This window comes from Aquarana catesbeiana, linkage group LG03 (genome assembly GCF_042186555.1).
Source record: "Aquarana catesbeiana isolate 2022-GZ linkage group LG03, ASM4218655v1, whole genome shotgun sequence".
NCBI classification, from domain to species: Eukaryota; Metazoa; Chordata; class Amphibia; order Anura; family Ranidae; genus Aquarana; species Aquarana catesbeiana.
This window is the reverse complement of record NC_133326.1, coordinates 191,131,251-191,192,198: the sequence shown is the minus strand read 5'-3', so window position 1 is coordinate 191,192,198 and position 60,948 is coordinate 191,131,251. Positions and strand designations below refer to the sequence as shown.

The 60,948-nt window shown below is 41.5% G+C and overlaps 1 protein-coding gene across 1 annotated transcript; it reads left to right on the top strand.

Annotated features, from left to right (window-relative positions):
* The first annotated feature begins 3,414 nt into the window (after positions 1-3,414).
* Positions 3,415-51,671, top strand: LOC141133941 (chloride anion exchanger-like). Its single transcript, XM_073623552.1, has 19 exons — positions 3,415-3,545; positions 7,203-7,342; positions 9,037-9,147; positions 11,012-11,148; positions 11,231-11,395; positions 13,740-13,892; positions 16,284-16,366; positions 21,757-21,904; positions 22,570-22,683; positions 30,659-30,736; positions 30,979-31,074; positions 32,212-32,318; positions 32,611-32,680; positions 33,114-33,206; positions 33,287-33,382; positions 34,500-34,736; positions 34,959-35,013; positions 51,165-51,310; positions 51,582-51,671. The coding sequence occupies exons 1-19, from the start codon at positions 3,415-3,417 to the stop codon at positions 51,669-51,671; spliced, it is 2,250 nt and encodes a 749-aa protein (XP_073479653.1).
* Positions 51,672-60,948: the final 9,277 nt, after the last annotated feature.

Below are 60,948 nucleotides of genomic sequence, written 5' to 3'. Positions count from 1 at the left end.
ATCACTTGTTAGTGGTCCTTGAGGTCTTGAGCTAGGGATTGCTGATCTACAGAACATGGATTAAAATCAGTAGGAACTTTTAATGTATAAATCGCTCTTATAATGTATTCTATCACTTATTATCCCTAATTAGACAGACTTTGGGTATTTGTATACTATATTTAAGTGTGTATAGAATGTGAGTATATACAGAAATTCAGATTCAGAATAATTTATTAATCCAAAAAGGAAAATTATTAGTATACAACCTTGCTAAAAAAAAAAAAAACTCAAGTATCCACGGAACACATTTTGTTACAGTCATATGGAAGCATTTCCACTCCTTGTATTGATTCAATTTTCAATGTTCAAGGCCATCCAAGATCTTTAGGATCTTGTAAAAGTTAATCTATGTTAATTATTACAGAGGGAATGATAAGCCTTCAAACAGGTGCATCATCAGTAAATAAATGTGAAAGATTTCTTCTCACTGTGCTCATCTAAGACACTACAGGTGCTTGGGAGCCACACTCCATCCAAACCAGGCCATCCAATATATGGGTAAGGGTCTACAAACAAATAGGATACACCTAAATATACAAGACAGAAATCTAGCAGTAAATTCAAAGTTACTTGTTAGTTACAAAGTTTTTTATGGTTTTTTCGCTCTGCAGACATCATTATTCTGATGTTCTGAATTGCTATGTCATATTTAAAGTAATATATTTCAATGCTATGATTACTAAGTAATTTAACAATAGGGCTTTACCAAAAATAATGCATGAACATCATTTATTTGTAGGGATACAGTTATTTGCATAGAGCCTTTTTTGTGATGGTTACATGCTATCTTTGCTATCTTTGTAGCACGGAAGGGTGTATTTGTAGGCAGAAAACTTAAAATACAAAAATAGATAGATAGAGAGATAGTTTGATTTGTGCATAGTTAGGTATGTGTGGGCAGGTGCATGTTAGTGTCAATGTTGTATGATCTTATTTTATAGTCTTTAGTTTAATTTTTTTAATTAAATCTAATGTTAGAAACCAGCATTTCTTGTGGGTATACACTACAAGACTCTGTATTCGCCAACCATGGTTTCTATCATGGCCTGGGTGTATTATTTATTCTTTTAAAACTGGCAAACAAAGTTTAAGGATGAGGCATTGCATTTACCAAATTTTTAAACACTCTCTCTCTCTCTCTCTCTCTCTCTCTCTCTCTCTCTATATATATATATATATATATATATATATATATATATATATATATATATATATATATATATATATATATATACATATATATATATATATATATATATATATACATATATACATATATATATATATATATATATATATATATATATATATATATACATATATACATATATATATATATATATATATATATATATATATATATATATATATATATATATATATATATATATATATACATATATATATATATATATATATATATATATATATATATATATATACATATATATATATATATAGATATAGATATATCTATATCTATATATATATATATATATATATATATATAGATATAGATATATACACATATATATATATATATATATATATACACACACACACAGGTACATCTCATAAAATTAGAATATCATCATATGTAAATGTATTAAATTTATTTCAGTAATTCAGTTCAAATTATTATGGCTTATAGCCAGTGAAAACCAAAAATTCAGTATCTCAAAAAATTTGAATAATACATAAGACCAATTTAAAAAAAGGATTTTTAATACAGAAATGCTGGCTTAATGAAAAGTACGTCCATGTACAGTATAGTATGCACTCAATACGTGGTCGGGGCTCCTTTTGCATGAATTACTGCATCAATGGTGTGGCATGGAGGCGATCAGCCTGTGGCACTGCTGTGGTATTATGGAAGCCCAAGTTGCTTTGATAGCGGCCTACAGTTCATCTGCATAGTTGTTTCTGGTGTCTCTGATCTTCCTCTTGTCAATAACCCCCCAGATTTTCTATGGGGTTTAGGTGAAGCGAGTTTGCGAGCCAATCAAGCACAGTGATACCATGATCATTAAACCAGGTATTAGTACTTTTGGCAGTGTGGGCAAGTGCCAAGTCCTGCTGAAAAATGAAATCTTCATCTCCATAAAGCTGGTCAGCAGAGAGAAGTATAAAGTGCTCTAGAATTTCCTTGTAGAGGGCTGTGCTGACTTTGGACTTGATAAAACACAGTTGGCCAACACCAGCAGAGGACATGGCTTCCCAAATCATCACTGACTATGGGAACTTCACACTGGACCTCATGCAACTTGGATTCTGAGCCTCTCCACTCTTCCTCCAGACTCTGGGACCTTGATTTCCAAATTTAATGCAAAATTTTCCACGGTCCATGATGATTTGGGGCAAACAGTTATTTCTTTAGAGCAACAAAAGTGTTGGAGCATCTGATTCCTGGCCCATCCCGGGATCTTGTTGAAAGGTCAGTGTTTCCCCTCCTAGAATCTGTGATCAGAAGCCAGAATGTAAGCACAGCATGACCTGTAATATCCAGAGCCAGTGATGACCAGACGATGTGGAGATTGCAGTGAGACATTAGTGTTACATGCCTTACACTTACCTATTTGTGGTAAGTGTTGAATCCATAGGGAGCAGGACTCACTTGTGATGATTGATGGTGATTAAGGATACTGATCACAGCGGAACCGTTGTTTCACGGATGTCACTATATCAATAGACTGTAATTCCACACACTTGGTGGACTGTCATCATATCCACATTTGAACGGCAGATTGCATAACCTACAAATAGTCTTTTAGGACTTTTTATATTATTTGATTCACTTATACATATGGTATTTTTTTGCCAATGTTGGCGCGCTGCTGGTGTTGTGATTTTATATAATTTTGTTGACTCATTTGTTTATGAGGGATTTAAAGCAGTTGCCCACATAGTTTTGGGTTTATCAATAAACCAGTGGATATTAGGGGTTAATTGAAATATATTTCACTTCTATCCATGAGCGCATCGGAGGGAGGCTAATGTTTTTACACGTAGAAAGAAAATACTTTTCAGTAAGCCAACATTTCTGTATTAAAAATCTTTTTTTTATTGGTCTTATGTGATATTCTAATTTTCTGAGATACAGAATTTTGGATTTTCACTAGCTGTAAGCCATAATCATCAAAATTAAAAGAAAGAAATGCTTGAAATATATCACTCTGTGTGTAACACATCTATATAAAATATATGCGTTTTACTTTTTGAATTGAATCTTGCTTAAGAACTTTGTCATGGGTATCCATCAAACATGGCCATTGTTATGACAGATTACTACAAATTCACTCTTTAACTAGGATATTTTCTTGGTGGACCTAATTGGTGGAGGACTGAAGATTACAAAACCAACAGCTAGCAACAATGATAGAGCCCATAGGTAACCAATATGTGGTGTCCAGACCTGTATATTCAGAAAACAGTTTCCACGATGAAAATAAAAAAATTCACAGATATCATAAAACATTCCTGGACCATCTGCGTCTATTTTTCGGGTAGGTTGTATGTCTTTACTATCAGCTATGATGGGATGTTTGGAGCTATAATGAGGCATTAGGCATGTATGAAGTCACTTGTTACTAAGATAAAATATGCTGCATACACTATGTTTGCATTCATGTAACGTACATAAATATGTTTGTAGCTCATGCAAGTACAGTAATAGTTTTACACTAAAAAAGTAGGACATAAATATAATACATTTATGTATTTAACAAATTTATTTCATCTTAATTGCTGTTGTGCTTGTAAAACTTTGTCAAATGACCATTGTTGCCTTTCCTACCTTCATAGATATTTGTTTAAAGGGGCTGAGGAATTGATATGGGTTAATTTATGAGGACTGGAGTACAGTAAATACATTCTGAGAGAAATTTAAAGAACCAAGTCTTATTTTCCAAAAAAAAAAAAAAAAAAATGATTGATGGGTGATATGGGCAAAAATTTAACATTTACTTATATTTTCATAAATCAGCCCTTCCTTGTATATTGTGCTTATCTGCACTTTTGCTTTGAGGTTCACCTTCAAGACATCAGACTAATGAAAAATTCTCCCACATGAACAATTGTTTACTCTGCAATGTGTTGTGTTACCATTGTATTTACGTAATTGTTAATAGCCAGATTTTTCTATCTTGCCAATCAAAATATATTCATTATCCTTTTTATGACCAGAGGCCACCATGACCTAAGCCAAGTTTAGTAGCATTAGCATGTGTCAGTTAACCTGGAACAACTTTATGACTAATTCATATACCTAAATTAATAAAAACCCTGATGTTTATCATATGCCTACAAATGTTTACATACATAAAAAAAATTAGAACATTTGTCCTTTTTTTAATTAATGTTATTTCATTTAATACTGCAATTGTATCTGACAGTTATGCCGTGTACACGCGGTCGGACTTGCCAATGGGACAAGCTCCCTCGGCATTTCCAACGGAAAAATTTAGAGCATGTTCTCTATCTAAGTCCATCGGAAATGCCAACAGAAAAAGTCTGATGGGGCATACACACGGTCGGATTATCCGACCAAAAGCTCCCATCTGATTTTTTCTGTCGGAAATTCCGACCATGTGAACGCGGCATTACACTTATTAAACTTATTTTACAGCATATTCCACTGAAAACTAAAGGTGTCAGTGTTCATCTGCAGGCTGAACTGGGAACTACATTAACTGGTTTTCGATTGCCAGAGGGCACCCATGTTGTCTGTAACAACCAGGACTGAGAGTCAGCAGCTGCACAAAGTGGCTGCTGACACTGAAAGGGTGAACAGTTATAAATGTATCCCCAGCATACTGCAGCATTTATGTGGGGATTGCGTATGGCAAGTGTTTAAATATGATTAAATAATAAATTAAAATTATATTTAGCATCAGCCATATGCAACAAGGCAAATAACAATGTGCATAGTATACCGATGGCAACCAAAACTGTTCTTGTAAATGAATTTCTAATATTGAATTAAAATTATATTCATAGAAAATGTTGCTTGTTTAGTATACCACAGTACAATGTACAAAGTGTAGTAAAACTGCAACCAAGCAGAATATCTCTTCCACAAATCTAACCACAATAATTTAAAATCAGATGGGTTGCTATTTGTTAGTTGTGCACTTTGGGAATGCCCATTTTTTTTTACACTGATGAACGTTCTTGGTACTCATATAAAAAGACATTTGCATAGTATGGCACCAAACAAGATACATAGTTACATAGTTAGTCAGGTTGAAAAAAGACACAAGTCCATCTAGTTCAACCATAAAAATAAATAGATTAATAAAAAATAATATCAAACAGTCCCATATACCCAATCCTATACCCACAGTTGATCCAGAGGAAGGCGAAAAACCCCAGCAAAGCACGATCCAATTTGCTTTAGCAGGGGAAAAAATTCCTTCCTGATCCCCAAGAGGCAATCGGATTTTCCCTGGATCAACTTTACCTATAAATGTTAGTACCCAGTTATATTGTGTGCATTTAGGAAAAAATCTAGGAAGCAATCTACTGAGCTGGCCAGAACCACCTCTGGAGGGAGTCTATTCTACATTTTCACAACTCTTACTGTGAAGAAACCTTTCCATATTTGGAGATGAAATCTAGGCGTAAGGAGTGCCCCCTTGTCCTCTGTGTTGACTGTAAAGTGAATAACTCAACACCAAGTTCACTATATGGACCCCTTATATATTTGTACATGTTGATAATATCCCTCCTTAATCTCCTCTTCTGAAGAGAGAATAAATTCAGTTCCTTTAATCTTTCCTCATAGCTGAGCTCCTCCATGCCTCTTATCAGTTTGGTTGCCCTTCTCTGCACTTTCTCCAGTTCCCCGATATCCTTTTTGAGAACTAGTGCCCAAAACTGAACTGCATATTCCAGATGAGGTCTTACTAATGATTTGTACAGAGGCAAAATGATATCTCTCTCTCTCTCTCTCTCTCTCGACTCCATACCTCTCTTAATGCAAGAAAGGACTTTACTCGTTTTGGAAACCGCAGCTAGGCATTGCATGTTATTATTGAGCTTATGATCTACCAAAACCCACAGATCCTTCTCCACTACGGATTCCCCCAGTTGTACTCCCCCTAGTATGTATGATCCATGCATATTCTTAGCCCCCAAGTGCAAAACTTTACATTTATCAACATTAAACCTCATCTGCCACATATTCACCCAATTAGACAGTGCATTGAGGTCAGCTTGTAAATTGGAGACATCCTGTAAGGACGTTATTCCACTGCATAGTTTGGTGTCATCTGGAAAGACTGAAATAGTACTTTTAATCCAAGACCCTATATAATTTATAAAGATATTAAAAAGTAAGGGTCCCAACACTGAACCGTGGGTACACAAGTGATAACCTTAGACCATTCAGAGTAAGAATCATTAACCACTACTCTCTCAAATCCGTCTTTTAGCCAGTTTTCTATCCATTTACAAACTGATATTTCCAAGCCTGTAGACTTTATCTTACACATTAGCCATGTGTGGGGAACTGTGTGAAACACTTTTGCAAAATCCACGTATACCACGTCCACAGCCACCCCTTTATCCAAGGGTTTACTTACCTCTTCATAAAAAGAAATCAGATTTGTTTGACAACTTCTGTCTTTCGTGAACCCCTGCTGTCGGTTGATTAAAATATTTTTTTCCAGAAAGAACTCATCTATGTGGTCTTTTATTAAACTTTCCAATATCTTCCTGACTATAGAAGTTAAACTAACAGGTCTATAGTTACTTGGTAAAGACTTTGTTCCCTTTTTAAATATAGGCACCACATTGGCCCTACGCCAATCCAGTGGTACCATTCCCATTATTAATGAGTCCCTAAAAATTAGAAATAATGGCTTTGAAATGACAGAGCTCAATTCTTTTAGGATCCATGGGTGGATGCCATCTGGACCAGGTGTTTTATTCCCTAACTATACAGCATGCAGTCAGAATTACACATATGTGTTCCCAGCCCCTGCTAGTGGTTGGCACATCTTATACCCTGAACATTTCTACCAGTGTACAGATTCCAACAAAAAAATATCATAACTGACCTAACAGGCAATACGTTTCATATTTTGAGGTTTAGGAAATCTATGTTCATTAAGAATTATAAGTCGTATTTGTATGTATTATGTTACAATCTTCTGTTCTAGTTGTTCTGCAGAAAAGGCCAAAAGAATTGCTTACACATTTTTTCCCATTGCCTCTTGGCTTCCTATGTACCGAATAAAGGAATGGATCGTCAGTGATATAGTTTCTGGAATCAGCACTGGCCTGGTGGCTGTCCTGCAAGGTAAGCCATTTACTTTCATCATTTAAATCAAGGCTATATTTTAAATGAGCTTGTTAAATAAAAATCCAAATTTTATATATAAGAAGGTTATTGCTAATATCAAAAGTGCTTTTGTATAGAAAGGTCCAGTGCATTCCAGTAGGAGACCAGTGTCGGCGCATGCATGTTTCTAAGCATAAGGTCACTTCTAATTGTGTCTTAGCGTGGGCATTGGCATGGATGCACGTGCATTCTCAGCACTGGTATTAATGCCAAATGCCCATTATAAGTTGGAATGTGACATGGACAGATTGCTGAGTGATCTTCAGCTGCCTCCCAATTAATCTGTGACCTGACCTGCTACTTCTGCCGCCCAGCATGCCCCTGACCTGTCTCTGGATATTTGTCTGCCCATTGTGATCTTGGCCTGTATTTCAGACTTCAATTCCTGCCTTCTGATTCTGTACCCTGCCCCCTGGTTGTTAACTGACCTTGGCCTGTATCTTGACTCAGTCTCTGCCTTATGTCGCTGTGCCTTGCTGTCCAACTGTTAATGACCTTGGCTTGTATCTGAACACTGCCCCTGCTTTCTGATTTGGTACCTTGCTGCCTGACTGTTAACAACCTTTGGCTTGTGTCCTGGCTATTTTTTTTCTTTCAAATGTGGGCCAGTATTGTGAAAGAAAGAGAGTCTTCAATAGTGAAAATACAGTTATAATAAACTGTCTAAGCAACACCTACACAGTTGTTTAGCTGATGTCACAAGCCCACATAAACAATTATTTTCAGTTTAGGCGCTAGCACATATAAAGTAATTACATATAATCAAAGAGTGAATAATAATCCAGGTAGGCTTGAAAGTCCAATATTGTGAAAAAAATGTGAAAAAAACTTTTAAATAATATCACAGTCCAGAAAAAATATATATATTCATAAATCGTTGCAGGGAAAAAAACTCCAATCACCGTGCTCCTGTTTGTAAGAATGCCTCATATACTCCTTATAAAAGGTGCTCCACCACAATCTGTACAAAATGCACGCTTACCAACAACATCTATAATATGCCTCTTTGGTGTCTAAGGGTACCACCCTTTTGCATGTTGTATTCACAGAAGCCACCCTGGTAGTGATATATGGGAAATTGCCAACAGCTTTTCTCTTCAGGCATAAATGGCCGAGACCCAGGGAAAAACAAATGATAATCCAGTATAGTGTAATAATGTTTTATTAAAAGCCAAAGCAAGGATAAAATAGGGATTTTCCACTTACATTTAATTTGATTATATGTAATTACTATATATGTGCTAGCGCCTTGCTTTTTATTGGTTTACGTTTCAGAGGTGGTTTATTCACTGAAACGGCAGTTTCACATTTTTGATTTTTTTTTAGTGTGTTAACATTCTGTGTTGGCGCCAAGGTTTACTACTATTGAATACATGGAAATGGTTACAGCAATAAATACAAGAGGATAAATCTCCATCAAGGCTTCTCTTTTCTACTATAAAACCAGAGCAGAAACTCAGCTAGTATGGGTTACTAAACTCAGACTGGCCCCCAGGTCTATAATAGCTTGCCCTCCACCAGTACATGCTATTGCTTGTCGTTAACAAAAAACAAAATGATTGAGCTGTTTCTAAGCATACACAAAATATGTAAAACGTATATTGTTATGGAAAAAGAGAATTGATTTTACTGAATGTTCTCTCATATTGCAGGTCTGGCCTTTGCCCTTTTAGTGAATGTTTCTCCTGGATATGGACTTTATGCAGCATTTTTCCCTGTCATTATTTATTTTTTTTTGGGGACATCAAAGCACATATCAGTTGGTGAGTAGTTTCCTTTATATAAACATTACACAAGCAACCACAGCCAAGGAGATTTTGAGAGTTTTAAAAGTGAGACCTTTCTCTGCATATCCATAGCACCCACCTTGGTAACTATTGTAAGACAGAAAAAATGTGTGTACCGCGCTCCTGATAAGGAAGAAATAATAAAATAAAAAACAGCTGCAGCTCAAAAATGTGAGATATACACAAATGAAACAGTAACTATAAAAACGTGAGCAGCGCTTCAGAAAGTCAATACAATGTATGAAAATTGTGCAGATAAATATGGATCAAAAGTCCATGGTGGACCAAAAATAAACAATATAAGTGCCAAAAAAAGTGACATAAAAAAGGTGATAACAACATAAAAGGGAAGAAAAAATTAGTCCCAACATAAAAGGGTAATTTTTACTACCCTTTTATGTTGTTATCACCCTTTTTTTATGTCACTTTTTTTTGGCACTTGTTTATTTTTGGTCCACCATGGACTTTTTGTTCCATGTTTATCGGTACAATTTTCATACATTGTATTCACTTTCTGTAGCGCTGCTCACGTTTTTATAGTTATTGGTAATTATTGTATAAAAAATAAGTGCAGAGCTAAACCAAAAATAAAAAAGTGTATCAAATATAAATAAATAAATCGGTGACTTTAAGGCAACTGTAAATAATGTTGATCAACACAATAAACACTTATGAGGTGTATAAGAATGTCCAAAAGAAATGTGCCGAGTATAAGGGTGTCCAGAAACAATGTGCTAAACTCTGCAGACTAGAGTCAAAAGACTAGAGTCAGTAAGTAGAAGTAGAAGGAGTCTTCTCAAACAGAGGGGGTGTTTGGACACAGGATGTTGACTGAAGACTGGAATACACAGCAACCACAGGCAACACGTCATAAACATCTAGAGTTGGGTACTCTTACCAGATCAAGTGGGACGTATCTGCCATATAGCAGTACATCTGTCAGAGCTTGTGGAGGTGGCCTCCCATGAACTCTCCCCAGAGGTTCTCCCTTCGGTCACGATCTCCGATAGGCAAGGTTATCACTTGGGTCACGGTCACCGATAGCCAGGACAGTCACTGGTGGGGGTGGTCAGCTCACTCGCACACTCTTTGATTCCAAGCAGGTTCAAAAGGTCAAAGGAAACCAATCAAGGATGAAGTCATGGAGGAAAAAGAAAAAAGGGGGCTCAACATGGCGTAGGTCAAAAATTAAAGGATTTATTGAATACAAAGCCTTATAGAATAAAAAGTGATCACTGAATAAAAGTCGGTGGCAACGTGGGAAGCTAAAACGCCCTACGCAATGCCCCAGTTGAAGGCTTCTTAGTCGAAACGCGTAGGGCATTTTATCGAAAACCAAAATGTATTTTTAATCACAATAGAGTAGGTAATGTTTAAATTCTTTTTTGTTTTTTTCATTCTCTGGTCCACTTTTCCTTATCTTCCTATCTCAAAACACAAGAGGAAGTGATAGGGACACTTGTCCCAGGATCAAGAGTCTCCATAGGAAAATGTATCCTTTATTCCTGTTCCAGTGACAACTCATATGGATTAATTTACTAAAACTGGACAGCGCAAAATCTTGTGCAGCTCAGCAAAAAAAAAAAAAAAAAAAACAATTAGCTTCATGGTTTTCATGTCAATGCTTAATTGAACAAGCTGAAGTTAGAAGCTGATTGGCTATCATGCATAGCTGCACCAGATTTTGCACTCTCCAGTTTTAGTAAATCAACCCCAATATGTTAAAGGGATATTTGTAGTTTATTGGTGTTGCCAGAAGCTCATCTGCATTAGCCCCCTTTTGATGTTACTACTGACATGGATCATAGAGTCCTCACTGACTAAAGCCATATTCTTTAAGGTCCCTTTCCCGTCTTGAGTTTGATGGTTGGAACAGCTGTACTCCGATTAGTTCCCGATAATCCTGCTGATCCAGACATTAATGAAAAAAGAGTCGTTGTGGCAGCTTCTGTGACAGTGCTTGCAGGAATCTTCCAGGTCAGTGCTAAAACGTGCCTTATTGGAATAATTGTCATCTTTGCTTTATGGCTAAAATTATTTACCAATTTCTTTTTCTTAGCTGGCATTGGGACTGCTACAAGTTGGATTTATTGTCATCTATTTGTCTGATTCCCTGATAAGTGGCTTTACAACAGCTGCCGCCATCCATGTTTTGATATCACAGTTAAAGTTTGTATTGGGTTTAACAGTTGAACCATTCAGTGGACCTCTAGCCTTGTTTTATGTAAGTGAATGTATTTGTTTATAATATTTTGCTCCCCGCTAAATGTGTTTTAATGTCTACCGCTATAGCTAAATATACCAGTACCAAAAAATACTGAGAAACACTTTAACATGTTGTACTGCATCTGGGTAATCAACCATATTTCTAAATGCACTGCAATTTTATAAAGCCAGCATAGTGCATGATTTCAGTTACATGATCTAATTGGCAATATTCATAATCACTTGCACTTGTAAATGTGTGTTGTGTGTTGCACAATTTTCTTACACATTAGCTTATAGGTTCATGCTGTGAATGTGCTATGGTGTGCATTGCCATTCATTATTAATGTCACTCCAACACATGAACAAAATATGTACACCTGGCCCTCTGGTTACGTAAAAGAGTGTTTCTTCTATGTGCACTAGACAAAAAAGGTTAGATGTCTTTTTGGTTCATAAACACGCATTAAAAAGCCATTGAAAACGAATGAGCATACTCAATGCAACACCAACAGATGTGCATTAATATAATTAAGTCCTTAAAGACTAAGTCTACCTTTCTAAACATTTTTCATGTTACAACTATATAAGATGTAATCATGGTTAAATTCTGTGATCATAGTGAGTTTTCCGTAAAGACACAGTTATATGATCTGTGCAGAAAATAAATAAATTAATAAATAGCTAACTTGTACTGCTATAAAACAACAGATCCTACCTATTAATAAAACACCAGTTTAGGCTGCTGAACATGTTATTCTGTAAATACGGGTGTAACGGTGTAACATGTAACATGTTCGAAAGGTAAACATATCCCTTAATGTTAAGCTGATGAAAAAAAAGTATAACCAAGAGCTGCCCCTATATGCATATGAAAATTTTCATAATTGACTCTGGAGTGGTCAGACGCTTAAATTACAAATCTTGACTATTAATTTTAAAGAAAAAAGTAAAGAAACAAAAAAAAAAAAAACAGGGTAAACAAATGTCATAAAGGTCAGGGTATTTAAATATATATAGTCAGGTTTAAGGCTGGTCATAAATGATCCAAATGTTGACAGATTCCAGCTCATTTGGTCCAAATTTGAGCCTAGGAGGTCCTGTGAGCATCGCCTGGCTTGGCAAAAGTTGATTTAAAAACTGAGCCTAATCAAATATACAAATGTATTCAGGCAGTGGTGCAGCTGCTGAATAAAATAGCCATGTGTGGTCAGCTTAATACACCACAGATATAAAATGTTACATAAAAGAAGGGAGTCTTAGATGTCAAGATAAAGGAGATATGTTACATGGGATCTGGCGAGAGAACAATGGACTGGCTGTACAGAAAATTAAAAGAGAAGTATTGACTTATAAAAAAAAAAAAAAACATTTATGCTCACCTAGGTGGATGCAGCATCGAGCCAATGCTGCATCTGTTCCCCGCCGGCTCTGCAGTGAGAACTGAGCACTCAAACACCACTGATTGCTCAGTTCTCCCCTCCACTCTAAGCAGAGAGCCTTGACTGTCAGTCAGCGGCTCTCTGTTCGGCCCCTCCAGCGCTCAATGGAGCGGTGGAGGGGGTGAAAGGGTTTGGCTCAGGCTTTCAACAGATCACTGAGAGGCTGAGCCAGGTGCTGGTCCAGGCATCCAGGTGGATCCTGGCCATATGGTCAGGGTCTTTTCCGAGTCTGGACCGGGTGAGTGGTGTCAGCCGACAGCTGACTTTAGCCTACTGTCGGCTGAAAACGGGTCACAGGAGTGCAGAAAAAAAAGGCATATCCTGTGACCTACAGAAGAAGTACAGTCAAAATAGCTTTGACTTCTCTAAAATTTCACTGATGCAGAAAGATCATATAACTGCTTGAATATATATGCATTTACTGGAGTTTCTATTTAAAGTGGTATAAAAACCCAAAAACAAAAATGTATTATATTGCACATTATATTATATTGCACCTTACTAATTCTTAGATGTGGTTTTCATTTTTTTAGGTATTTCTGCCTTTATTTTGCTTAGTGATGCAGCCAGTAAGTCTGTAATATTTCAAGTTCCTTTAACAGACTAAGCTATCCAGCAAAAGTGGCAATTAGAGAGTTGAAGAAAAACAATTTATTACTGGGAGGGGTGCTTAGAGTGATCAGCTTTTATTCATTTATGTAAAACCTTTATTCCAAAAGGAAAAAATAACTGGAGAGTCAGTATATTTTAACCTCTCATGTTTTGTGGTTTTAATGAAAAAAAAACAAAAAACAGAAAACACGTTCTTTAAGTTATTTGCTTCTTTAACCATTGAACTTGAACTAATATGAGGGTACAGATATTCGCTGTAATCTACACTTTGGAATGCAGATTTATAACACTGCTGATTTTGTTTTACAGACTTTGGAAGGTATCTTTACCCAGATTACAAAAACAAACATTGCAGATCTTGTTACATCTATTATCATCATGGTTGTAGTTTTTGCAGTGAAAGAAATTAATGATCGTTTTAAAGCAAAGATTCCTGTACCAATCCCAATTGAGGTTATAATGGTAAGTAGCACAGCCATCTGGGCTACCTTTAAAAAGTAAGATGTCTCAAAGTAGGTGATAGACAGTGAGACAGGGAGCTACCACAATTGTGTTGTACTCTACATTATTGCAAATAGACTCTTGTTCTGAATCCATAAAATGGTGGGTATGATAGCATTAATTAGATTAATTAATTAGACTTGCTTGTCCACGTCTTTATATTGGATTATCAATTATATATATAACAGTGGCGGAACTATAGGGGTCGCTGCAGTCGCACTTGCAACTGGGCCCTGCCGTTCTGCCACTGTGGGGGGGCCCCAAGACCCGGCATCTCCCCTTGCACCCCATTTAACATGCAGGGGTGGGTGGGAGGCGACAATCAGCAGCTGTATGGTGCCCGCGAGCCGTGGGATCTCCCTGGGGCTTGTAATTCTCTCTCCAAATGTATACAGTGGAGAGGGGAGGGGCATGTATCGGCTTCACTCTTTAGTGAGTCGCTCTGCTTCTACACTCTTGATGATACATGCCTGGGTTAGAGGCACCTCCCCTCTCCACTGTATACATTCGGAGAGAGAACTACAAGCCCCAAGGAGATCCCACCGCCCATGGACACAATAGAGCTGCCAATCGCTGCCTCCCACTTCTCCCCAGGTGGGGGGTACAGAGATGTGCTGAGGGTCCAAGGTGCACAGCGGAGACCAGCCAGGTACAGGGGAACATCTGGTAGGGGGGTGGGTGACTGTCTGGGGAACCTGATGTAAGGGGGGCTCTCTGGGGACCCTGAAGTAAGGGGGCTTTCTGGGGACCCTGATGTAAGGAGGGGCCCTCTGGAGACCCTGATGTAAGGAGGGGCTCTCTGGGGACCCTGATGTAAGGAAGGGGCTCTCTGGGGACCCTGATGTAAGGAAGGGGATCTCCGGGGACCCTGATGTAAGGAGGGAGGCTCACTGGGGACCCTGATGCAAAGGCAAGCTCTCTGGGGACCCTGATGTAAGGAAGGGGATCTCTGGGGACCCTGATGTAAGGAGGGAGGCTCACTGGGGACCCTGATGCAAAGACAGGCTCTCTGAGGACCCTGATGTAAGGAGGGGCTCTCTGAGGACCCTGATGTATGGGGGGGCTCTCTGGGGACCCTAATGTATGGGGGGGCTCTCTCACATGTATATCATATACATGTGTATGCCCGCCCAAGCGTATACATTTCTTTACTTTGGCTCTAGCCCAAGATCTTTTGAAGACCTAGCAACGCCCCTGGTGGGGGCCCTTCATGGTTTCTTGCACCGGGGCCCTGAAGATTCTAGTTACACCTCTGATATATAAGATGCTAGGAGCTGACAGCCCCAGGCTCTATTTATAACTAAAATATCACTTTTCTGTGTACTGCCTGTTAACACTTTGGATTGCCTATAACATATCTTGCTTATGTTTTATTTGTTGGAATGATGAGAATCAGCATGATGTGTTAAACTTAAATAATACTATGGAACCTGTTTATAAAAGGTCAAAATAAAACTTTTCTTTATACAAGGGCTGTACTGAAAGTAATGCAAAAGTGGGCCGTCATTGAGTTCTTGATGAAGGACAATTCATGTTAGCGGTCACAGTTGATGGTCTCCCATTGCATGGTTTGTCTTCACTGCTGGTTTCCACTTCTTTAAACGTCTTCATCCATCTTGTCAATGATGTCATCTCTGTAAACATTCTATAGCCTTCTGTGAAGGTTGGACATCCAGAATCACTCCTTTGTCAAGAACTCAATTCTAGTATGTTGCTTCTGCTTGAAATACATTATTTACTCACAATGAAAAAGAAGAAGAGTCAGTACAAAGGAAGAGTTAGGCTGGTTTCCCCGCATCCAATTCGCATGTCAGGAGATTGTGACCGGCTCTTTATGGACCTGGTTCACACATCTTCGGAGTGGCTCTGGTGCGAATTCCACAAGAGTCCTGTGCATCCTATGGTCTGTTTCAGGTCTGAATTCAGCCAACAAAAATTCGGGCTGAAATTAGGCCTGAAACGTTGAACAGGAATGCACCAGACCCCATGCTATAAGCCGCTCCTTGCGGAAGTGTGAACCTAGCCTTACTCTACCAACCTATTTAATTTGTAAGTTATGCTCAATTTTTCATTACTTTTGGCACAGCTCATTGTTGCCACACCTCAATCATTCTTGTGAAAAGTGGTGGAAATGTTGTTGCAGTATCAAATGGGGTTTGGTGAAATCGTAAGTTTACCTATTTACAAAAATAAGCCGAATAATGCTCATTAGTTTATTATTAACTTTTGCAAATACAGTTGGTTGTAATATTAATGAGGGAATCAAGGTTTAGAGAAGAGGATACGGGATGATGTTAACATCAGCAAAATCTTGTAAATTGTTTTCTTTTACCTTTCCTGTCTACTTTGCAGACAGTCATTGCAACTGGAGTTTCATATGGATTTAATTTTCAACAAAAATATGGTGTAGCCATTGTAGGGAAATTAGAGAAAGGGTAAGATACATTTTTTTTGTTTTAGTTAAGACAACTGTTATTATTATTATTATTATTATTATTAATAATGATGGGGTCAATACTATACTATCATCATGTGTTTTTTAATGTTTTCCTTTTTATAAAGAAGATCTATAATCACACACTTAATTTTTTTTTTAACACCAGCATTGTAATAGCAATAAAAACAATAGTTATTTTGACAATCCAACATAGGATTATCTGAAAAATCCCCTGTTTTTGAGTGTTGTCTGTCAGCTGGCCATCGTTTTCCACAACTCACTAGATTCCCTGCATGCTCTGAAACTTTACCTGTGCTCATTCCTTTGGTTTACTTCTGACTTCTAAGGACTACATATCCCATGGTGATTTTCTGCTCTTAAGTAGTGATTACTGTGCTGTCTCTCCTTACTAAAACTCATCCTCTTTAGCACCTCTGTAGTCTTTGTGAAACGTGGAACACAGAAATGTATATTCACAGGACATTGTGAATAATTGTCACAGAATTCAAGGAAGTAAATGTTTGGGATGCTTCAAAAAGCAAGTTTTCAAACTTCAAGTTTGTTCAGATTAAGTAGACTAGAAATAAATGAAATACAATGTGGAAATAAACATATACTTTTATATATATTTATATAATTTTGACCATAGATACACTTATCTGTCACTTGGCATTGAGTACTGCTGCTAAAATTACTGTTAACCACTTGAGAACTAGCATTTTACACCTGTTCCTGTCCAGGCCATTTTTTAGTTTTTAGTGCTAGATAGTTTGACTGACAAATACTCTGTCATGAAATACTGTTCTCAAATAAATTGTATATATTTTTAGACAGATAAGGTTTTATTTTGGTGTTTTTGCTACGTAAAAAAAGACCAACAATTTGAAAAAAAAAAAAACTGCTTCCCTTAATTTCAGATATACAACATAGTAAATAAAAACATTAGAACATTATTACAGTACGAAAAAAAACCCAGATGACCCCTTTCTGGAATGTAGACACACAAGGGTGATCTTATTTTTCATCACAATTTTTGGGAAATAAATAAACATGCCAGTATTGAGGGGTTACAACATAGAGTTTGGTAAAGGTGCACAAGATACATTAAATGTATAGGTCATACACATTAGGCTCAAGAGCTGAAGGGGCTAATTTAAAGTTTATATACAATGGGGCGATGGAGATGAATGAGGTTAATGTGCAGGATAAGGCTGATGAAGGTTTACTATACAGCAGTGCTGTGTCTTGGCCTAGGCCGACAAGGCCCAGGCCCAGGGCGGCACTTTGCGGGGGGCGGCAAAAAAGCCACCCCCACACAAAAACATCCCCCAGGCCCGTCCTCCCGAGTCTCACCTCCCGCAGCCACCTCCTGCTCAGATACAGACTCCCATGTGCACACAGTGGCATCGGCGCATCCGCCGCCCACAGCCACTGAGGTGCCTGACCAGTGGCGGAGTGATCTGCAGCCTTGTGTGCTACGCCGGGGTCTGGGAGCTGGGACTTGTCTTCAGACATCAGGAAATCCCGCCCAATGCTTCACCATGCAGCGTGACATGCTGCCCAGACTCAGGTAGGACACCATTGCAAGGGGAGAGTGGGGAGGAGTGTATGCCAGCCAAGGAGTGAGTGTCAGGGGGTGGAAGGCTGTGCATTCTCCTCATGCTGTGTTTGGAGGATTGGTGGCAGCCCGCTCTGCTGGGGCTTGTAGTGCCCTCGATGGGGGGCTGAGATATGGCAGCCTCCTATGCTGGGACTTGTAGTACCTTAGACTGTGGGGGGACTGAGGAATCCTCAGTCCCCCAGAGAGGGCACTACAAGTCCCAGCAAGGGAGGCTGCCATATCTCATCCCCTCACAGAGGGCACTACAAGTCCCAGCAGAGGAGGCTGCCATATCTCAGCTCCCCGCAGAGAGCACTATGGGTCCCAGCAGAGTGAGCTGCCATTTTTCACTCCCCTGTAGTCTAGGGCACTACAAGTCCCAGCAGAACAGGCTGCTCTTACAGAACAGGAGAAGGACGGGGAGAGAAGGAGGCACAGGTTTAAGATGAGGGAGGATTTTTTCTGAAAGTGAGGATTTATGCTGGGAGGGGGAGATGGGAGAGGATTTGTGATGGGGGGGATTCATGCTGGGAGGGGGAGATGGGGGAGGATTTGTGCTGGGAGGGGGAGATGGGGAAGATTTTTGCTAAGAGGGGTATTTATACTGGGAGGGGGAGATGGGGGAGGATTTATGCTGGGAGGAGGCGATGGGGGAGGATTTGTACTGAGAGGGGTATTTATACTGGGAGGGAGAGATGGGGGAGGATTTGTGCTAAGAGGGGGGATTTGTGCTGGGAAAGGGGAGGTTGAGGCAAGGGTTTGTGCTGAGAAGGGGGATTTGTACTGGAATGGTTTATATGAGGGTGAGGATTTGTGCTGAAAGGGGGTATTTTTGCTGCTAAGGGGGAGATGGAGGGGGCTGGGGGTTTGAAGGGGTATGGTTTAGATATGACAGGGCGGGTCTTAAATAGGAAGGGGTGTGGCCTTGACAGGAAGGGTGGGTCTTATTTAAATTGGGGGGTGCATGAATTTAGTCAGGCCTAGGGCAGCACAAACTGCTATACAGGTCAGATCAGAGACAGGATGGAGCTGACATATACTGTCGAGGGGTGGATGACTGTCATCCTGCCTCCAGGAGTGTACCTTCTATCCAATACCAAACTAAAGTTTTTAGTGGAAACTAATGTTAAATTGTGTACATTTCAAACCTCACCCTTACAGATTTTAGAGATGCTTTCCTTTTATGCCTTACCATTTTAAAAACATCAATATTATTAGTATTATTATTATTATTATACAGGATTTATGAAGTCATAGCAGTTTTCTTTCATTCCTAGCAATGTTTGTATAGATAAGAATGTATTGTTTGTACATGGGCAATGAACTGGTTATAAAACAGAAGATAAAGAGTAGCTATATAAACATAAAAATTAGCTATGACTAAAGTAGCCTATAGATTATTCCTTTTTTTTTTTTTATTGCTCACCCAGCAGGTTGATGAAGAAATTATTTGTTTCCCGCATCCTTTGTATTCTGACAACGGGAAGACTTCCCCACCATCAGGTTACACTGATCAGCACTGCCAGCTATAGAGCTGATCAAATGGCAAAAATATGACAGGCTGGTTATGCAGAAGTCGATCGGTAGACTCACCCTGCCCATGCACGGATCACAATTTGACTGGTCCCTGCTGAACCGGCTGATTTTCAATCCATGTATGGCCTGTTTAAGGCCGGGTTCACACTGGTACGACAAACGCTCCAATATTGAGAGCTCATGTCGCATGACGTGTGAAAATCAATGTTTCCCTATGGGAGCCATCTTAATTGGTCTGACACAAGTCGGTCGGACTTTGAAAATGCTCCCTCCACTACTTTGGTCCAACTTTGGTCCTACTTCAGCCCATTGAATATCACTGAAGTCGGATCAAAGTTGGATCACTGTCCTAACTGATCCGACTTTGGCATGCGACTTGTGCTCTGATGATCTTGAAGGGGAACTCCACGCCAAATTTTTTAATAAAAAATGGCATGGGTTCCCCCTCCAAGATCATACCAGGTGCTTCGGTCTGGTATGGATTTTAAGGGGAACCCCCATGCTGAAAAAAATGGCACGGGGTCCCCCAAAATCCATACCAGACCCTTATCTGAGAACATAGCCCGGCAGGTCAGGAAAGCGAGCACCCCCCCTCCTGAACCGTACCAGGCCGCATACCTTCAACATGGGGGGTGGGTGCTTTGGGGCGGGATCACCGGGTGATGTCATTCAAAGGCCCCATACCTTATGACGTCACTGCCCAGAACATGATGGGATGGTGACATCACAAGGGGCGGGCCTCCATTGACCCTGCCCCATGCCAATATAAGTAGTAGCACTCCGCGCACCCAGCATTCGAGCGGGAGAGAGCATTGAGTCAACTACGGAAGAAGGACAGAGGCAGAAGACAGCGGAGAAGACTCAGCAAAAGAGCAAGAAGACAGCAGAGAAGGCAGAAGACAGCGGACAGGGGGAGAAGAAGGCAGAGGCAGAAGACAGCGGACAGAGGTAGAAGAGAGGGGAGAAGACCCAGAGAGGGGAGAAGAACCGGCAGAGGCAGAAAACATCAGCGGAGGAGGCAGAAGAGCCGGAGAGGTGAGAAGAAGTTGGAAAAGCTGCCATAATAAATTACTTTAAAAACATGTGTACTGTGTTTTATTTTTGACACTTTTTTTTTAGGTGAATGGGTAGGGGTACAATGTACCCCATACTCATTCACATAGGGTGGGGGGGGCGGAATCTGGGGGCTTCCAGATATTTGTTAAAGGGGGCTTCCAGATTCCGATAAACTCCCTGCCCGCAGACCCCGGCAACCAACAGCCAGGGTTGTCGGGAAGAAGCCCTAGTCCTCATCAACATGGGGACAAGGTGCTTTGGGGTGGGGGCGCAGGGCCCCCCTGCTGAAAAGCACCCCCCATGTTGAGGGCATGCTGCATGGTACGGTTCAGGAGGGGGCTGCTCGCTCATCCCCATCCCCTTTTCTGACCTGCCGGACTGTGTGCTCGTATAAGGGCCTGGTATGGATTTTGGGGGGACCCCACACCATTTTTTTGGCATGGGGGTTCCCCTTAAAACCCATACCAGACCGAATGGCCTGGTATGCTCCTCGAGGGGGAACCCATGCCATTTTTTTTCTAACATTTTGCATGGAGTTCCCTCTAAAGATTCATACCAGACACAGTGCCTGGTATTGCCAGAGATCAAAGTCAGATCCCTGTTCATTGAGGTCGAACGCATGTCAGACTTCAAGTCGCAGGGCAAAGTTGGATCCAAAGTAGTACAACTGTCGTGTCATACCAGTGTGAACCCAACTTAAGGGAGTGTATCCTGTACAGTACAGTAGAATAAGTAGTTTTTAATCCTATTTGCTTTTGGTGTTTGTAAACATTTTCATTAAATGGATTTTTAACATTTTCTACATGCAACATTCCTGTTTTGGCCTATATGATAGCATGAAGCTCAGAGCCACTGAGCAGCAATAAATCTTTAGGCTGTCAGCAGATCACCCACCAAAAATTTGGCACAGTCCCTAAAAATAGAGAGCAGCTGAGCATGTGCAGAGCAGGATGAGACAGGGTATTACTGGATTTATACAGTATAGGAATTTATTTTTAATGTTCTACATAGCTATACCTGCAAAAGGGGCCAGCCTGAAGTGATCTAGAAGGACTACATTTTCTGACTAAACTTCCACTTTAATTTCCACAGTAAAAATGATGTGAGGTGGATTACGACAAACCTAGCATTTGTGTACCTTACTCCATTTTCTGCATGGAAAGACAATGTTTACTATTCGTGTTTTCTATGTATAGGTTTCAGCCTCCAATGGCTCCAAGCATTTCAGTTTTTAAAGACTGTGTAGCGGATGGATTTTCAATTGGTATTGTTGGCTTTGCTGTAGCCTTTTCTGTGGCCAAAGTATATTCAATCAAACATGACTATGTTATCAATGGTAATCAGGTATGTGAATTTACAATTACATTAACATGTCTCTAGCTTATTTTTGTCTAAATGTTCAGAACCCCGCGTTCCTCTGTTGGAACTGGCGAGCGCTGGCTGCCTTCGTAAACACGAGGATCCTGTAGCCCATCGGTACTCAACTACTAGACCTCTGCCTGTCATTCTGCACGGTCCAGTTCCCCTATCGGCACTGCCCACCGGGATCTGGCACCCAGGACCTTTTTGCTCTGGATGATCTATTAGGGGGCATCTGGTTGTGGAGGTGGTTGCTCTTTTGTCCTCTCGACTTGCAATAGACTAGATAATATGTATGTCCTTAAAGCCCTGACGAAGCAAAATTTATGTGAAACATGCTGGCTGGCTGATCACAAACGATTTCTGAACACAATCTATTGCATGGTCATCCTAACATTGATTGCTATTTTTTGTAATGTTTATTTTAATATGTTTTCAATAAAATTTATACTTTTATATTAATTATTGCTGGATTGGCTCACCGTAAACAGACACATTATCTCCCTTCAAAAATCCCATTTTACTAGAGAGAGCTCTGTCTCCCTCTTTACATTTGCATTACTTTTTTTTATTTGCTATTCGCAAGAGTTAAAAGTCATACTTCATTGTAATGCACTGTATTTGTTTGGGTCTATTTCATAAACTTGCAGGAACTGGTGGCCTTTGGATTAAGCAATATATTTGGTGGCTGTTTCAGAGGATTTGCTGCAAGCACCTCACTATCGCGATCCGCTGTGCAGGAAAGCACAGGGGGTAAAACACAGGTAAATGTGTTCTCATTGACAATCCCACATACAGTAAAACCTTGGATTGCGAGCATAATTTGTTCCAGAAACATGCTTGTAATCCAAAGCACTTTTATATCAAAACAAATTTTCCCATAAGAAATAATGGAAACTCAAATGATTCGTTCAAAAATCATTTATTCATAGGTCCTTCAGTTTATAGTCCATATAAAAAGATTATAGCAATGTGACCAGGTTGTGTAACCATAAAATGTCCATCCACAAATGGAAGCCTCCACAAGGGTATTAGAAGCAAAATCCAGCAGGAGCTACAAAGTATAAAAGAGAAGAGAAGTGCCTCTAAGTGTAGCAACATGTTGCTAAATGTTGTACCTTCAATAAATGTAACCATATTGCTATACTTAGAGGCACCTCTCTTCTCTTTTATACTCAGTTGTGACATGACGCTACTTGTATATCAAGGCATTGCTTGTATATCAAGTCAACATTTATTTAAAAATTTTGCTTAACTTGCAAAACACTCTCAAACCAAGTTACTCTCAATCTAAGGTTTTACTGTAAAATGATCTTTTGTTAGCTTTTCTATGTATTGCCTTATCTAAAGTGCTTGATTATATGTGTATAAAGAGCTAGGTAGAAATATACAAATAATATTGTAAACGGATCTGTAACACAAGCCATTGCAGTCAAAAAGATTTCTTGCCAATCGACTTTCCAAATCATAATACATATATGTAACTCTCGTTTAGAAGGTTATGACAAATGACCCTCCGCAAATAAGATATTGTGCTAAACCTGTAGGTAAATAGAGATAACCAGAACACCTTTGCTAAGTGGAAGAGGGGGTTTAATAATAAAGATGTCAGTGCCTCCACCCAGAACAGGGCCTCTGTGAATCTTAAGATGGATACATACTATACAATTTTCTTTAGATTTTTTTGCTTTACATTTACCAAAACCATACAATATGAGGTCAAACCTTAATAATTTCAATTTGTATGCAATCAGGCAGGCCCTTGCACTACATGGTTTTGTATAGTGTGTATCCAGCTTAAACAAAGTAATTGGAAGCACAGGTAGCACTAGGAACTGCAATCAGCATATAACACTAACCATAAGTATATAGGTGCATATCCCTATTGAAATAATACAAGATTTATTTCACAAAATATTAATCATAGTATATACATCCAATGTACAAACAGGCATTATCAGCAAAGGGCCCAACAAGAGTCCTAGTGGACATATACCCAGGTACACAGTATATAGCTATTAATAGAGATACCTTGTCCAGATGAATGTTGCAGAAAAGTCCAGTTGCAGGGGCCTCTGAGGATGATCACGATGTGATATTCATCTTGGTTTTGGAGACCTGCTGACAAGATCTATAATGATTAGGAGACCCTCTAGCTTTTGTTTAAACAGCCTGGACTGCAGCTTTTCACCAACAGAAACTGTGGTGTGGCACTGGAACTCAGAGTCAGCCAATGTTATACTCTGTGCTTGGTCCCTAGTAGCGTCTAATCTGTCATGCAACCAGACCTCTAACTACCAGAAGGATGCCCAACCCAGCTCTAGCATATGCTGGTTATTGAGCCCTGAACTAAAACTAGCTATATAATCCCACACTGGAAATGACAGGGTTAATTACACACACCACACACACATCTACACCACTACACATATACAGAAGCACAGACCTAGCTATGTGGCACCATGTATGTGAAATCATAACAATAGGAGATAGATACTCATACTGTCACAAGGGTTCAAATACACACAAACACTCAAGAAGCTATGAGAAGCTGCAGTTAACATAGAAACACTTGCATAATAGTCTCTTATTCTGGTCTGGATGAAGTACAACAGATTCTGTGTGCGTAAAGGTCATATGGCTCAGTTCCTCTCTCTCTTTCTTCACTTCCTTCTTCTGGGGTTTTTAACCTAGACCCACAGAGACAAGAAGTGATGTACATAAATAGATGTACATAAATTACACCAAAAAATTGAAAGGGTAAATAAACAGGAAATGCATTGTGCACGTAAGCCAAAACTCTATTAAAAGAGAAGTTTAGTTTAGTTTTTTTTGTAGAAATCATACTTACCTAGGTGGATGCTGCATCTGTCCCTGCCGGTTCTAAGGCTGAGAACAGGGTGATCAAACACTGCTGATCACTCAGTTCTCAGTGCTCCGTGAGCAGAGAGATGGTGACTGTCAGTCAGTGGCTCTCTGCTCTTCCCCCCTCCTCCCACACTCACTGGAGTGCTGGGCTGTGGAGGAAGTGGCTCGCCGAGAGGCTGGGCCAGCTGTTGGTCCAAGCTTCCAGGTGGATCCCGGCCATATGGTGGCAACCTTTCCCCATCCTGGACCGGCTCTGTGACATCAGCCAACCGCAGACTTTAGCTGGTGCACTCAGAATCTGGTGCAGCTGTGTATGGTAGCCAATCAGCTTCTAACTTCAACTTGTTCAATTAAGCTTTGGCAATAAAACCTGAAAACTGATTGGTTTCTAGGCAGAGTTGCACCAAATTTTGCACTCTTTGGTGATGTCTCAGTTTCGCACATTATGCCTTTTAAGTTTGTAGTTTACCCCAATTTGTTATACATTTTTATATAGTTTTAAAGATTATTTTGGGGACTGAAATGGCTTTCATTTGGCAGCAAATTTTATTACATATTTTTGTTGCTCAATTTGGGGGAGGGGGGTATTTTTATCTCTTTTTAATTGTATGTAAACGGTACTGTGCAAAAGTTATAGGCAGATCTGTAGAAATGCTGTAAAGTAAGAATGCTTTCAAAAATATATTTTTTAATTGTTTATATTTATCAATTTGCAAAATGCAAAGTGAGCAAAAACAAGAATGCTCTAAATCAAATAAACATTTGGTGTGACTGCGCTTTGGCTTTAAATCAGCATCAATTCAATTCACCAAGCTCTATTAAAGAAGCACAAAGAAACCAGCAATGTTGAGGACCATAGACGCAGTGGTCCACCAGGGAAACTTAATGCAGCACATTTGAAAGACACATCATGCTTATGTCCCTTCAACATCAGGAGATGTCCAGCAGTGCTATCAGCACAGAACTGGCAGAAACCAGTGGGACCCAGGTACATCCATATACTGTTCAGAGAGGTCTGGCCAGAAGTGGTCTTCATAGAAGAATTGCAGCCAAAAAGCCATACCTCTGAAATGGAAATTCAACTATACACGAAAACATAGGAATTAAGGTACAGAAAAATGGCAGCAGGTACTCTGGACTGATGACGTAAAATTTCACTGAAGGGCTGGAGAGCGGTACAATGATGAGTGTCTGCAGGCAATAGTGAAGCATGGTGGAGGTTCCTTTGCGAGTTTGGGGCTGCATGTCTGCAAATAGAGTTGGAGATTTGGTCAGGATCAATGGTGTCTTCAAATTTGAAAAATAGAGGCAGATACTTATCCATCACACCATACCATCAAGGTGGAGTGTGATTGGCCCCACATTTGTTCTGCAGCAGGACAAGACCTCAAACATACAGATGCTATCATTAAGAACTATCTTCAGCTTAAAGAAGAAAAAGGAGTCCTGGAAGTGATGGTTTGTCCCCCACACATCCTTAATGTCAACATCATTGGTTCTGTCTGGGTTTGCATGAATAGCCAGAAGGATTTGAGGCAGCCTACATCCAGAGAAGATTTGTGGTTGGTTCTCCAAGATGTTTGGAACAACCTACCCAGATAGCAAGGATAGCGTGCCACAAATTTGTGACAGTGTTGAGTTGCAAGTCTGTTAACTTACTGCACATTTTCACTGGCAAGTGGTACACTTGAAGAGCACTTGAAGCACATGTTCAAGTTGACACTTTTCCAATTTGTAGCAAATTTGGGTGGCAAGTCTCTAGCAAGAGCAAAAGTTGCAATGGTGAGTCTACAGCAATAGCTCTGCAAGTCTACAGCATGAAAATTCAGCCACAATGACCCCCTGTTGTAAGATGATTATTGCACAACATAACTGAACCAGAACTTGCAGCAGACTTGCAGAATGTTTGCAAACAAAGTTGTTCTGGAGTAATGCAATGCGGACTTGCTGCAATTGTGCAACAAACGTGAAGCCTGGCAAGTCTAGCAATAGCTTATCAAGTCATGTTCAAACTTACAGCACAATTGATTGCTATCTGGGTACCTGTCGAGTTCCTTCAAAAAATGCATGTGTGCAACTTTACATAAAAGAATTGATGCTGTTTTGATGGCAAAGGGTGGTCTCACCAAATATTGAGTTGACATGAATTTCTTTTTGTCCATTTACTTTCCATTTTGGTAATTGATAAAAACAAACTATTAACACTTCTATTTCTGAAAGCATTGTTAACTTACAGCATTTTCACAACTGCCTATAACATTTGTGAGGCTAATAAACTGTCACTGTGCAAGGAGTGATACAGAGAGCTATAGTAGCTCATTGTATTGCTGCTTCTCTTCTCTCTCTCCCCTGAGATCAGAGAGTGATAGCCTTAGGGAAAGAGAAGTGCAGTGTCATGGTTATGCAGTAATCTTTCTTTGTCAGCTTACCTTATCCTCATGTGTTCAGACTAAGAGGCCAGCCACTCACACCTGGCTGGTTTTATAACCTCTCCTCTAAGCATGAAGCTATCCAGCTTGACTTCTGTGACACATCACTTTCTAACCAACCTGGTCTCAGGGATCCACTGACTTCTGCCCAGTCTGATGATCCTGTGCTGGATGTCTAGCTCATCTTTAAGGGTCTAGGGGACCCTGCTCAGACTCCTGATGGTCTTCTTTTGCCTTTACCCAATAACCCTCAATAAGTGCTCTTGTCCTCTCCCTACCTCAGTTTCCGTCTCTGAGAATATTCTTAAGTACGAGGTTAGTCGTGTTCTGGATTCCCGACACAGCAGAGGCATTCTTCAGTACCTCGTACATTGGGAAGGGTTTGGTCCTGAGGAGAGGTCATGGATCACTGCATCTGAGATCTTTGCCTTGTCTGTTGAGGAGGTTTTATCTGGAGTTTCCCTTTAAGCCAGGGCCCAGGCGGGGGAGGGGGAGGCCTCATAAGAGGGGAGGTACTGTCATGGTTATGCAGTAATCTTTCTCTGTCAACTTACCTTATGCTCATGTGTTCAGACTAAGAGGCCAGCCACTCACCTGGCTGGTTTTATAACCTCTCCTCTAAGCATGGCCCCACCCCAGGCCCTATCAGGGATCCCTATATTAACCTGTGCTCTGCAAGCCAGCAGTGTTGATCAACCATTGTGTGTTAGCTTTCATGTGTACTTGCTGTGTTTCCTACGTCTGATTCCAGTTACCGACTTTGGCCTGTTCTTGACTATTCCTGTCTGCTCGTGACCCTGACCTTTGGCGTGTCCCCGACTATCCCTGTTTGTCTGTGACCCTGAATCTTGGCGTGAACTCTGTTGTCCTTGTCTGCTTGTGGCCCCGGCCTTGGTTTATTCCCTTACTATCCTCCTGTTGCCTACTGTGGGTGTGAGCTGAGGGACCCTGGGGGTCGCGACCTGGAGCCATTTGCAGCCCAGTCCATCCTCACCACTAGAGGCTCTGGTAAACACCTGCTGGCTCTTAGACTCCACACCCCAGGGAATCTTACACTCTAACCCTAGTGGGATCCATGCTGTTGTTCCAGCGGCCCTGCCTTCCTTACCACCCTGACTCCCATCCGCAGCAGTCAGCCGTAGGGTCCACTACCTTGCGATGCACTCCTGATCCCAACGGTGTGCATCTGTCACTTAGCCTCAAGGTGACCTGACATGCAGGCAGCATAGCAGAACAGAGCTCTAGGCTACCTCCTTCCCTCAATTTAGGCAGAGGGAGGAGGGAGGGAGAAGGCAGCTTCACAGGGTCAGACCAGGCAGAGATCTGAAGTTAATATCTTCTCTACATTATAGTGCAGATAATATTAAATAGAGGCTCCTCAACATAGGCTAACTTGTTTATTTGGCAGGCCCTGTATATTTAACTTTTTTTCAATTTTTTACACTTTTTTTCATGGTGGGTCTGGATTTGGTCAATGGAGATCTGATCCAAACTACCCTTACAGCTGTGCAACAACAGATTACTGTAGTCAACCAGCAATAGATTACTATAGAGGTCATGTACTGGTGCAAAGAGAGGCTGGACAGAGCTGAAACAGCTACTGTCAGAAAGTGCAATGATGTCACTACACTCCTAGAATCATTGTGTTTACATTCAGTTCTACAGAGCATGCTTTTATGGAGTTATCTGTAGATGGATTGGAAGCCTGAAGTTGATCGGGGCTGCTCCTGGGCTGAATGTTGGGTCCCAGCTGGCGATTCTAACCGCTGGGTCCCATTGTAAATTGGCCCATGAGACTCAAAGTGGTTAAGCAAGGGTAAAACATATAAAAGAATTTATTGAGATATTAGAGTTCTATTAGACCCCCAATGTTGCCTCTGCACATATCATGTTTTATTAACTGCTACTCCCATACAGTAGCCAGAAAATGACAGCTATGAACCCAGAAGTGGCATAATACATGTTGCTTCCGGGTTCATTAGAGTCCGGGAACCACTGCAGGCACCACTGGGGAGGGATCTCTAAGACAGAGATCTAAAAGTCCATACCAAGCTCAAGACTGCAGTCGTGGAGCTTGCTTTAACACATTGAGAACCAAGACATGTATAAATCTACCTTGGTAGACAAGGAGTTAAAGAAATTGTTAAATATATTTGTAAATGTTATATTAACTTCTAGAAATGTACTTGACAGGAGAACTGGCAGAGGGAGCTACAAAAGTGAGAACTTAATACCTTTTAGAGCTAGGAAATCTGCACTGGTAGTTTTCAACCATAATTACCCCATCTAATATAACCCCGTGTTTGCATACTGACTTTTTCTACTCTGGGATCCTTTGCATCAGACCTAGTGCCAAAATCTACTTTTATGATGAGTGACCAATTAGGGATGCATAGCATGGCACAAGTAAATAGTGGAGTTAGAACTTTATTCGGTCTGCTTTTACTACTTAAATATCCAATTAGGAGAATTCATGTTTCTATACTGTTTGATGTAAAGTGATCTCGTATTATAATACTGTGTTTTTATGAGAGTTAGACTGTCAAATGCTTTAACATATCAGTTACATTTATGTCATTTTGTTTTTTATTTATTGTATACACTCTGTTACTAGCATGACAAACAGTGTTACTATATCTATAATCATACTGTGCAATATCTGTTACATATATTAAGAGGAGATAGCGAACTCCAATAAAAGTCCATGGAGCAGAGTTAGTTAAGAAGTAATTGAGCATGTGTTCACTTTAAATACACAATTGGGTTTAAAAGAAAATTGTAGTTAATCAGGCGATGGTGCTTACCTTTGTACCTCTAGGTGATTTAGCGAAGAATTTATTAGCCCTTCTTTGCACCCTGAAAATTACCACTCAGGGTTCAGGAAAAACTCTTCTATTATGCTGTTAGGAGTAAAGATTTGCTTTAGCAAATTGCCTTATAAATTATTTCACTTTTGGCCATAAAATGTCCTCTTAAAGGGAAAAGGTGACCATAAAAATTACATGTAACAAGTAACACTTTTGATTTCTAGATTATTGTTTTAGTGTAATTAAGCAGAACAATTATGGGACCCCTTGCCTCTTTACTTTGCACATCAAAGGTAATCCCTCTTGTGATACAGAATCAATTTTGCTATCCTCGCAATAAAATTCCCAGAGTTCTTTACGTAAAGTATTTGCCAAATGCTATTTTATCACTACATAAATTTACTATATAGTCAGGCAGTACTGGGCCCTGAGTGCTAATGGGACCCAGAGCGGCAGCATGGTTTGCAATGACAATGGTTATCTCTTTGGCAAGAAATGCTAAGCTAACCCTCAGAAGGTTGAAGAGACTGCTTGAGAGGGATTAAAAAAACCTTTGCCCTGTTCCTGTAATAAAAATAAAAAGATCTTTTCCCTACTACACACTGTTCAGTTTATCTACCTGCACTCAATTACAGGTGGCAGGACTTCTATCAGCTATAATTGTTATGATCGTCACTTTGGCTATCGGATTCCTTCTGGAACCATTACAAAAGGTAATATTTAAGTCTCAATTTTAAAAATGTATAACACTTACTTTATAGAAGTTTTAACACAAATATTTATTTTTATTCATTAGGCTGAGTAATTTTAAAAAAGCAACTTGTACCCAGAATACGCCCACTAAAATATTTACATATTCTTAACAAGCAGTAAAGGCACTTTAGTTGAGATTGGATCTTTTGTTGCTTTAAGTAAACAGTTAAATCCAACCCTAATAGGTGTATCTTTTTTACAGTCTGTACTTGCAGCATTGGTCGTGATCAATCTAAAGGGAATGTTGATGCAGTTTAATGAAATTCCTAATTTGTTTCGCAAGGACAAATATGATTGTGTAAGTAGTACATTGAGTTGTCAAGTCTTTGTTCTGTTGTATTTATTTTGCTTATTGGTGTTCTAGAAAAAAGTTGTGCAATATCCAAGTACCGGGGCCAATAATTAATGAAAGCATAATACGTATTTGCAAGAAATTGATATGATAGCTGCCAGAATAGGAAACTGGTTGTTTGCGCTGTATGGACTCCACTATGAGTTCAAAGTCTTGTAAGTGTTATAAAAAAGTGGGAGTCAATAGAGATTCAGACTCTATAAATTACCTCCTTGGACTAATTTAGATAGCATATCTTACCCAGTTAAAGCAACAAGAATACATCAAGGACTTTAACAATATAAAAAATTATCAAGAAAGTGTTCTATTGATATGTGATTTATTTTTTAACTGCTGTCTTTAAAGTGCATTTTCCCTTGAAAAAGGGAAATTCCTTATTTGAGTAAGATCCCTTTGTATTGTGGGGTCCTAGCTCTCACTGGTGAGCAAACCAGGCTTCAGTCTAATTTTTAGGTACACTGATGGCAGATTGAAGTCAGATGGGGGAAATACTGTATATTGAGATTATTGTATAAATTTATTGTTTAGCAATACTTGAAATGTAATACAGCAAATGAAACATGTAACTGTAATATTGTGACCATTAATAAACAGGAGCTGTTGGGGGGGATATGGCAGCATGGTACCACTTGGAGAGGTCCCACTTTAATAGTATGTTTAAAGTTTGCCTTAAAATCCTCCATAGGGATAATCAAGTCCAAACTAAAACTGTCTATGAATTTTACATCTTCCCAGGTTCACCTGAACAGGAATCAGGTGTTAACCGCAAGAGCAGTTTTGCATTACAACCCAGTCATTAAAGATAAAGGTGCTTATGAACGTTCTGCTGAGCAAACATACAGAAAAGGTTGTGTGTTTTGGGGTTTATATATTTCTATTTACCGGTATATTTATATATTTCTCTAATTGTGTACTTCCAGCCATTTAAAAAGGATACACATTTTAGATAAATTGGCCAGCAAGATGAAATCTGTTCAGTTGCTATGGTCTACTGTATATTGCACTATACATATTTTTAATAAGGTAAATAAATAAAATTAGTAGATATGACACAATCTACAGCTAACATTTCATTGTTTGCAGTTGGTATGGGTGGTGACCTTTGTTGCTGCTGTCCTACTTGGGCTTGACCTTGGACTGGCTGCAGGAGTTGGATTTGAGTTGCTGACTGTGGTGTTTCGTGCACAGTTGTAAGTAGTGTTTTGTGTTTAGCCTACACTATTTAGTATACAGGTGTGAGAAATAACCATAGACGAGTAAAAGTTACAGTATATTTATATTATAAGCAATTCATTTTAATACCAAAATCTCAAATTAAAATACCACAGATTTGTAATAGCAACTTCTTCTAGACGTGTTACTAGTGTTTTACTGCATACCACCTACTTAATTTTACTTTGATTCCATAGCTGTATTATTTTGGATACCTATTGGTCAGATATGTGCAACACATGTTTACTACTGTTTTTGGATCTTTTGCAGTCCAAAGTGCTCACAGGTTGCAAATGTTATGGGAACAGACATTTACAGAAACAGAAAGGACTATACAAATGTAAGTATAATATACTATATAGTCTACCAGAAAGGGTCTGTCCAGTTGAAACCTTTAGACTCTGTTGTCTCTATTGACTGGTAGCCAGAGAACGTGTGATCCAGATGGTTTAGGCTAAGATTAGAAAACAGTGCTGTGGAAAAATAACATAACCTAGGATGCCCTTTTAAAAGTAAAATTACCCATAAGCATGACTTAGAGAGCCCATTAGGGATTTTTCCAGGTAAGGTAGATGAATCTGGCAAGTTGCTAATTACTATTTGTTTGGCAATCCTGGTGGTGCTGTTTTAACCCTTTTGGTTTTTGTGTGTAAAACTCCATCTCACCATACCTAACCATTACATTAATATTTTATCCTTACTGTCCTTTTATTCCATTTTTTTTTCTCTAATAATAAACATCTAAAACACAAATGTTTGTTTCTTTTTTAAAGATACAAGAGCCTCAAGGAATCAAGATCTTCAGATGTCCATCACCAATATTTTTTGCCAATATTGACTTTTTTAGGGATAAACTCACTGCTGCTGTAAGTTAGGCATCATACAAAGATCCGTGTTTTATATTTACTTCAACACATTAAATATGACTGCTTTTAATTTATTATAGGCAGGGTTTAACCCACTTAGAGTACTGCGCAAGCGAAATAAAGCGCTGAGAAAGATAAAGAAGCTGTTGGATAAAGGGGAACTTCATACTACGCCAGTAAGTAGTAAATATTTGTGTAATATACACAGTGCAAACTATAAAACTACAACTTTCAGTAATCTTTGAGTGATATCACAAAGTCTTTTCAAAGTGTATCAATAGGAATAAAACTTTTTTTTTTTTTTAAGTTTTTGAATATAGTGCGGAATTGATAGACCCGATGTCAAGTTTTAAGTACTGCCTGTGTCCCCATAGGGGAAATTCACTCCATATCTGTACTAATGACCATTGTTATCAAGAAAGAAATTTAGTGGACATCCAAAATGTTAAACTTGTGCCCATAGCCCATAAGAAGGGGCACAAGATAGGGACACCTTTTCTATTGACAACTACACTATCTAAGAGGGGGACACTCTTCACGCTTGGAGATTTCCTCTAACTTCTCTGTGACGGGAAGTGATGAGAAATTCCCCAATGGTACATAGACAACAAGAAAAAAACTGACAGGAATTTTATGTTTCCCTACTCTATCCTATTCCATTAAACTGTTAAGCACACTGTTTTTACATGTAATCTAAGATTCATGCAATTAAGCCTTACTGTAATATACTGAAAATAAATGCTACAAAGCTAGTAATTTGAATTAGTCAGGAAAAATTAATAATCTTATCGCTATTAATCCTCAACTTTAGTTTCCATAAGTGTAGGTGTAATGTAAGTTATGCTAGTCATTAACAGCTAGAATTCTCCTGTTCAACCCAGTTGATTCACCCATCCATACCGAAATATAATGTCAGCTATTGTATTAAGACTTTAAGGCTTTAGCACCCACGACTGACTGAACACCCAAACAGTGATGCATCTGATGCAGTCATTGTTCTGACAATAATTTTTAATCCAGCTCAGTCAATTTTAAAATCTTTTGCTGAGCCAGGTGGTGCTGTCTATGTCTAGCTAAGGAGTAATACCCAACAAATACAGAATCTTGTACTGAGCTGTTTTAATCCTTTTAGACCATAGGGATGGGATGGGTGGGTGGTAGTTGGGGGCACATTGAAACTCTTGTTTGATAACACTGCATCAGTACCTCATTTTATCAGTTATCAGATTTTTTTTTCAGAAACATGCAGAGATGTCAATATTTCAGTTAATGCTCAAACATCTTCTATTGCAGAAGGGTGTGATTTGTACATCATTTGACACCAATGAGTCTGATTATGAAGAAATAGACAATAATCACATTGAAGAATTGGACAAGCCCATTAATACTGCTGACCTACCCATTGTCATTGACTGGAATGCAGATCTGCCAAATAATATCAAGGTTCCCAGGATTGATCTCCATAGTTTAATTATTGATTTCGGAGCAGTGTCCTTCATAGACATGTCTGGAATGAAAGGCTTAAAAGCGGTAGGTCATATTTCATTTATTGAGCAGATGTATTGGCAAGCAGGGGATCCTTACATCCTTATCTGTCCCTATCTGTATTCACCACTCTTTCAGTGGGGGATATTTACTAAAACTAGTGAACACGGAATCTGGTGCAGCTGTGCATAGTAATTTAAGTAACAGTTATCTGATTATGTATCAACAGCATTCTCCTTACCTATTTTAACTACTTGTATTTTTTAGATCATGAAAGAATTTATCAAAGTTGACGTTGATGTTTATATTGCTGGAATAGACAGTAAGTACCATCCAATTTAACGTTTAATTCAAGGAGGTATATTGAGGATGCATATTGTTACAAAATGTAACTCCTTCAAAGCCACAGTCTGTAAACAAGCATCCCTAACACAATGCCCTGCGATGGGGATACTTTTATAAATCAATATAAGGAGCAGCGCTGTGAGTATTATAAGCTTAAAATTGAGCCAATATAGGTATAAGTGAACCAATATGATACGATGAATAAATATACACAAGATAAAATAACAAAAGTTTGTAATCAAATCATATATATTTTGATAGCAGTCCTAATCCGTGATCAAAATCCAGATAAGTGAGGTGAAGTGAAGAGACATAGGCAGGGGGTCCCCGTCTAAAGGCAGGAATGTAGGTAAGGAGTGGATGAATCCTTCACCGCACCACTGTGATATTAATAAAAATGCGCGCTTACCAACCGGCAAGCATAGGAGAGCTTGCGACCTTAACCCGGTCGAGGCCTTTCATGGGATGGAGACACCAAAATACCACTTCATAAACCTTAAGGTAAGCCCGCTGTCCACCACGTACAGACAATCCCTATAATGTGGGGATAATAAACTCCTAGCTAGGAGTTATTCTCACAGGAAGTGCCCCAAGAAAAAAAGGAAGAGCAACATAGCGTAATCACAACACATAGAAAGTTACAAAGTGTCTGATCTCTTCCTGTCCTGGGAGCCCATAGAGGTCAGTCACTGCCTATGTCTCTTCACTTCACCTCACTTATCTGGATTTTGATCACGGATTAGAACTGCTATCAAAATATATATGATTTGATTACGAACTTTTGTTATTTTATCTTGTGTATATTTATTCATCGTATCATATTGGTTCACTTATACCTATACTGGCTCAATTTTAAGCTTATAATACTCACAGCGCTGCTCCTTATATTGATTGTTTCTAGTGTGTGTATCTCACCTTTTAGCGGCTGCTTCTGCTATTTTAATTTTATTGATTTGTCACTATATAATTTCAAAATATTTTCTCGATTGTGTTAATTTCCTGCATATATATAGCGCGGTGGTCTTTTTCCCTTCTATATACTTTTATAAATGTCCACCCTTTGAGAGCAAGCAGGCGAAATTTTATGTGGCTTCTGGATCTGGCTCTGAGTCCTTGCTGTTATGGATCAGGAATCAATCAGAGTGTTTACCAATAATGTCATTATTGACAAAGTGATTACAGGCAGGCTGGGGGCTTCATTTAAAAAAAAAATGAAAGCTTTTAACCTGCCACCTTTAGGCTGCAGCATTATCTGCAGTACTGCCAGTTTAATACAATATTCGATCAGTTAAAAAAAAATCTAATAGAAATAAAGGTAAACAAATACATAAGCACTATTATTGGTTACTACAGGGAATGAAAGAAAAGCATATCTCTTTAAAGACTTTTGAGCACTTGATAATTTTGCTTTTAGTCTGACACATGCACTGCTGAAGGATTATTCATTTTTCTCTGGGGAACAGAAAATGTAGTGGAGTCATTTTTGCCCAATAGTGGGTGCAGGCTCCTTCAATAAGTTTTCCCAAAATCCAGTAGGCTCAGGAGGTGTTTCAGGGCAGTCATTTTGGGACACTATAGAATGCAGGTGCAGGAAAAAAAACAGCCATTGCAGAGAGCACTGCTTCAACTGTCTCCAGGGTGCTGAGCTTCCAGTGAGATGGTCCTATGCCTACAGCCATTCACTCAAGTATCTAGACCCAAGACTTTTTATTACAATTGCCCGTGGAAACCCTCCAACATGCAACTTGGACTGTCATAGACAGTCTACCTTCTTGTGAGCAAGGGGGCATTATTTCTCCACATAATACCAAAGATGAGATACTGTTTACTCCCACTGATGCCAGTAAATTGTCCCTTGTTTAGAAAGTTTAGAAACCCCTTCCCTAGAGGAATTGCAAGTAGTCCTTTGCTCATATCAATTTTATCATTGACTGTTCTATGCTACTACCTAGCTCCTTTGTTAGGAAACTGCTAGTAGGCAGCTCTTGTTATTGTTTTAGTTGCATTGCCTGTTATTATTTAGTGATTATTGCATACCCCATTACCATATTGTTTGCATTTCAATTAACTAATACCTCTACATTACACTTGGCACCCATGAAGAGGATCAGCTATATTGTGTAATAGTGATGGGTAGGGATGAGCTTCGTGTTCGAGTCGAACCCATGTTCGACTCGAACATCGGCTGTTCGATCGTTCGCCGAATTGCGAACGTTATGGGCCGTTCGCGCTAAATTCGTGTGGCACGTCACGGCCCATAATTCACTGCGGCATCGCAGTGCATTGCTGGCTGATGATTGGCCAAGCATGCACTATGACCCGCATGCTTGGCCAATCACAGCGCTGTCAGTAGAGAGAGCTGTAATTGGCCAAAGCCAGGGTGGCTTTGGCCAATTATGGCTCAGGGGATTTAGTACACACCCCACACTATATAAGGCCGCCTGCACGGCGGCCCTGTGTAGTGTGTGTTCCGGTGTGCTGAGAGATAGAGAGAGAGAGAGACAGTGTCATTTGATTTGAGTTAGATAGATTAGGCAGAACAGTCAGTCAGTTAGCTGCACTTACAGTGTATTGTGTATATATATGCATCCCAGGTGTTGCATATATATATATATACACTGTATTCAGTTTAGCTAGATCCGTTCCTGTTATCTTCTATCTAGACTATTTACATTTAATGCAGTGCGTCCTGCTCACAGTGTTCAGCTAGATCCGTTCCTGCTATTTACATTTAGTGCAGTGCGTCCTGCTCACAGTGTTCAGCTAGATCCGTTCCTGTTATCTTCTAGACTATTTACATTTAGTGCAGTGCGTCCTGCTCACAGTGTTCAGCTAGATCCGTTCCTGCAATTTACATTTAGTGCAGTGCGTCCTGCTCACAGTGTTCAGCTAGATCCGTTCCTGCTATTTACATTTAGTGCAGTGCGTCCTGCTCACAGTGTTCAGCTAGATCCGTTCCTGCTATTTACATTTAGTGCAGTGCGTCCTGCTCACAGTGTTCAGCTAGATCCGTTCCTGCTATTTACATTTAGTGCAGTGCGTCCTGCTCACAGTGTTCAGCTAGATCCGTTCCTGTTATCTTCTAGACTATTTACATTTAGTGCAGTGCGTCCTGCTCACAGTGTTCAGCTAGATCCGTTCCTGCAATTTACATTTAGTGCAGTGCGTCCTGCTCACAGTGTTCAGCTAGATCCGTTCCTGCTATTTACATTTAGTGCAGTGCGTCCTGCTCACAGTGTTAAGCTAGATCCGTTCCTGCTATTTACATTTAGTGCAGTGCGTCCTGCTCACAGTGTTCAGCTAGATCCGTTCCTGCTATTTACATTTAGTGCAGTGCGTCCTGCTCACAGTGTTCAGCTAGATCAGTTCCTGCTATTTACATTTAGTGCAGTGCGTCCTGCTCACAGTGTTCAGCTAGATCCGTTCCTGTTATCTTCTAGACTATTTACATTTAGTGCAGTGCGTCCTGCTCACAGTGTTCAGCTAGATCCGTTCCTGCTATTTACATTTAGTGCAGTGCGTCCTGCTCACAGTGTTCAGCTAGATCCGTTCCTGTTATCTTCTAGACTATTTACATTTAGTGCAGTGCGTCCTGCTCACAGTGTTCAGCTAGATCCGTTCCTGTTATCTTCTAGACTATTTACATTTAGTGCAGTGCGTCCTGCTCACAGTGTTCAGCTAGATCCGTTCCTGCTATTTACATTTAGTGCAGTGCGTCCTGCTCACAGTGTTCAGCTAGATCCGTTCCTGTTAAATTCCTACTGACCGGCAGGCTTGTCTGGTTACAGTATATAAAGCTACCTGAAGAAAATTACAGGTGTTCTATTTGATCCTATTAGTACCACGGTCAGGCAGCTAGACTATGTACATTGAGTACAGTGCGTCCTGCTCACAGTGTTCAGCTAGATCCGTTCCTGTTATCTTCCTACTGACAGGCAGGCTTGTCTGGTTACAGTATATAAAGCTACCTGAAGAAAATTACAGGTGTTCTATTTGATCCTATTAGTACCACGGTCAGGCAGCTAGACTATTTACATTTAGTACAGTGCGTCCTGCTCACAGTGTACAGCTAGATCCGTTCCTGTTATCTTCCTACTGACAGGCAGGCTTGTCTGGTTACAGTATATAAAGCTACCTGAAGAAAATTACAGGTGTTCTATTTGATCCTATTAGTACCACGGTCAGGCAGCTAGACTATTTACATTTAGTACAGTGCGTCCTGCTCACAGTGTACAGCTAGATCCGTTCCTGTTATCTTCCTACTGACAGGCAGGCTTGTCTGGTTACAGTATATAAAGCTACCTGAAGAAAATTACAGGTGTTCTATTTGATCCTATTAGTACCACGGTCAGGCAGCTAGACTATTTACATTTAGTACAGTGCGTCCTGCTCACAGTGTTCAGCTAGATCCGTTCCTGTTATCTTCCTACTGACAGGCAGGCTTGTCTGGTTACAGTATATAAAGCTACTTGAAGAAAATTACAGGTGTTCTATCCCAGCTTAGTGCAGCTACAGGCCATTAGTATGTCTGGAAGGCCAAGAAGGAGAGGCAGACAGTCACAAGCCAATAAGAGAGGGCAAGCAGGCTCTGTGTCTAGTGCTGGTCGTGGAGACGGTGCATCCTCATCAGCACGTGGCCATGGGACACGCTTGGCCTTTTTTTCGGCAGCTGGCCATGTTGAGCCGCAACATGCGGAAGACTTGGTCGAGTGGATGACCAAGCCGTCCTCATCCTCCTCATCCTCTCTCACCCATGCCCAGGGTGCTTTGTCTGGCAAAGCAGCGGCCTCTTCCCTCAGCTCAATGTCATCAGTGACTCCTTCCCTAGCTCCACCATGTCCTCATGAGGATTCCCTCGAACTGTTTGACCACAGTGTTGGGTACATGCTCCAGGAGGATGCCCAGCGTTTGGAAGGCTCTGATGACGATACTGAGCTCGATGAAGGCAGTAACATGAGCGCGGACAGAGGGGGTGCCCAAGAAGGACAGCAATCTGGCAGTCATGCTCCCCCTGCTGCAGCATACTGCCAGGTTTGCTCCAGTGATGAGGAGGGAGGGGATGATGAGGTCACTGACTCAACGTGGGTGCCTGATAGGAGAGAGGAGGAGGAGGAGGAGGAGGAGGAGGAGGAGGAGGAGGAGGCGGCAGCACATCACCAACGAGGCAGGATGCCCTCCAGGGGCCAGCCTAAGGGCAGCACATTGACTGCATCACACCCCAAAGCTCCACATGTGCAGGGCGCTGCAGTCTCTGCGCGTTATTCAAAAAGTTCTTTGGTGTGGGCCTTTTTTGAGACGAGTGCATCAGATCGCACCGCTGCTATTTGCAACATATGTCTCAAGCGTATCTCGCGTGGCCAAAATATCTCCCGCTTGGGTACCACATGCTTGACCAGACATATGTTGACCTGCCATGCAGTTCGTTGGCAAGCGTATCTAAAAGACCCACACCAAAGAACAAAGAGGATCTCTCCTTGCTCCTCATCAGCTGAGATTTCCAACCCCACTAGACCTTCAGTCCTCTCTGAGACCTGCAGTGAGAGGAATGAAGGTGTAGAATTAGGTGTGTCACAGCCAAGTACTTGTGGGCAATTTGCTTTTGGTACACCGACGTCAGATTGTACCAGGCAAATTTCCCTGCCCCAGCTGCTGCACCGCCGAAAGAAGTTTGCTCCCAGCCATCCACATGCCCAGCGGTTGAATGCTAGCTTGGCAAAATTGCTAGCACTTCAACTGCTGCCTTTTCAGTTGGTAGACTCTGCCCCCTTCCGTGAGTTTGTGGAATGTGCGGTTCCTCAGTGGCAGGTACCCAAACGCCACTTTTTCTCACGGAAGGCGATTCCGGCTCTCTACCGGCATGTGGAAGGCAATGTCCATGCCTCGCTGGACAGGGCGGTCAGCGGTAAGGTGCATATTACCGCTGACTCATGGTCCAGCAGGCATGGACAGGGACGTTACCTAAGTTTCACGGCGCATTGGGTGACTCTGCTGGCAGCTGGGAAGGATGCAGGACAAGGTGCAGTAGTGTTGGAGGTTGTTCCGCCACCACGCCTCCAAAATGCTGATTGTGACACACCTCTCTCCTCCACCCCCTCCTCTTCTTCTTCCTCCATGGCCTCTTCCTCGGAACCAGCGGTGCTCCGTAGGCGTTCAAGGGGCTACGCAAGTACGCAGGCCAAAAGATGCCATGCGGTGCTTGAGCTGGTGTGCTTGGGGGACAGGAGCCACACTGGGGCAGAGGTTCTGTCAGCTCTGCAGGGGCAGGTTCAGAGGTGGTTGACGCCACGCCAACTTAAGGCAGGAATGGTGGTTTGCGACAATGGCACCAACCTCCTCTCTGCCCTCCGACAGGGACAAATGACCCATGTGCCCTGTTTGGCTCACGTCCTTAACTTGGTGGTGCAGCGGTTCTTGGGCAGGTACCCGGGCTTACAGGATGTCCTGAGGCAGGCCAGGAAAGTCTGTGTGCATTTCCGCCGGTCATATAATGCCAGTGCTCGGCTGACGGACCTCCAAAAGGAGTTTAACCTGCCCAAGAACCGCCTAATCTGTGACATGCCCACCAGGTGGAACTCAACGTTGGCCATGCTGCAGCGGCTGCACACGCAGCAGAGGGCCATCAATGAGTACCTGTGCGACTATGGCACCAGGACAGGGTCAGGGGAGCTTGGTTTTTTTTCCCCACGCCAGTGGGCCATGATCAGGGATGCATGCACTGTCCTGTCACCATTCGAGGAGGCCACGAGGATGGTGAGCAGTGACAGTGCATGCATCAGTGACACTGTCCCCCTTGTCCACCTGTTGGAGCACACGCTGCGTGGAATAATGGACAGGGCACTTGAGGCAGAACAGAGGCAGGAAGAGGAGGACTTCCTTAGCTCTCAAGGCCCCCTTTATCCAGACAGTGTTCCTGCGTGCCCGCCGATCACACAGGAAGAGGACGAGGAGGAAGAGGAGGAGGAGGAAGATTGTGTCAGTATGGAGGTGGAGCCTGGCACTCAGCATCAGCAGCAGTCTTTAAGGGATCAGTCCCAAGAAACACATGGACTTGTACGTGGCTGGGAGGAGGTGGCTGCGGACCATGTCGTTCTTAGTGACCCAGAGGACTCCGGACCGAATGCCTCAGCAAACCTACGCTGCATGGCCTCCCTGATCCTGCAAAGCCTGCGTAAGGATCCTCGTATTCGTGGTATCAAGGAGAAGGACCAATACTGGCTGGCAACCCTCCTTGATCCACGTTACAAGGGTAAGGTTGCGGACCTTATCTTGCCATCGCAGAGGGAGCAGAGGATGAAACATCTTCGGGAGGCCTTGCAGAAAGGTCTGTGCAACGCGTTCCCAGAGACTGGGAGGTTACAAACTCCTGTTTCTGGACAACGTGTTGCTGAGGCTTCGGTCAGTCAAAGAAGGAGCGGTGGAGAAGGTGGCCGTCTGACCGATGCGTTCAGACAATTTTTTGGTCCGCAGCCCCAAGGTATGATCGGTTCCAGCAACCATCGCCAGCGTCTGTTTTACATGGTGCAGGAATACCTAGGGGCAAGATCAGACTTGGACACCTTTCCCACCGAAAATCCTCTGGGTTACTGGGTCTTGAGGATGGATCACTGGCCAGAGCTTGCACAGTATGCAATTGAGCTACTGGCCTGTCCTGCATCCAGCGTTCTTTCGGAACGCACATTCAGTGCTGCTGGAGGCGTGGTAACCGATCACAGGGTGCGTCTGTCCACCGACTCGGTCGATCGGCTGACCTTCATAAAAATGAATGAGTCTTGGATCACCACCAGCTACCAAGCACCTGATGCTGATGTAACCGAATAATTTTTTTTGAAATCTCAGATCCCTTCAAAGACTGCCTATGCTGATGCTGAGTGACTATCCCTGAGTAATTATCCTCTTCCTCCTCAATCATCACGCTGATAGCTTGTAAGAACATTTTTGGTTCTGGGCGCCACCACCAGTGCCTAAGGCACAATTTTTCAGCCCCTGTTTAACAGGGGCGTGTAATTACAATTTTTGATGTAATACTTTGCAGCAGGGCTCGTTCCTGCATTCCAACTAGAGTGTCTGTGAGGGGTTGCAGTGTTGTGGCACCAGCACCAGTGCCTAGGGCCCAATTTTTCTGCCCCTGTCTAACAGGGGCGTGTAATTACAATTTTTGATGCAATACTTTGCAGCAGGGCTCGTTCCTGCGTTCCAACTAGAGTGTCTGTGAGGGGTTGCAGTGTTGTGGCACCAGCACCAGTGCCTAAGGCCCAATTTTTCTGCCCCTGTCTAACAGGGGCGTGTAATTACAATTTTTGATGCAATACTTTGCAGCAGGGCTCGTTCCTGCGTTCCAACTAGAGTGTCTGTGAGGGGTTGCAGTGTTGTGGCACCAGCACCAGTGCCTAAGGCCCAATTTTTCTGCCCCTGTCTAACAGGGGCGTGTAATTACAATTTTTGAAGCAATAATTTGCAGCAGGGCTCGTTCCTGCGTTCCAACTAGAGTGTCTGTGAGGGGTTGCAGTGTTGTGGCACCAGCACCAGTGCCTAAGGCCTAATTTTTCAGCTCCTGTTCAACAGGGGCATGTAATTACAATTCTTGATCTAATATTTCACAGCAGGGCCCTGTGAGGGCTTACAGTGTTGTGGCCACAGCAACACCTAAGGCCCAAATTTCTGCTGAGTATATAGGGCAGGACCCTACTTTCAAACATCTAACTTACAAACGACTCCTACTTGCAAACGGAAGGAGACAACAGGAAGTGAGATGAAATCTACCCCTAGGACGGGAAATTCTCTCCTGTAAGAGTTAATATGGGAAAACAAGTTCTCCTTTCCACTGATGCTTTCCAATCCTTGTTCCACAAAAAAACCCAAATTTTCAAAAAACATTTTTCATTGGGACAAAAAAGTGAGGTGAAATCTTCTGAAGAGGAGGAAAGACAGCAAAACAAATGTCACAGGGGTGATAACCCTTCCCTATGTTTTCCAAAAAGCTTAGAAAAGATTTTTTGGCTGGAGCTAAACACGTTAAAAATGTTCAAAATTACAAACAGATTCTACTTAACAACAAACCTACAGTCCCTGTCTTGTTTGCACCGCCTGTATACTGCTGTTCAGAGTATATAGGGCCTGGTGGCCCCACACCTTTCCTTATTTTAATTTGGGTGCGGGGTTCCCCTTAATATCCATACAAGACCCAAAGGGACTGGTAATGGACTGGGGGGTACCCATGCCGTTTGTCTCACTGATTTTCATCCATATTGCCATGACCCGACATGACATTAAACCCGCAAGCAGTTTTAAATGAGATTTTTTCCTTTAAAAATGACATTTGGTGCAGGGACTGTTCTAAACATGGGAAACACGCGTCACTTTACAGGCATACTATAGACACCCCCCAGGTACGATATTTAAAGGAATATTTCACTTTTTTTTTTTTACTTTAAGCATCATTAAAATCACTGCTCCCGAAAAAACGGCCGTTTTTAAAAGTTTTTTTTGCATTGATACATGTCCCCTGGGGTAGGACCCGGGTCCCCAAACCCTTTTTAGGACAATACCATGCAAATTAGCCTTTAAAATGAGCACTTTTGATTTTGAACGTTCGAGTCCCATAGACGTCAATGGGGTTCTAACGTTCGTGCGAACTTTCGGTCCGTTCGCGGGTTCTGGTGCGAACCGAACCGGGGGGTGTTCGGCTCATCCCTAGTGATGGGAGTAACATGGCAGCAGTGCCCATATGCAACACTCCAGAGGGAAACAAACAGCCCTACTACAATTGCCATTATAACCCTCTTGTTTCTAGCGGGATTTCTGCCACAACAGATACCCAAGAATTTAGGGCAAGGTTAGAACTTGGATGACTGGATCCAAAGACTGCATAGCTTGATCCAATCAAATGGATGATTGGAGGCAGAAGTGGCCATGAACAAATTAGAAGGGGAAGCAGGATGGTTAATCCTGCACCCTTGTCAGCAGAAGATCAGAATTTCCTGAATAAGATAGTTAGAAGCCTAGAAGCAGCGTACAGCCAGGCGGTAGTGTTAGACGATCTCATGGCTCCCTTCATCAGCAGAAGGCAGAGAGCAGAATAATCTATTCTGCAATACTTGAGGTATTTATGAGGTGTAATGAAAATTTGGGGGGTGGGGCAAAGAGATGCCCCAAGAAAGCAATAAGGAGGATCAGCCACGGTATACCATATGTAGAAATGAAATTAGCTTTATTAATATGTCAATAGTATGTTAAAACCACTAAATGTAAGACAGTGACATTAATGTGGAATTATATTCCAGCATACCCTATAATAAAAAACACACATACAAGGTTAATTTTTCATTTCATTTTCTATTGTGCCATGACGGTAAATCCACAGGCCTGAGGTTCAAGGGATTTTTTGCACTCAGCTTGTCAGCCCGCAGAGGTGACTTTGACACTGTCCTGTTAAGTAAGGAAAAATCTTGGATTTTCAGGCTTAACACTTTACAGCCTAACAGCTTGAATAATAAGCTAAGTCTCAAGGTCTTCCTCGAACCATAACATAACCACTAATTTCAGATAAACCTGGAGTCTATCGGTCTCATCTATTGAACTAATCTAATAATTAAAAAATTTAAACTTTAATCAAATTCATTGATCTAAACAAACTGATGATATTGTAAATTGAGGCCTGAACTTTCAGGCTCACACAGCCTCATTATGATGATTGCAGCCAGTAGAAAAATTATGTTTATCATGTAATCTCTTTGTATTACTTTATTTTCTATCCTACTTCTTCCCTCTTGTCTTTTTAACCAATGCAATATGTTGTGTCACCACAAGATGGCCCTCTAATAGTATTTTGATGTAGTAGATGCTGATTGGACATTTGTACCTTTAAAACGATCATGATAACCTACGCCGAACGTCCTGAAGAAGCGCATGGTCACGTGTGCGAAATGCATTGACGGAGGTTGCGCCAGACTAGGCTTACGCTTTACCAAGTGTCCCAGCTAATGTGCGTTATTTACCCGCACCGCCATCTTCCCTTGGTCTATCTGTATAAGTCTGCTTTGTATTTACCTCTGAGCCACCGTAGCTAATCTCCCACACAGCTGATCGGAAACCCCTGTGCACAGCCGAGATACAGCAGACTGCACTGCACCAAACGAACACTCCTCAAGCCTAACTAATACAGAAGCATTTATATTCACTGGGGAAGCATGGATTGGATAGAATTATGGTGGTTCCAGCCATCACTACCGAGCGGTGAGAGCCTTCGGGCTGTGTTACAAACTTACTGTCTCTCTCCTTATCCATTCCCCCTTATGTACAAAGTGAACACTGAGTGTACCTACATGTATTGTGCACTGTCTGCCGTGCTTACGAGGTTTAACCACTTCAGCACCGGAAGGATTTACTCCCTTCCTGACCAGAGCACTTTTTGCGATACAGCGCTGCGTCGCTTTAACTGACAATTGCGCAGTTGTGCGACATTGCACCCAAACAAACAATTGACGTCCTTTTCTTCCCACAAATAGAGCTTTCTTTTGGTGGTATTTGATCACTTCTGCGGTTTTTATTTTTTGCGCTATAAACAAAAAAAGAGCAACAATTTGGAAAAAAAAAAGCAATAGTTCTTACTTTTTTCTATAAAAATATCCCCAAAAAATATATTAAAAAACTAATTTCTTTCTCAGTTTAAGCTGACATGTATTCTTCTACATATTTTTGGTAAAAAAAGTTTCAATAAGCATATATTGATTGGTTTGCGCAAAAGTTATAGCGTCTACAAAATAGGGGATAGATTTATGGCATCTTTATTATTCTTTTTTTTTTTTAGTAGTAATTGTGGTGATCTACGATTTTTATCATGACTGCGACATTATGGCAGACACATCAGACACTTTTGACACTATTTTGGGACCATTGTCATTTATACAGCGATCAGTGCTATAAAAATGCACTGATTACTGTGTAAATGACACTGGCAGGGAAGGGGTTAAACACTGGGGGCGATCAAGGGGTTAAGTGTGTTCTAGGGAGTGATTCTAACTGTAGGGGGGATTGTTTCACTAGAACATGACAGAGATCATTGCTCCTGATGACAGGGAGCAGTAGAACTCTGTCATATTGCTAGACAGAACAGGGAAATGCCTTGTTTACATAGGCATCTCCCCGTTCTGCAGCTCCGTGACACGATCGCGGGCCCCCAGTGGACATCAAGTCCGCAGGACCCGCGGGCACGCTCACGGAGTATGCGTCGGGTGCGCGCGTGCCCACTATGCCGCCATTTAAAGGGGAAGTACCTGTACGCCCATTTGCCCAGCCGTGCCATTGTGACGATGTATATCGTCGCACGCTGGTCGGTAAGGGGTTAAAGACAAATCAAGTCTGATATTGCATGAATAACTGTGCCTAAACAATTTATTAATTTCATTATGATCAGCTTATACATAAATCTGGGATACCTCTCTATGAATGATAGTACTAGACAAGTCCATCATTACTGTGCTCAGTGATATATCTTTATTAATTACTTCACCAGGAATTTCATCAACCTATGGACAACAGTCTCAATACAAGTCCTAAATGGACATTCAGCAACCAATAAACTGGCAAATCTAGTTTTGATAGTATCTATTTTTTGAACATGATATTCCCGGGTCCAACTCAATACTGATAGCAGCATCATTTATCTCCATTGTGACTGGGTATGCATGTGGGTGTGTATGCCTGGGGCCCATAGATCTGGCACCATATTGTGACAATGTTGTCAACCTTGTATGTGTGTTTTTTATTATAGGGTATGCTGGGATATAATTCCACAATGTACGTTCCAACGTACTGACATAATTGACATAATAATAAAGCTAATTTCATTTCTACATATGGTATACCGTGGCTGATCCTCCTTATTGCTTTCTTGGAGCATCTCTTTGCCCCACCCCCCAAATTTTCATTAGTGACCACTTAGCTTTGGAGGTATCCCGTCTAAACCAGACGAACCGGTAACCCCGCCCCAGTGGTTGAGCCCTCTCATCACTAGGTAAACTGGATTAATGTTTGCTTTTATTCTTATATATTTATAAGATGTAGCAGCAGAGGTATGCCACAAGCAAAGAGGGCGTGCATGACAGTCCAGCTGGGGTGACACCAGTGCCGATCCTGACCTCGCTGGGGCCCTAAGCAAAATTCTGCTAAGGGGCCCTCTACCTGACCTGTGATGCCGTGAGCTATGTAAACCATTTACCATTGCCAGACAGTCACACCTGACACTTCAGTGCTCCCAATACAATCCTCCCTCCTTTGAAAAAACAGTCAAAGAATAAGTACAACAATATATATATATTACCCCAGAGAGCCTCCCCCTACATTAGGGTCCCCAGAGAGCCCCCCTTACATCAGGGTCCCTAGAGAGCCTCCACCTACATTAGGGTCTCCAGAGAGCCTCCCCTTACATCAGGATCCCCAGAGAGCATCCCCTTACATCAGATCAGGGTCTCCAGAAAGCCCCCCTTAAATCAGTGTCCTCAGAGAGTCTCCCACTACATCAGGGTCCCCAGAGAGCCTCCCCCTACATTAGGATCCCCAGAAAGCCTCCCCTTACATCAGGGTCCCCAGAGAGCCTCCCCTAACATCAGGGTCTCCAGAAAGCCCCTCCTTACATGAGGGTCCCCAGAGAGCCCCTCTTACATCAGTGTCCTCAGAGAGCCCCTCCTTACATCAGGGTCCCCAGGGAGCCTCCCTACTTACATCAGGGTCCCCAGAGGGTCTCCCCCTACATCAGGGTCCCTAGAGAGCCTCCACTTACACTTGCCCATCTGTGCAGCCACACCAGTGCAGCCTGATCAGTGCCCATCAGTGCAGCCTCACTAGTGCAGCCTGAGCAGTGCCCATCCGTGCAACCTGATCAGTGCCCATCCATGCAGCCTCACCAGTGCACACAGTGCCCATCAGTACAGCCTCACCAGTGCAGAGAGTGCCCATCAGTGTAGCCTCACCAGTGCAGAGAGTGCCCAGGCATCAGTGCAGCCTGATCAGTGCCCATCAGTGCAACCTGATCAGTTCAGACAGTGCCCATCAGTGCAGCCTGATCAGTGTTTATCAATGCAGCCTCATCAGTGCCTATCAACGCAGCCTGATTAGTGCCCTTAATGCAGCCTCACCAGCACAGACAGTGCCCATCAATGCAGCCTGATCAGTGCTCATCGGTGGGGGGGGAAGGGGTTGGGTTGGTTGATTGCCCTTGAGCCGCCACTGCCAAATTTTAAAATTGTTGCTATGCATCATTTCTTAAATTTACTACTGAAGGGGATACAGTAAATAAGTTTTATCACAACAGAGGTCGTCACACCTTAGTTCAGGCTGGGGAGGGCTGTGTGTTTCAGTGGAGAGCCAGGTCCTTTCATCACTTCGGGGGGGGGGTGATGATTCTGTCCTGTCATATCAAGTCTCTTCTCTTCTCTGCAGCCAGCGCCCAGCCCAGGCCCACAAGCTCAGCAAGTCACATGGGACGGGACGTTCTTGATGCCACTCATACCCTCCCCTAATGTGCCACGTGACCTGCCTCTGAGACTCCTGGAAGGTGGGAGTTGTAGTTTGCTGCGCTGATAAGGTCCTTATTCAGCGCACAATGCAGGTCCACAATGCAGCGCAGCTTGCGCAGCAGCAGCCAGCTAGCCAATCGGCGGCCGCCGCGGCCGACATCTAACAAACAAAAAAAAGTAACAGACAGCCAGCGCCGCGGCCAACATCTAGCAAAAAAATAAATAAATAACAGACAGCCAGCGCAGTGGCCCATTGCCGTTTTAAAGATAATGTAGGAGGCCTAGGGGGAAATTTCCTTGCAGGAGGATGCTCAGTCTTGGGGGCCCCCCCACAGCAGCGGGGCCCTACGCAGCTTGCATAGTGAGCGTATAGGGCTGATCAGCTCTGGGTGACACAGACTGGTGACCAAAGGAAAAGATCTTGAATGGCCTGCTGTCTGATAAGATCAGAGAAATCTTACACGAAAAAGATAGGAGCAACCCAAATTTAAAATGCTATGAGCTGTTAGAACCAGCCATGGTGTGCCAGGAGCAGGAATGTCCATCGTAGGCTGGAAACCAACTGACCCACTAGAAACTGAACAGGCAGCTCCATTGGAGGTTGCCATACAGAAATCAACAGACGGGATGGCTGTTTAGAGCAGGGAAGGGAGAATACATGTACAGGTACGCTGTATCTTCCAGTGCAGAAATTTCCTGTGTATATAGTCCATATAATGTGCACATTTATACATCTAATAATTCTTCTAGCTCCCAGTACGCCAAAAATTCAAATAGTATAATCTACTATTCAAGGGGGAGGTATATTTTTCCAGTAATTCAGGGCATTAAGATCAGTAACAAAAAAGAGACATGAAAATCTAAAATTGTGGCATGTTGGCACCAGTGTGTAAGAGCTCTTATGTGTGCACATAATTAAATACAGAGCTAAACAAAAAATAATTAAATAAACAAATGGAAAATGCATCACCAGCAGCCATAGATAATTCATTAATAATGGGTACAAATAGTACTTAAATTGGTTGTAAAAGCAGAAGGTTTTTTATCTTAATGCATTCTAGGCATTAAGATAAAAAGCCTTATGTGTGCAGTAGCCCCCCTCAGCCCCCCTAACACTTACCTGAGGTCCCTCTCTGGCCAGCGATGTCCTCGGGTGTCTCAGCTGTCTGAGATTCTCCCTCCTGATTGGCTGAGACACAGCAGCGGCGCCACTGGCTCTCGCTGCTGTCAAACAAAGTCAGCTAGTTAATCAGGGGAGAGAAGGGGCTGGGTCGGGGCTCCGTGTCTGAATGGACACAGGGAGCTGTGACTCAGCTCAGGTGCCCTTATAGCAAGCTGCTTGCTGTGGGGGCACTGAACATGAGGGAGGGGCCAGGAGCACAGAAGAGGGACCTGAGAAGAGGAGGATCTGAGCTGCTCTGTGCAAATCCATTGCAACAAAGCAGGTAAGTATAACACGTTTATTATTTTTATAGGAAAAAAAAGGAGACTTTACAATTACTTTAAGTCAGAATATATCCTTAATCTTTGATTCGAAAACAGACACTTTCTTAGGACTATTATGAAGGATATAGGTAACAGACAACACAATTAAATCATTTTATTCTTCTCCTAGGTAATCTTTTAGAAAAACTTGAACGATGTGGATTTTTTGATGATGACATCACTACTTCCATAATTTTCCTAACTGTCCATGATGCGGTGTTACATATATTCATCAAGAAGAATCTGCATAGCATATATAAGTATAGGGAGTCCAAGGTAAAAATATCAACATGAACTACATGATTTTAGATCATATTAGAACGTTCTCCTAAAGCTTTGTTTCTCTAAATCTATTTTGATTAATTACTACTGTAGAAAGTCCATGTTGTTGCCAATGTTTTATTCTTTTTTTTAATATATATATATATATATATATATATATATATATATATATATATATATATATATATATATTTATTTATTTATTATGTATGTTGGGCACGAAAAACAGCCATGAGACTAAGTATACTAATTTTATTTTTATTAGGAAGAGATAAAGGAGACCAAATTTGATGCAATGAAAACACCACGTAAAGACAGCAAAGCAAATGATTATTCTGTAAGTTCACATCTTTAAAGGATAGTTTCTGCAATGTATGTGTTAAATGAAACGTACTGAAATAAGAAAAGTGGCCTGTCACTGACCTCCTAAGAATACCAATTGCCTAACTGTTTCTGGTGTCAATATTTGTTGAATTGCTGACCCATAAGGAGCATGCAGATTAGGGAGTCAGAAAGAAATCAGAACTACTAAACTGCATAAATGTCCCAGGTCAGTGCATCCATTAAATGGAAACACTATAAATGGCAACCGCCATATTCTTTCAGTTCAGGTTTCTTTAAAGGAAAGCAGATACAAGATGATGAGCATATTCTCCCAATTAAGTACTACCTGTTACACCATTGGTAATTTCTTGTTTGATTGACTCCAGTCTAGAGAGGCATACATGTTTGAATTTAAAAAAATAAGTTACCCTTCAGATAGCTTTTATTGATTTGGTAATTATTGTCTAATTACTTAAAGGTGGCTTGGTTTGATTATTGGTTGTTTTATGAATTTGGTATCCCCATTAGTTCCCATAGAGGTGCATCTAAATTAAGGAGTCTCTGTATAAAACATCCGCTGAGTGGATATCTTAACCATTCGCACTGGCACCACAAATATTTCCCAAATTGTTTGCAATATGATTAGCTTATTATGATTGTCAACTGCATCTAGTGTCTATGCACAGCCAACAACAGTTTGTTCACATTTCACAGAGCTGGTTGCAGGTTCCATAATAGAAGTGATTCTGGTGGCTGTAAAGCCACCCAATCACTTGTATATGCTGGGAATGCTGCACGCCCCAACTGAACCCCCTCTGGAGCTCACCTAGGTTTTGTGGGAATTTGGGACAGCTAAATTTGCTTCCAAGATTGCAAGTAGGAATAGAGTGAAAAACATCGATCAGGCTGAATAGAGTGCAGAGAAAGCATTAGATGTCAAATAGACCCTTAACCACTTCAGCCCCGGAAGGTTTTACCCCCTTCCTGACCAGAGCACTTTTTACAATTCGGCACTGCGTCGCTTTAACTGCTAATTGCGCGGTCATGCAATGCTGTACCCAAACGAAATTTGCGTCCTTTTCTTCCCACAAATAGAGCTTTCTTTTGATAGTATTTGATCACCTCTGCCGTTTTTATTTTTTGCGCTATACACGGAAAAAGACCGAAAATTTTGAAAAAAAATGATATTTTCTACTTTTTGTTCTAAAAAAAATCCAATAAACTCAATTTTAGTCATACATCTAGGCCAAAATGTATTCGGCCACATGTCTTTGGTAAAAAAAATGTCAATAAGTGTATATTTATTGGTTTGCGCAAAAGTTATAGCGTCTACAAACTAGGGTACATTTTCTGGAATTTACACAGCCTTTAATTTATGACTGCCTATGTCGTTTCTTGAGGTGCTAAAATGGCAGGGCAGTACAAAACCCCCACAAATGACCCCATTTTGGAAAGTAGACACCCCAAGGAATTTGCTGAGAGGCATGTTGAGCCCATTGAATATTCATTTTTTTTGTCCCAAGTGATTGAACAATGACAAAAAAAAAAAAAAAAAAAAAAAATTACAAAAATTTGTCACTAAATGATATATTGCTCACACAGGCCATGGGCATATGTGGAATTGCACCCCAAAATACATTTAGCTGCTTCTCCTGAGTATGGGGATACCACATGTGTGAGACTTTTTGGGAGCCTAGCCGCGTACGGGGCCCCGAAAACCAATCACTGCCTTCAGGATTTCTAAGGGCGTACATTTTTGATTTTACTCCTCACTACCTATCACAGTTTTGAAGGCCATAAAATGCCCAGATGACATAAAAACCCCCCAAATGACCCCATTTTGGAAAGTAGACACCCCAAGCTATTTGCTTTGAGGCATGTTGAGTCCATGGAATGTTTTATATTTTGACACAAGTTGCGGGAAAGTGACAAATTTTTTTTTTTTTTTTTTTTTTTTGCACAAAGTTGTCACTAAATGATATATTGCTCACACAGGCCATGGGCATATGTGGAATTGCACCCCAAAATAAATTTAGCTGCTTCTCCTGAGTATGGGGATACCACATGTGTGGGACTTTTTGGGAGCCTAGCCGCGTACGGGACCCCGAAAACCAATCACTGCCTTCAGGATTTCTAAGGGCGTACATTTTTGATTTTACTCCTCACTGCCTATCACAGTTTCGGAGGCCATGGAATGCCCAGGTGGCACAAACCCCCCCCAAATGACCCCATTTTGGAAAGTAGACACCCCAAGCTATTTGCTGAGAGGCATGGTGAGTATTTTGCAGCTCTCATTTGTTTTTGAAAATAAAGAAAGACGAGAAAAAAAATTTTTTTTTTTCTTTTTTCAATTTTCAAAACTTTGTGACAAAAAGTGAGGTCTGCAAAATACTCACTATACCTCTCATCAAATAGCTTGGGGTGTCTACTTTCCAAAATGGGGTCATTTGGGGGGTTTTTTTGCCACCTGGGCATTCCATGGCCTCCGAAACTGTGATAGGCAGTGAAGAGTGAAATCAAAAATTTACGGCCTTAGAAAGCCTGAAGGCGGTGATTGGTTTTCGGGGTCCCGTACGCGGCTAGGCTCCCAAAAAGTCCCACACATGTGGTATCCCCGTACTCAGGAGAAGCAGCAGAATGTATTTTGGGGTGTAATTTCACATATTCCCATGGCATGTTTGAGCAATATATCATTTAGTGACAACTTTGCGCAAAAAAAAATAAAAAAAATAAAAAATTGTCTCTTTCCCGCAACTTGTGTCACAATATAAATTATTCCATGGACTCAACATGACTCTCAGCAAATAGCTTGGGGTGTCTACTTTCCAAAATGGGGTCATTTGGGGGGGTTTTGAACTGTCCTGGCATTTTATGCACAACATCTAGAAGCTTATGTCACACATCACCCACACTTCTAACCACTTGAAGACAAAGCCCTTTCTGACACTTATTGTTTACATAAAAAAATAATTTTTTTTTGCAAGAAAATTACTTTGAACCCCCAAACATTATATATTTTTTTTAAAGCAAATGCCCTACAGATTAAAATGGTGGGTGTTTCATTTTTTTTTTTCACACAGTATTTGCGCAGCAATTTTTCAAACGCATTTTTTGGGGAAAAAACACACTTTTTTACATTTTAATGCACTAAAACACACTATATTGCCCAAATGTTTGATGAAATAAAAAAGATGATCTTAGGCCGAGTACATGGATACCAAACATGACATGCTTTAAAATTGCGCACAAACGTGCAGTGGCGACAAACTAAATACATTTTTAAAAGCCTTTAAAAGCCTTTACAGGTTACCACTTTAGATTTACAGAGGAGGTCTACTGCTAAACTTACTGCCCTCGATCTGACCTTCGCGGCGATACCTCACATGCATGGTGCAATTGCTGTTTACATTTGACGCCAGACCGACGCTTGCGTTCGCCTTAGCGCGAGAGCAGGGGGGACAGGGGTGCTTTTTTTTTTTTTTTTTTTTTTTTTTCTTTATTATTATTATTTTTTTATCTTATTTTTAAACTGTTCCTTTCATTTTTTTTTTTTTTTTAATCATTTTTATTGTTATCTCAGGGAATGTAAATATCCCCTATCATAGCAATAGGTAGTGACAGGTACTCTTTTTTGCAAAAATTGGGGTCTATTAGACCCTAGATTTCTCCTCTGCCCTCAAAGCATCTGACCACACCAAGATCGGTGTGATAAAATGCTTTCCCAATTTCCCAATGGCGCTGTTTACATCCGGCGAAATCTAAGTCATAAAATGCTCGTAGCTTCCGGTTTCTTAGGCCATAGAGATGTTTGGAGCCACTCTGGTCTCTGATCAGCTCTATGGTCAGCTGGCTGAATCACCGGCTGCATTTTCAGGTTCCCTGTTGAGACAGGAGAGCCAGAGAAAAACACGGAAGACGTTGGGGGGGGAGGGGCATTCCCTCCCACTGCTTGTAAAAGCAGTCTAGAGGCTAATTAGCCGCTAGGATTGCTTTTACATGAAAGCCGACCGCTGGCTGAAAAGAATGATACCAAGATGATACCTAAACCTGTAGGCATCATTCTGGTATAACCACTCAAAGTCGTGAATGGCGTACCTGAAGACAAAAAAATGGTTAACAATAAAGCACAGTAAACGGTAAGGTATAAAAAATTGCATACCTGAAAAGCAAACATGATAAAACATAATAACAATAAAACATTGCAGAATAGAATACAGTAAAAAAGAACAGAACAATAGAGAGAGAGAATAGAGAGAGAAAGAACAATAAAACGACAACTATTTTTTTTTTATTTTATATTTTTGTATGTGTTTTTTTTTTTTTTTACACTTTTTTTTGTAACTAACTTTTATAACTGTAACCGGTTCCAGGTTCGGGTCTCTCAAAATGCGATGGCATCTTGGGAGACCCTGTGAAAGTGTGCCTAGTCTGTGCAATGCTGTACCCTACGCTAATACTCAACTAGTGCATGGTAGCGTTCAAAATATTCACAATGCAAAGACCAGGATTGTCAGGACAGGAGGGACAATAATAGAGGGTGTCACGCCTATATCCGCGCTCTTACTGCAGACACAACATCTTTTTTGGGGGGGTTCGCTGGGTAGGGGTACTCGGGAGGACATAAAGAAAATGCCTCTCATGCAGCCGACTGCATTTGGTTGGGGATGTGAATGGGGGAAGTACGGGCGCCGCAGAAGCGGTGGGTTCCCAATTAGGATTGGCGAATGCAGCAGGAAGGGCATTATGGGCACGACGGGCCTGTGTTTGTCTTTTTGGTGGCAGCGGGACACTACTTGTGCTTGTCACCTCACCAGCTTGAACTGCACTTATGGGACTCGCCACGTCACCAAGTGTTACTGCAGTGCTGGTTTGACTACGACCGGGGTGTACTAGGCCGCTGGTGCTTGCCAGTTCACCAAAACGCTACCAAAAAAACTGTTAGCGATCGCAAGGATCAGGCCTGACTCTGCGAACGCTGCAGTTATGCGTTTAGTGTTTTGTAAGTGTCAGTGATCGATCGATACTGCACTTGGGTGGGCTGGGCTGGGCCGGGCGGAGGGGCAAAACGCAGGTGCTAGCAGGTATCTGGGCTGATCCCGCTAACACTGCGTTTGTGGGAACCCTAAACTGCTGGGGACGCTAGTATAGATCTGATCGGATCAGATATTGATCCGTTCAGATACTATACCACTAAGGGAGGCGTATGCTGCGTGCGTGGGTGTTAGCGGTACTGGCGCTAACCTGACGCTGCCTGGGGCTGGTGCTTGCCAGTTCACCAAAACGCTACCAGAAAAACTGTTAGCGATCGCAGGGATCAGGCCTGACTCTGCGAACGCTGCAGTTATGTGTTTAGTGTTTTGTAAGTGTCAGTGATCGATCGATACTGCACTTGGGTGGGCTGGGCTGGGCCGGGCGGAGGGGCAAAACGCAGGTGCTAGCAGGTATCTGGGCTGATCCCGCTAACACTGCGTTTGTGGGAACCCTAAACTGCTGGGGACGCTAGTATAGATCTGATCAGATCAGATATTGATCCGATCAGATACTATACCACTAAGGGAGGTGTACGGTGCGTGCGTGGGTGTTAGCGGTACTGGCGCTAATCTGACGCTGCCTGGGGCTGGTGCTTGCCAGTTCACCAAAACGCTACCAAAAAAACTGTTAGCGATCGCAGGGATCAGGCCTGACTATGCGAACGCTGCAGTTATGCGTTTAGTGTTTTGTAAGTGACAGTGATCGATCGATACTGCACTTGGGTGGGCCGGGCAGAGGGGCAAAACGCAGGTGCTAGCGAGTATCTGGGCTGATCCCGCTAACACTGCGTTTTCGGGAACCCTAAACTGCTGGGGACGCTAGTATAGATCTGATTGGATCAGATATTGATCCGTACAGATACTATACCACTAAGGGAGGCGTATGCTGCGTGCGTGGGTGTTAGCGGTACTGGCGCTAATCTGACGCTGCCTGGGGCGACGCATATCACCGCCGGGCGATCAGGGGGCTAAACCTTTATTCGGTAATAAACGGCGGGTGCCCTGACACTATAAAAAATAAACAAACTAACCAGCGTCACTCGTAACAGTTATACGGTGATCAGTGGTGAAAGGGTTAACTAGGGGGCCATCAAGGGGTTAAAACCTTTATTAGATAGTATATGGGGGTCCCTGTCGCTATAAAACGCTGACAGCGAACCTAAATATTTACGTCTCTAACTATCGTCACCAGCGACACTAATACAGCGATCAGAAAAATGATCGCTTAGCGACACTGGTGACAGGGGGTGATCAAGGGGTTAAAACTTTATTAGGGGGGGTTAGGGGGGTACCCTAGACCTAAAGGGGGCTACCACTCACTGCCCTAACACTGCAACTGTCACAAACTGACACTATGCAGTAATCAGAAAAAAAAAAAAAAAAAAAAAAAAAATACTGCTAATGTCAGTTTGTGACGGGGGGGGGGGGGTGATTGGGGGGGGATCGGGGGGCGATCGGGGGTGTAAGGTATGCCTGGCATGTTCTACTGTGTGTGTTTGTGTGTTGTGCACTTACATGTCTTCTCTCCTCGGCGCTGGACGGAAACTGCCAGACCGAGGAGAGATGACATCACATCCTCTGCCTGTGTGAAACTATACACAGGCAGAGGAGGATTCCCATTGGCTGGGAGCGATCGCGAGGGGGGGGCCACGATCGGATGGTCTCCCCCTCGCCTCCCGACGCTCCCAGTCAGATGCCGACCGCCGATGGCACCGGGGGGGGGTCCGATCGGACCCCCCGCCCGCGGGAGGCAGATCACGTACAGGTACGTGATTCTGCCTGCCCGTGCCATTCTGCCGACGTATATATACGTTAGGCGGTCGGCAAGTGGTTAAAGTGGATGTAAACCAGATTTTTTTTTTTTTTTTTATATATATATCATACTGTAGAGTATACGATTTCCTATCATTTGAGCCCAGTCTTGCCACACAGAGTTAATCCATCTCCGAGCAATCCTCTTTTATTGTTCAGTGAGAAAAATCTTGACAAACTGAGAAAAACTTTGTCAAATCCTCCCCCTTGCTGTGAGTGACAGCCTAAGACACAGGCAATATTTTTTAATTCCCTCCCCCACTCCTTCCTTCAGCAGCTCTGCAAGGATTGGCTGTTCCACACCTCAGCATGATTTGGCATGCTGAAGTCATGTGGTTACTTTCCTGTCTTTTCACTGGATGTTAGAGATCATAGCAGGGGAGTATAGAGGTGGGCGGTGAGACTACTGACATCACGACTCCACCCACTGAGCTCCAGACAACAGACCCACCCGCAGAATATGCAGTTTTTCTGGTCTCATAACAGGCAGAGGGGAGACATTTGACAGGTAAAGATACATGCAGGAGGCATGTATATCCTTATAGATAACCCCTATGGCAGTAGTTTAGAAAGGATGACATTGGGTTTACATCCACTTTAATGTCTCCATAAAAAGGACCTTTGACCAAAAATTTACTATCACGGGTGGGGCTCATTATTCTCCTTGTGATAGTAATGAAGTTAAAGCGTTTGTTACCCCAACATTTAATATTCCTGATATGTGCCTGCTGTAGTATATACCTCTATGAGAAAATATCCTCTTCTCTTTGTATTGCTTCCTTTATGTGAACTCCCTGGTGATCCTGTCAGTCCCTCTGCTTTCCTATTAAAAACGTACCACACTAAACAGGAGAGCACACCGTGGTCAGTTCTCTAGTCATGCTGGGAACTCAGTGTGCTCTCCTCCAATGATCAGACTTGTCCTGACACACCCGCTACACAGCCATTAATTGGGAAGTTCAGTGTGCTGCTGCTTCTCCTCCCCCAGCTCTTATGCAGCTGTGAACAGAGGGAGCATGATCACTTATAAAAAAAGGGAAAAAAAAGGTATTTATAATGCTTTTTTATATGTATACAAAAATGTTTTGCCTTTCATTTCTATTTGAAACTCAATTGGTTGTTTTACACGGTGATCATTTACAATCACTTAAAGTGAAAAAGTAGTTTTCGAAAACTAAAATGTAATTGCATTAAAAAAAAAAAAGAAAAACGCTTTAATAGGTGAAACTGTGTACTATGCTGAACTATGCTGTACTATGTTGAATTTTTTATGTAGCCGTTGGTACATAAAAGCACGTACTAATTGTTATTTATTGCAACTTTTAGGTAGCCATTGGATCTCAACTGTGACCACATGGATCCATCTTGCAAGCTGGCCAAAGGAAGTAGTTGCCACAGGACTGTTTTGTAAAATTGGCAGAAAATATATACTAATCTTGGCATGCAAACCTTTTGCTTGAAAGCAGACGGATTGTATTTTAAACTATCTTTGGAACTCAAAGCTAGAAAGTATAACCCAATAATGAGAACCTGTAACTTTGAGTCATGTTACCCAGTTAACACAAGAAAACCAATAGGCATAGTAAGGTATATATTTCCAACAAGACTTTTATACATCTAGTTGGCAAAAAAGCCCCAAAGTATTACATATAGCAATAGTGTAGTTAGCTAGACATATTTACAAATGTCTGATGTTTTAAATCTCCAAAATAAAACAATGAGCAAATTACACTTAACAACTGTGCACTCAATGCTGCTTAGTATAGCAGATTGAGTCAAATGGGTATAGTCAGATATTTATACTTTGGTACAGCTGATTTAAGCTTAGCTTTCTTCGTACCTTGATATGGAACAGTGGCTTCTACAGAATCACACAGGCCAGTTAAAGGAAACCTTTAACCTTTATAAACATGGAGGCTGCCATTGCTGACTTCTCATTCTGAAAGTGTGAGCTGCCTGGTTCTCATGCAAAACTTCAGACTTCAAGTGGACTTTACACTAAATGGTGAGGTCTAGTTATAATATCAGGCCTCACCTTCATAACTTAAATAATCACATGAGCTCCCGTCTGTGTCAGCTAGGTGAAGGTGATGTTACAATCCTTCTGGCAAAATACAGGAAACCCTGAGGATCTCACATCTCACAAGAAGATGTCCCTGCCATGTGAAATTTGGGATCCTCAGCACTCCCAGGATCTCAACAGAAGGATTGTTACATGCCTCTCTGCAATGTGGAAGTCAAGTATGTTTTTCAACTTTTTGCTACAGTTTTTTTTTGTAAGCAATCTTCCAGTGATTTGAGTTTGGGGGGCTGATCTAATAAGTGGACCTTGAATTTTTCTACAATGTCTACTTTCAATACTTTAAGCTAAGTTTAACAAGCATGCAAATGGTAAGCCTGATAGCAGGGTTACAAATAGATTCAGGAGAAAGTCAGCAGTGGCAGTCCCTTGATTTCCTTTAGAAA

Bases quoted from the DNA above. Each gene is read 5' to 3' on its own strand.
- LOC141133941 (XM_073623552.1), top strand. From the start codon at position 3,415: ATGATAGAGCCCATAGGTAACCAATATGTGGTGTCCAGACCTGTATAT. The intron at 9,148-11,011 runs GTGAGTAGTTTC...ATATTCTTTAAG, and splicing joins ATCAAAGCACATATCAGTTG to GTCCCTTTCCCGTCTTGAGT. The intron at 33,383-34,499 runs GTAAGTAGTAAA...CTTCTATTGCAG, and splicing joins GGGAACTTCATACTACGCCA to AAGGGTGTGATTTGTACATC.